Source organism: Lates calcarifer, linkage group LG6 (assembly GCF_001640805.2).
Source record: "Lates calcarifer isolate ASB-BC8 linkage group LG6, TLL_Latcal_v3, whole genome shotgun sequence".
Lineage (NCBI taxonomy): Eukaryota > Metazoa > Chordata > Actinopteri > Centropomidae > Lates > Lates calcarifer.
The window spans coordinates 21,768,809-21,837,749 of record NC_066838.1 but is presented as its reverse complement, the minus strand read 5'-3'; the positions used below and the strand labels follow the sequence as shown (position 1 = coordinate 21,837,749).

The following is a 68,941-nucleotide window of genomic DNA, read 5'->3' as shown; positions in this document are numbered from 1 at the left end:
AAATAATCATATTAACAGAGAGTCTAGAAATGTCTATGAGTCCTATTAGGTGTTAAAACCACATTTAACATATTTGTTCGATGATTTTTTAAAATCTCACGCAGGAATGCAACAAACCTCATGAGGCATTTGGCTTTGAACAAGCATACAGGGACTACTCCCTGCGTGCATTTGGGCAAATGGCTGATGCGTTCAAATCTGATTACTTCAACATGCCAGTTCATGTAAGTGTAAAAGATTTCAGAATAAATCTGTCAGTCTCTCTTGGTGTGAGTATTTTTACATCTGAACGTCTTTTTCATTCATATGTTTCACAGATGGTACCCACAGAGCTGGTGGAGAAGGAGTTCTGGCGTTTGGTCGGAGCCATCGACGAGGATGTTACTGTAGAATATGGAGCAGATATCGCCTCAAAGGAGTTTGGGAGCGGGTTCCCCATCCCAAATGGGAAGCTAAAGGTTTCCCCAGCTGATGAGGTAATCTGATCCCCACACACTGTGAATACACCCCTGACATAAGGCATTCAAATCCTCAGAGCAGTCATAGCATGAGTCGATCATAAAGTTACATAACCCGTATGTTTCCCAGTAATTCCTGTGTTATTGATCTGAGTGTGTCGCCCGCTCTTGCAGAAATACCTCAACTGTGGCTGGAACCTCAACAACCTGGCGATGATGAATCCTTCTGTACTGACTCATGTGACAGCTGACATCTGTGGGATGACACTGCCATGGCTTTATGTTGGCATGTGCTTCTCCTCCTTCTGCTGGCACATTGAGGATCACTGGAGCTACTCCATCAACTACCTGCACTGGTACTAAAAAAAACATGATGATGCTTAAGGCTTAGTTACTTTTCTTGGTTTTCTTTGTAAAATCTTGTCTAGACTTTGTTTCCTCCTCATTTTTGGCTCTGCAGAACTAAATTCCTGTGTATACTTTATTTATTTCAAGGGGAGAACCCAAAACCTGGTACGGAGCTCCTGGTTTTGCGGCAGAACAGCTGGAGGAGGTGATGAAGAAACTGGCCCCAGAGCTGTTCGAGTCTCAGCCAGACCTGCTGCACCAGCTGGTCACCATCATGAACCCTAACACCCTGATGGCCCACGGAGTCCCAGTATGTGTTTATATCACTTTCACACGGACTAATGCCGTTCCGTTCCTTATTCACAGCAACACACAGCTGATCCTTTAATGAATGAGCAGCTGGTCTTTCTACCCAGAACGTGAATCATCTTGTTTTGTCTCCCCTCTGCTTCAGATTTACCGAACAAACCAGTGTGCTGGTGAGTTTGTCATCACGTTTCCTAGAGCCTACCACAGTGGCTTCAATCAGGGCTTCAACTTTGCTGAGGCAGTCAACTTCTGTACCGTGGACTGGGTATGCATCACTTCATTTGTGTTGGTCTTTCTAGAAAACTTGGCCCTTGATGTCATTTTATGGACAATTTTTCAATTACCTGCTACATAGTTTCCTATTTTTTTCTTTAAAAGTCAAATATAACGAGCAATAACAAAAGTAACTAACACTTTCTCCATTAACTTAACTTAGTTTACAGCTAAATATCAGCTAAATATTTTGAAAATCTTGAAAGTTTCTGGGAAATTAGTTGGAAAATGCAGAAACTGTAAAATAAAATGTTGCCTGTATTTTTTGTGGATTTGTCCCGACATGAACTGTCCTTACAACCCAATTTTTTTTCCTATCTATGATACCAGATGCCTCTTGGCAGGCAGTGTGTTGACCACTATCGTATGCTACACCGTTACAATGTGTTCTCCCATGATGAGATGGTGTGCAACATGGCCTTGAAAGCAGACACACTCGATATGGTCCTGGCCTCTGCTGTCCATAAGGACATGGTCGTCATGATCCGAGAGGAGCAGGAACTGCGAGAGAAAGTGAAGAAAATGGTAGGATAGCCTTGTAAAGAGATATCATGTTCACCCAAGCAGACACGTTCACTGTGTTGTGCTTTACCTGGATTTGCTTTCAACACCTTTGTTGTTGTCTCACACCTTCAGGGGGTGTTGCATTGCAAGGAGGCCAAATACGATCACCTCCAGGATGACGAGCGGCAGTGTGCTAAGTGCAGGACCACCTGCTACCTGTCTGCCATCACCTGTCCCTGTAGCCCAGGAGTACTGGTTTGTCTGTACCACATCAGCGACCTCTGCTCCTGCTCCGTCACCAACTACACACTGAAGTAGGTCCCTCTGGAGCTGATTCAGAGGCAGTTAACAGGCTGCGTGTGCAGAGATCAGATTACTTAATGCATGAGTATAATGATTGTGTCTGGAAAATATACATTTTATTACTGAAAACTCTCCTGAAGTAGATTTGTGTGTCTCATTACGACCGTGTACCTCGTAACTTCAGCGCTCTGTTTGTTCCTGCAGTTACAGATTCACACTGGACGAGCTGTTCCCCATGATGAACGCTGTGAAGCAGCGAGCTGAGCTCTATGATGAATGGGCCTCCCGTGTGACTGAGACTCTAGAGGCTAAACTGGAGAAGAAAAGAGGTAAGCAGCAGCCGCAAATAAGAAAACAAAGCATTAAAGATACCAGTGTTTTTACATGTGTAAGCCAAATAACTATGATCTGCTTACACCTTCCATTAGTGCTGATGATGTCTCAAAACATGCAGACATGTTTTATTTTTGACATTTTGCCGAATTGTCTTAATGTTCAAAATGAAATGTTTTAAGGTGATTCACCCACCTTAAAATTTAGAGCTTTGCCTGCCAAAACATGAATCTGCGAACTGTCAGTAATTATGATCCTGCTCATAAAACAATCTTTACTTGTGGGACTCATTTCCATGATGGAGATCTACTGTACCTTCTCTCCCTGTGTGGTTCCATGTTGGATCAGTCGTAGCTCTGATTAGACAGACTATGCTCCATGGAGCACCCCACAGGCTAAAACATTGTAGCTAGGAGGGATGAACAGCTCAGGGTGGTGGCTCGTCACACATACTTTATGTAGGTTCATCCACCGCATCACTGCCTTGCTCTTCTCGATCTTGCTCGATCCTAAAATGTCATAGCAGCACTCTGTGTTGTGGATCACAGAGTGTAGCGTGTGCAGGGTTGCTTCTATGATGTTTTAAGCCTTGTCTTTGAGTCAATTTTATGAACTGAAAACAAAGGGCTCCTGGAGGGTAGGAAAAACTCATTTAAAAATTGCATCACTTTCATGACTTGGGAAGTGGTTGTTTTTCATGTAAGTTATGAACACACAGGATTCACTGAGCTGTGTAAAACCAGTGGCTTGGTCCTCTTTGCAAATGTTACAGAACAACTGACCAAAGATGATGAAAAACAAGCGCTAAGGGACGCAGCAAGCCACTGACTGCTCAGCAATGTGTTAGGCTGCTTAAACTGTGAGTGTTACTTTATGTGTCAGACTGTGAGTAATCAGGTGTTCTCTCCTCAGGCCTGCCAGTTTTTCGTGGCCTTCTTGCTGAATCAGAGTCCAAGCAGTTCCCCGACAACGACCTGCTGCGTCGGCTACGTCTGGTCACACAAGATGCAGAGAAGTGTTCCTCGGTGGCACAGCAGCTGTTGAACGGCAAGAGGCAGACCAGGTAGCGTTAATATGCTCTACTACAGCAGATATGCATGTAGATTAGTCGTCTTCACGTTGCCTTCCTTGTCAGGAAACAGCCGTGATGCCTTAATGGGGTTCATTTTCTCCTTCACTGGACACCCTCCCACAGGTATCGGTGCGGCAGTGGGAAATCACGGAGCCAGCTGACCGTGGAGGAGCTGAGTTCATTTGTGAGGCAGCTGTATAACCTCTCCTGCAGTCTCCCCCAGGCGCCCATGTTGAAGGTAGGCTGAGGAGATGAAAATAAAATTGTTTTAATCTAAGCTGCACAAACACTGTGCATTCTTATGATGTCCTGCTGCCACTGTGATACATTCATTATTATCATTTGGGACATTACTTTGTCACGCTGGCATCTCTCTGTATGTCCACTTGTAAAATCCTTCCTTCCTCATAAGCTCACTACAGTTCATCACGGATCTTTTGACAGCAGCCATATGGAAGATCAAAACATGGAACTGCTCAAACTGCAAGACAGCAAAAATTTCAGACCTGCCAGAAATCCATCCGCTCATCTGACAGCCAGATTGTTGATCAGACAGTCAATCAGGCATCATGACCCCCTCAAACTGAGCTTCAATCGACAACCAATCTCACAGAAATTCAGCTCAATTTTAAATGTGCTCGGGTGCAGCCTGCTCAGGGTTAAAATCCGGCCATAACAACTTTACAGTTTGCTGTGTAATAATGATGAATGTGATTTTAATTAACACAGAAATCAGATGTCCAAATCCATTAATTTCAACCACCTGTCTGTTTGGATTAATGTCTTCCTTCAGGAACTCTTGAATCGCATCGAAGACTTCCAGCAGCACAGCGAGAAGGTCCTGGCAGATGAGGTCCCCCGCGTCGCTGAGATCCAGAGCCTGTTAGACATCAGCTTTGACTTTGACGTGGAACTGCCCGAGCTGCCTCGCCTGAGAGTGAGGCTGGAGCAGGCACGCTGGCTTGAGGCGGTGCAGCAGGCCAGCGCCCAGCCCGCCACACTGACTCTGGAGACCATGAGGAGGCTCATCGACCAGGGAGTCGGCCTGTCGCCTCACCCATCCGTGGAGAAAGCCATGGCGCGTCTTCAGGAGCTGCTCACCGTGTCCGAGCACTGGGAGGACAAGGCGAGCAGCCTCCTTAAAGCCAGGTGAGGGCAGCACTGACCGATCCAGAAAAAACATAGGGTCAAAAAAACATCCAAAGCATCAGCAAGAAGACATTGTCATGCTCTGTTAATTGTAGCTTTAATCCAAAGACGAACCTTTTCTTAACTGTAATTTTACTTAACTTTCTGTCCAGGTATTTGCACTGACTGATTGTAACTGAATACTGTAATATTACGTCAGTGCTCCTGATTTTGCTTCATTTTAATTACAGCTAGTGCAAAATGCTGCTGCTAGAATATTCAACAAGATCAACAAAAAGTGAGCATCATGTTTAGTTCTGCCCTCATTCCATTGGTACTCAGTGCTGTTCAGTATTAACTGTCACAAGTGCTTTTCAAAGGCTTTTAATGGCATGGCTGTCAGGAATGTGCATCTCTTTTATTGCTCCATTATCAGAAAAAAAAAAAAACTAATTTCAAGTCGAGGCTTAGATGTTATGTTCCTTCACCATGCTTAGATACTGCAGCTTTGAATTTTGGGTTTTCACAGTATTAAAAATCTTGTTTTTAAATGTATTTTTAGTGTTTTGCCCAAGATGTGTGACACTTCTCAAGACTTTAGGTTATGTTCCATCCAATTTTAAATTATCCTGTGGACAGGATTTGTTCGACATTTTGATTGTGTTGTTTAGAAAAGCTTGCTGTGAAGAAGAAAATGACAATGGCAGCTTTTGTTGTAGATAGTTGTTAACTTGGAGATGATGCAGGTTCTGTGTCCACGTTTATTACCCACGCTATATCATTTGTGTTTTACTGCCCACCAGACCACCACACTCCATAGAGACTCTTAGTGCTGCTGCTGAGAAGGCATCTGGCATCCCCGCTTACCTCCCAAACTGTCTGCTCCTGAAAGACACCATCAGAAAGGCCCAAGAGTGGCTTCAGGAAGCTGAGGAGCTTCAGGTTAGGGCACTCATTATACTTCATGACTATGGGGGGAGATATCAGTGGATGTCATTCTCCTTGTGAGTTGATCTGTAATACTGAAATGATCTGCTTATTTCAGGCCAGTGGTTGTGTACCGATGGTGGACAGCCTCTCTGACATGGTGCTACGAGGACAAGCCATTCAAGTCCACCTGGAACCTTTAGACAAGCTGGAGTCTTTAATGGTCGAAGTTCAGGAATGGAAAGAATCTGCAGCTACAACCTTCCTTCAGAAAGACTCAACTCTTACCTTACTGGAGGTAAAAATCCTACACATCGTGTTGAACATCCACTTGAAATATTTAACCCGTCCTTTAGCAACCACATTTCTAACAAAGTTTGGAGTTAATTTACCAACATATTTTGTGTTTTACAAGAGTATTGAAAACAGTCAACAACAGACCACCCAACTTTCTCTGTGATCACTCAGTAAAGCCGATCACATAGCACGCAATGATAACAAAATAAGGATTTGATATTCAAGGCAGCAGCTTGAGAATGACTGCTGCTGGTAGAATTAATGAGCCATGATTAAATCACTGTTTCTTGCTCATTAACAACAGAAGCAGAAAAATATGCAAATGAGAGCAACTATGTCATGAGTTTGCCTTTATCAAAACAAATTATTTAATATCTAAGAGAGCAGGGCTGAAGAAACTCCCTTCTACTCGCTTTCACTTTCTTCCTTTCTTTCTCCCTCTGTCTCATTGATTACAAACACAGAAGATAACATTGCTGTGTGTGTGTTAAGGCAAAGTCAGAAACGAAGGAAACGTGTCATTGAATATTCATCTTAAGGGAATATATACACATTTACAAATCATGGCTTCAAGCTGCTTTAGCAAAAGTAGACCTGGCGTGTAGAGATAGCAGAGCAGATGATGAGCAGATGGACAATGGCCTTTACTCCTCTTTACTCTGCCTGTACCTCACAGTTATTTTGTTCGTCACAGGTTCTGTGTCCAAGATGTGAAGTTGGAAATATAGGTTCTCCAAAGAGGAAGGCCAAGAAAGGGAAAGAATCGCCTAAAAGTAACAAAAAGAAAACACCAAGGTTCAACACTCTCACTGATGTGGAAAAAGCGCTTTCAGAGACCAAGGATTCTACCTCTGCAGTAAGTGCTGTACATTAAAAGTCGCCTTCAAAGATAAATATATAAGGGACTATGTTAGTAGATGGTAATTGCCAAACATTCACAGACTTGCTCTGATTCTGTGTCTTTATTTTCTTCACCAGATGGCAACTCTGGAGGAGCTGCGGGTGAGGGAGATGGAGGCTTTCTCTAATCTCAGGGCAGCAAATGAGTCAAAGCTCCTCCCCACAGCAGACTGTATGGACCTAAAGGTGTGTGTCTGTCAGAAGGCGCCCATGGGTGCGATGCTGCAGTGTGAACTCTGCAGGGATGCTTTCCACAGCGTGTGTGTCAGAGACGCGTTAGACTCCTGCGAAACACAGCCGTGGCTCTGTCCGCAGTGCCAGCAATCAGAAAAACCCCCATTGAACAAAGTCCTCCTGCTGCTATCGTCTCTGCGGCGCATAGGGGTGCGCCTGCCAGAGGGCGACGCTCTGCACCACTTGGTTGAGAGGACAGTTGACTGGCAGCAGCGAGCACATGAGATTTCACAGACGTGTAGCCTACCAGAGCTGGAAGAGAGACCGGGAACTCCCCCTACCCTAACCTGCTGGGTGTCAGGCAGCCATGACGCTCAGAACAACACTCAGGTCGCTCATCGTCAGCTTGTGTCAGTTTTTGCTGCAGTTCATTGAGAACGTATTCTTTTAATGTTAATTTGGGGATTTTATGTGTTTGATACAGGCTCCATGTTTGACTCCAGAGTGGAATAGGACAAGCCATGCTCAGACTGTATTCTACACCGAGCAGAGATGCATACCGCTGCAGGGTTAGTGTCATCGTAAAGGACTTCTGTCGTGGTTAATCGTTCCATTTCAGATTATTATTGTTCATTTTCTGCATATTTTTCTTTTGTGACAGGCTTGAGTCAGGAGCTGGAGGAGCTGATGGTGGAGGGGCTTCTGCTGCCGGTGTCTCTGCCAGAGGTCCAGAGCCTCTACCACGTTTTACTGGACAGAGCCACCAGCCAGCACACAAACAGATGCATGTTGCCACCACAGGATGAGTCCACAGACTGTGACACACACATGCAGTTCAACTCTCAGGGAAATAATCTGCCACTGAACCAGGTACAAACGAAAGGAATCGATGAAAACAACACACATCGTAACTGCCTCGACATCAGGTTTAATATATGTTGCTTTTGTTTTCAGGATGGTGTCGACGCCATGAGGGAAACTATGCCCGGTTCAGAAAAGAAAGTGAAGCGGCATCTGGAGAGGGAAGGTTTAGACGTAGAGCGCAGGGTGAAGGACAAAAAACACTCTCACAAAAGACAGAAGATGAACAAGAAGAACCCGCAGCGCAGACCAGCCTCGACTTCGTCCTCCCCGCGCTCCGATTTCTCCCAGTCTGACGACTCTGATGAGGAAATGGCTGTGTGTCCAGCAGAGAGGTGTCAGCTGCCGGAGGGAGACGAGGTGAGAAAACTGTTTGCAAGGCCACAATAAAACCTCATCTTTTCTCAGCAGAGGACAGTTTACCTTCCAGGTTAGGGGGATATAATATAATAATAGGCCAGGAGGTCTGCTGGTCTTATTGTCCCCACTGGTTTTCTCTCAATCTTTAACCCGTACGACTGTGAAACAAGTGTTTAATTGCACCAATCAGCCTCAGCTTTAAAACCACTAACAGGCGAAGTGAATAACACTGACCATCTTGTTACAACACAATGATCTGCCAGGAAACCTTGGGTCCTGACATTCACCTGGATGTTACTTTGACACGTACCACCCACCCACACATTGTTGTAGACCAAGCAAATTGTCCAGATCCCAATCTGATCCAGCATCTGTAGCACCTGCCTAATATTGTGTGGGTCCCCAGCATGCTGCCAAAACAGCTCTGACCCGCCGGGGCATAGATACAGGACCCCTGAGAGTGTCCTGTGGTGTCTGACAAGGGACATTGGCAGAGGATCCTTTGTGTTTTGGGCTCTTTGTCTTGTTCCTGGAGTCATTTCTGAGGGAGTGCTTGGTCTACACCAATGTTTAGGTGGGTGGTATGTCAGGACCCAGTGTTTCCCAGCAGAACATTGTATTGTAATGAACTGATCAATGTTATTCACATCATCTGTCAGTGGTTTTAATGTTGAAGCTAATTGTGTACATTCTGTTTGATACTAAAACAGTTTGAAAAAGTCTTTAATTTAATTTGGTGAATGCTTCAGAAACCCTGGAATAAAATTACCTGTTTTTGAGGAGTTTCACTTGGTGCTTAATCCAAAGAGAGAACTGTAGGACACTGATTTAATTATTTAAAGTGGCTATAATCAATATTTTTATACAAACTAATCACCAGGGACGACTCACGGTGAAGCACTCATCTCTACAGCTCTCCTGAGCATTTCAGCTTTTTGTTTTTTGGTCTCAGGGTAGAGGCTCTAAAAACCACGGTAGAGCAGAAAGACATGTGGACATAGTGGAGCGTTTAGCAGCTGAAGAGTCAGAAATTTCCTTCGGGAGCCAGTGGCAGCCAAAATCAGAGCTGAAAGAGAGTGAATGTTGGACTTACATTCATCAGGTGGCCAGAAACTTGACTCTAATTGAGATAGGGAAAGGATAATGTCGCTGGACAAGTAAATACGCAATGAAAAAGTTCACAATATCAAACATCTCCTCCTGCAGGTGGACTGGGTCCAATGTGACGGCAGCTGCAACCAGTGGTTTCACCAAGTCTGTGTCGGTGTCACGGCCGAGATGGCGGAGAAGGAGGACTACATTTGTGTCAGGTGTACACTGAACGACGGACACATGAGAAAATGAAGAGATTTTTCTGAAGGAGGTCTGTCTGTCGTCAGCCCGTTATTGGAGCCACCAGTCTGGATGTGTCACTGATCCTGTACCCCCTCCCCCGACCCCTCTCCACCCCTCACCCCACTGTCCTGTCCCGTCTGTCCAACCCTTTTGTAACAACGGTGCTATCTCCTCTTTGACTTGTTGTCCAGAACTATAATGTTGAGTTATTTTTTTGTATTTTTACATATATATATATTATATATATTTCTTTCTTCCTATGAATTGTTTGTGGTTGTCTAAATGGAAAAAAAAGAAAACAAAACACAGGATGTGAAGTGTGCTGCATGGGATTCCATTACATTGGCGGAAGGAGTCTTACAACACGATGCACCCAGTACAGAGGGTTAATCAAGGGTTAATATTATCTTCTCTGGAACCTCCTTGCATGTTAAACCAGAGCTAAGGGGACAGACATCAAGGTTTTCATCCCCCTATCCATAAAAGAAAATTACTATAACATTTTTTCTTTGAAATCCAGTGTTTAGTACATGCATCTTAATATAATTATTCCCATTTTTTTGTAGAATAGGTTTATTTATCTGAGCAATAATTTTTGTCTGAATTGACTTTAAATGGCTTGATCTCGGCTGAGTTGTGTTGGTGCTTTAGCGATGGTGTGATGTACAGAAAGCTACACGAGGTGAACGGTTCACTGCTGTGGAGGCGAAAACATAGCAGGCCGAAGGATAAATATCTCTGCTGATGTGTACGTCCACAGCATGTAACCCCGTAAAGGATACTGTGGGAGGGACTCGGGGGGGTGGGGGGTGGGGTAGCTGAAGATGTTACAAGTTTATATTGTGGAATAAAGCCCTTTTGTTCTATGGAGAAGTCTCGTCCCTTGACTTGAAACCACTAGATGTCCTTGTAAACACGAGTTATTCAGAGTTTCCTCACTCATTTATTCCTCTTTATACCCTGAGAACACTTAGATGAATCATTCTGCCTTATGAGAGTAGTTTTCTAACTCTAGAAAGCTACAAATTCAAAGTAATGGCAGATTTCATAGTCAATTTGAGAAAAATAACTAATTTTAAAGGTGTCTCTTGCTTCATCCTAACCCCAACTTCAATTTAAAATAATAAAAAATTTAGTTAAAGCTCAACATGCTCGTGTTTTCTAAGGCTTTATGTGGCCTTAATGCACCACACAATAAGCCACACTCCTCCTCTTTAAAACTGTACGTGAGGTTGCAGAGGAAACTAATGACAACAGCTAATGTGACCATAAAATATCCATGGCAGGAGTGAAAAAGGCCAAATATACCACATGAGGCCGTGGTATGATTTAGACCAGTGGGTAGGAAATACAGCAGTGAGCTGTGGCCCGATCAAGAGGATAAAACAAAGGACGTTTACTACTACAATAACAGTGGATGTTTGTATTTTCTTAACGTGCTTGATAACAATGCAGGTAATTTAGGGCCAGGATGTTTGAAAGCCAAAAAATAACAAGCCATGAATGTAACAGAAAACCCATAAATGATCAATATCTCAAAGGTTTTAAGAATAACTTCAAATCATCATCTTTATTTGTAGAGTAACCAGCAACTAAAGGTGTCAAATAAATGTAGTGGAGTAAAAACAGCAATATTTTCCTCCAACATGTAGAAGTATAAAGTAGCACGAAATGGAAAGTAAAAGTGCAAACTAAATTGTACTTGTATCTTAACTTTGCTCACCCACAGTTTGTCCTTGTTGCAGCCAGAATTAACGTCAATTCCTCTTTATGTTTTTATACTTTGACAGTGTGATTTCCTTGAAGACACTCAGCTTTTATCTACTTCTCACTGAAGGGGGAGCCACAACCCAACAGAGAGAGAGGAAGAAAAAGAAGAAGAGGAAGAATCCAAACCCCGACGAACATGGAGGAAGGTTATGACACTTTATGATACTGACACACACTGAATCTGACTCCACCGATTTGATTATACAGTGAATGTCGTGGCAACAAAACATATGAGTTCATTCAAAATTAATATAGTGCTGAGAAAGAGTGTAAACCCAAAACTAACAGTTCATTTTCAGAAGATATTTTCATGTTATCAGAGGTTAAAAGTAGCTAAGTAAATTTCAGTTCTGATGTAGTTGTTCTTTCTAGATACAACATTAATATGCTGCTTGTGTTTTTCATTTTATGCCACTTTATAAATCTAATTCACTACATCTCAGAGGGTTGGAGAAACGGAGCTCTGCCTTCAGGTACAAATCTAAAACAAGTTATATAAATGTTTTATTCTTAAAAAATAAGATACTCTAAGCAAAGCTGCAGCAGTAAAACTGTAAAAGCTGGTCAGTCCTGGCATGTCTCCTCTTCCTCCTCCTCCTCCTTTGCTAGACTTGTCCTTGTTTAACTTTGCTCAGTAAAGCAGATTGGCAAAGAAACTACAGGGATCAGTAGTTGGACTCTGTTCAAACAAGCTTAGATCAGATGAAACTGATATAATTTGATCATGTCATAAACAACGAGGAGCAGTAATCAAATTAACTGGATGGATCATCGCTGTTACACACTGTAAATAAAAATGAACACATTACATCCAGAATTAAAAGTGAAATCTCGCCACATCTGACTGATTTGGTGTAATTTGTCGATGCATTAAGTGACTACAGTTGTAAGGATATTAAAACAGTATTTTTCACAGCCAAAGCCTTGTGGATTCTCCTCATATTATAAACTGTATGTTACTTCTGTTTATGTCTCTTTTGTTTTAGAAGTTTGGACTAAAGCTAAATTGCCAGTGTTGCAGTAGTGAGGGGATTAGAGCCCACATTAGTAGCCTCAAAAGTTAGATTTTAATCATATGGCAGACATTTTTAAAAAAAAATTCTATTTATTCGATTTTTAATAATCAACGAATGAACAAGCAACAAACAAACCAAAAAAAGGGGAATGTTACTGGTGTCCTTAGGGAAGAGTAAAGACCTAGACAACTTATAGGAAGTAAAACTCTCTCCAAGCAAATCTTGTGGTAAAAATATCACAGATTTTTTTGAGTAATATTTGATTAAAACGTGGTGTAAATAAGTTAATCACTGATGATAACCACTGAAGATCCATGTGTTTCAGTTTGTCAATATGCACAGACTCCTGGACATGGACCACAGGTGATAAAACTTGAAGCCTGGATAGCTCAGTCGGTAGAGCATCAGACTTTTAATCTGAGGGTCCAGGGTTCAAGTCCCTGTTCAGGCGATGCACCTCTGTCTGTTTAGGTGTAAACTTTATGAACAGTGCTTAAGGCTGTTCTCATGCTTGAGTTGTGTTTATGGCTGTGTGGCTGCACTTGAGTCTGAACAAAAATATATAACTCATTGTTCACAGGGTCTGTTCGTACGATGGCACTATCAAAGCTGTATTTAATTATATTTACTTCACTCACAGGCTAATTTTAGGGCCTGTCATTTATAACTTCCATATCTACAGTTTATGACGTCAACAGTGGTAAAAACTCTTTAATTTGTTTGTTTAAATAAAGGCACACATGGCAACACTGTGAGGACATCAAATGATATTTGTAGCCGTAAGTCATCTGATGATGAACAGCCTCTTGTCTGTCATCAACTCAGCATCCACATTTAGCCGATGTAATGAGGAAGATATGCAGTAATATGTACCAGCTGGGCATCTCGCTTTTTCATGTGGGCGTTTGTCATGCCAACAGTCTCAGCAGCCACACAATGACAGAGGAAATATGTAAATACAAACTGGATGATCAACTGAGGACAGTATTTAGATACTGCTAATAATGTGACACACCTATATAAATAAAATGTGTCTGAGGGTCAAAAGTCATGCTAGCTAACCGACTAAGTGAAGAGCAAATACCACTCAAGCTCACAGTAAACTGGTCTGGGACAGACTGAAAATATAACCAGGCTAAAGTTTAGCAGGCATAACATTTACTATGTTCACCATTTTATATTAGCATGTCAGCATGCTAACATTTACTAATCAGCACAAGATGATGAGAATATCATTAGTTTATGTTTGTTTTTTGGTAGTTTTGTACTAAAATAATTTCGAGCCAAGGTTGATAACAATTCACCCTCTGGAGGCATGAACGTTTGAGCCAAATTTCATGGCAGTTCATACAGTAATTATCCAGAAATATCATTCATAACAATTAATATCAACGTGATGGTGGTGCAAGAGGAAAAGTCAGGAGATCATCAAAGTCTTTAGGGTTCATCATCTGGGGACCATGAATGTCTGAAGAGACTTTTGTCCCAGTCAATATAGTGGATGTTTTTATATTTGACTGACTGTAAGTACTCAAATCCTGGCTTGAAACCAACGTATGGGTTATAAAAGTCATTTTTTTTAATTCTATTCAGGAGAGGATTTATTTTTTTCATTGACATTATAATACTTTTGCTTTTTTAAAGTCATTTTCATTGATTTTTTAAATTATATAATCTGCCTGGGCTCAAATACCTGCATCTGGATAACACTATGACTTTGTAAGTGAAAAACAATTTAAACAGGAATAAAGTTTTCTTTTGGGGAAATGGCCCAAGCTGCCCCAAACAGATTTTACCCACCCAATCTGGAAACACATAGTGAAATTCATAGCATAAATTGTTGAGAAGAAAAGTTTCAGATTGGCCCAAAGTGGGGGAGTGACGGACCAATACTTCCATCACAAGAGCTGAGCTGCTAGCATGGCTAAAGTCATTACACACTGTGGATACACTGTGGTTTAGTTACATCAATGAGCTTGAAGTTTCTGAATGCTCAGTATTGAAAAGAAGACTGACTTTTGTGTGGTGTCTACTCTCTTCATCTCCAACCACGAGGGACCTGCAACAGCCGAATCACTTTTATTGTTCTTCCCTGAGTCTGTGTTGTGTACACATGAACCTCTCAGGTGAGCAAACTGAAAGAGAAAAGCATTATGGCAGGTAGAGTCGCCACTCCCTCAGTGTTGATAATCAGATCAACAAAACACTGGCAGGACAGATGCTCAGTGACTCAGGTTAGCTGCCTCCACCTCACGCAGCACACCACCATGGCCACAGCTGCAGAGGTGGAGGTCTGACTGGGTGAAGCTGAGTTATCATGGCAGCGTCTGTGTGCCCGCTGACGACGGGAAGGCGCTCGGTCTGCACAGCGGCCCCATGTGATCAAAAGTTAAATATGAGCTGCCTTATCAGATTATTAGTTCAGACGGATTCTGTGCATGGATTTCAGCTTAGCAGCAAGTCTACACCAAGAGGTCACATCACATGTTGCATAAGTGCTTTATATAGTCTGATCCATGCAGTGACGAAGGAAGAACATCATATGACTTTCATCCAAAAATACAAAGAAACAGGAAGAGAAGCGACTCAGACTGATGCTTTAGGCATAAATGTTCCAGGCACTAAAAGTGAGGATGCTTCCAAAAATAACCCACCAATAATTTTTATTAATCAATTAACTTCACATGAACTGCAGTGAGCAGAAATTACTGCCTCCAGGTTGAATGCCTCCGCAGGAAATATGAAAAGATGGATGGACTATGATGTCACAGTGAAGTTGACCTTTGACCATTTGGATGTAAAATATCATCATTTTATCCGGTTAGACATTTGTGGTAAATGTTGTCACAATTAGCGTGTTAATTCTTGAGTGATGGCAAAAAAAATGAATTTTATGAGGTCACAGTGATTTGACCTTTAACCTCTGACCACCAAACCTTAATAAATTCATCCTTGAGACAAGAGGATGTTTGTATCAGATGTAATGAAATTTTCTCCAGGTGTTCCAGAGAAGTCATGTTCACAAGAATAAGACAGGCAGACGAAGGGACAACCCAAAAACATGCTGCCGCCTTCTCTTCATATGATCCCAGACTGACTCCATGATGTTGAGATCAGGGCTCTGTGGAGTCCAGACCATCTGTTACAGGACTCCTTGTCCTTTTTGTAGTTCTTTACATCTCTAGCTGCATGCTTGGTGTCTTTGTCATTGCTGCAGAATGAATTTGGGACCAATCAGACGCCTCCTTGATGGTCTAGACTGATGGACACGAGTATAAATATCTCAAGTGCCTAAAACTTTCATGTATTCCTTTCATATAGATGTCAGAAAAACAACCTTGCTGTTTCGTTGTGTTATTGACCAAAAACAAATCCCATCTCAGCACAACTTTAAATGCCAAAAGTGAACAAACACAATAACTTGAACAGCAAGTCACATGGGGAGGTGCATCAAAGCTCTTGTTGCTGGATTCAACTTCAAACATCACCTCAAAAATCACCTGCCAAACACCAGTCCTCAGTACAGCTGTGCTACTTTTCAAAATCAAGGCTCTTTCCCTCAGTCAATCTGCCGTGTGTTTTTCTTCTTGGACCATTTGAGAGTGAAAAAGAAGAATAGAAACAAAGGGTAAATCCTGAACGTCACTGTCTGAGATGTTATCTGTGAATAATTGATATTTTTGATCTTTAAATGGAAAAAGCAAAACACTTTATATAAGATGAAGTAGGTTTCTCCTCTGCAGTCTTTTTTTCACTGCAGAGGCACTTTTCCTACACAGAAAACAAGCAGCGTACTCCCACATCAATAATTTCAAGTAAAAACTGAGTCTTTTAGAGAATAAAGACATGTAGTATGTTTCAGGGGAAAAAAGGCTACAAATGTGTGTAAGAGAACTTACATTTTTCCTCTTTCTCCTCCCATGAATCTCCTCTCAACACTTCTATCTATCTTGTGACCAGTTAGAGGGGCTCAACCCTTAGTTTAGGAACCAGAGAACTAAACTAGAAACTGCACAGTAGTTAAAACCAGCTCCACCTCGAGCAGCTACAACAATAAAATACCACTCATTTGTCAGTTGTCAGTCACAAGAACCAAATACTTGCAGGACTAAATTCTGATTTTATAAACAAAACACATGATTCCTTATAAAATATGATGTATTATTTAGAGTCCATCACTTTTTGAGAAGCTGAAACCAGCAATTTATGATTGATTTTTGATTTAAAAATAACAAATTGTTAATTTATAATCCAGATAGCACAGTAGTTACTTTCCACAACTGACTACTGCTGGTAAACAGAGTCTATGTTCTTATTTATCAGACTGTCTCATCTATCTATCTTTAATATTTTTTATTATAGCAATACCTATATGATATAATTTGTAAACAACGTGATAAATTGCCCACACAGTCGGTGGCTGTAACATTTTGAGATGAGACTAGGAGAATAAGTTTGGTGAGGTCTGGCTTGTACCCTCACCTGTTTGGCTGTGATAGGCTGATCCTGATCCAATCACCGGCTGCTGTCCGGACCCTTCCGTACATCCACAGTGTGATTTAGCGCACACACAGCGGAACACGGTGAGTGTGTCTTCTCAAGCTTTGCCCTGGCTCTGTTAAAATTACCACAGTGTTAGCTAATTGTTCAGCCTGTGACTTCATTAGTGTAACGATTAGTCCCTGAACATTTCTGTGCCTCCGACGACACACTAAAAAACGACTTCTGGCTCCAGGGTTTGCTGAAGAATGATATCTTAGCTTCCAGGCTAGCTGAGTAGCTAATGTCAGCTAATGACTAACTAACGAAAACTCGGTTTGTGGGTCAACTAATTTAATCTCTTGTTGTGTCTTATTTGCCTTCAGACTTATAGCAAGTTATCCACATGCTAACAACGTGTAAAGCTTAGAAGTTATAAGATTTTTTTTTTAAAAAAGAGGAGATTTTAGAGTTAAGGCTGGTGCTAACTGGCTAGCTAACTTATTAGCCCCCGGTGTTCGCTAAACAGTTACAGCAACTTAAAATGGAGTTAAGTGTTTGTCAGATAAGAACTAGCGTTAAAGTGTGGGCTCAGTTTTTTGTTCCCTTTGCCGGGGCAATGTAATTTTAACTTCCCAGTCTGTTTGTGCTCAGCTCGTCGTTTCTTTTTCCAGGCTAACACCCTGCAACGTTAGCTGGCGTCTACCAAACGTTGCTGTTAGCCGGATGCTAACGCTAAGAGTTGTCCAGCTTAGTCTTAATCAGGCTACTTTTTGCCACCACTTCCCAAACTTAAAATTAATTCGTGTTAATTTTATGTTGGCCCGTTAATAGTGCCGATGTTTAGTGAGTGTTTTAAACGGTGTAACAGTCATAGTCTAGTGCATTGGGAAACTAATAGCCACACCCTTCCTTTCGAAACCAACTACGCTTCAAGTTGTCACGAAAATAAGTTAATCTTTCATGTTTTAGAAGCAAACAGTACACCGTTCATTTACCATACAAAGCCAAACTTGTGCAAAATAGACTTTTGAAATAGTTTGATTAAAGGAAGTCAAACAGAAATGTGCTTGTGCCCTTCTGTTAAGTTAAATTACATTTGCTCCTTTTCCTTTCGATGCAAGATTTTCAGTTTGTTGACTTGAGCTGAAGAGTAGTTTGATTCGCCTCGTTAAACCTGAACATGCTGAAAAAAATTTCGTGATCAAACGTAATTGACATATATTTTTTAACTGTTTCTGTGTCGATCAGCAACAGGTCATTTAAGGAATACGTTAAGAGTTTTGTTTGTTATGTAACATGTGACAACTCACCTCCTGACTGCATGAAGTAAACCCATACAGCATTTAAACTGGCAACAAAAAGTCATCATAAACTTACCCTGCAACTGTGCACACATGTAAAACATGAGCAGATGATGTTAGTAATTCTTTCCAGTTTTTATAATTGTCTGACTTTCTAAACAGGGCCGTGTGGTAAATTAATCCAGATTTATGTGAAGTGCTGACATGAATGTTTCATTGGTTTAATTTAGGGCCAGTTTCCTATCTGAACGGTTTGGTGCAGCCTGGTTTTCTGGCTCCCTACTGACCCTCAGCACCTGTCCGCTGACATCAGTGTACCTGAGGATCTGCTGGCCCCCCCTCCCTCCCCAGATGTAGAGGGAGTTGTCATCTGCAGCAGCCGTGTACACAGTAGGTTGAGCTGTTCAGATTGTGTGCACTTTTGTGAGAGGCTTTTGTGCATTTGTAAACCGGGGATAGGAATTTGTTTATATTATACTTCCTCATCATGAAGTGTTTATTAGTTGTTAGCGTGGCAGCCACTCTGCAAGGACGCACTCTCATCAGCGAGGCCAGCAAAAATTCATGAGTAGGATTGGCGAAGGTTTCAGCCTGAGGGCTCGACACTTGAAATGTTTGAGTCCAGGCTCATATCTAATCAGTGGAAGGCTCAGGTTTCTTATCGGATGTCACAAGTTTTGTGACACCCACATAAATTTACATTTTAAACACAGTGTGATTTGCCCTTGCGTACAACAAATGCATCAGGCGTAACCCGCCCACCCCCCCCTCTTAGGTGCACCCGCTTACACTGGTAATGATTTCAGTGCCGTGGCCATGCATGCACCCTCTGATCTGTATTTTCTGTTTGTATGGCGCACTTGAGTAGAGGAGGGTCATTACAATGGCTCTTTGTAGAGTGCCTCGTGTGCCTGTCTCACACTGTGGGTTTCTGGTGGTGCTTCATACGTCGTAGTTAGAATTGCAAATGTCGAACGAGTGTGACAGAGTGGTTTTTGTATTGTTTGTCTCAGCGTTTGACAAAGGTTCCACAGATGTAGTGTGATTAGTAGATTCAAAGAGGTTCTTAAATGAGATTTTACTCTGCATCACCCCCTCTTTGACATTTGTACATCAAATGAGGATCACATTTGCATTTCAGAACAGCATTTAAAACAATGCTCCTCGAAAGCACTACTTTAAAACTTTTCAATGCTTGTGCCTTTGTACATATTTGTGTGCAGTATTGTTATGTGGTCACTGGCTGCCCCCACATATTTTTTTATTTATTTATTTTTGCTGCTTTTGTGATAAATTCTCAAATTTCACATCCCTATTCAGTCAAATCTATCAAAGTACGCAGCAACTCAGGAAGATTTACTCAAGTTTTCTCTGAAAATAATCTGAAATGTCACACATTTTTTTAATTATTAGTGTCAGGAGGCGATTTTCCGAGCATTAAGTGTTGTACATACTAAACAAAAAACAAAACTTAAGATAAAATAGTTTGCGTAAAATTACACCACAGAAGACAACTGTCAACTTAGGGCTTGTACTCTACACTTTATATTTATGTTCCTTGTAAAACAGTACTTGCTTCCTTTTTTTTTTTTTTTTAACTTTTTATCTTTCTTACTCAGTTTATTATCACTGTTTTGGCACCAGTATACCAAGACAAATTCCTCCTATGTGTAAGAGAAATGAAATCATTGAGTAATGATACATTTATTATAACAGTAATAATAATCTGAAAAGCTGTTAAAGGATTTGGCTAATCTCTGGATCTTTGCCAATCACAGACATGATTTTAGAAAACATGTCTTCTTCCTAAACGTTTTCATGCCTGTGACAGTTCTTTTTTTGGCCAATATTTTCTAGGCCACGTACGCTGAGTCTCTAAACTGTGTCAGGCCTGATGGAGTTGATGATGGGTCATTCTCCGTGGCCTTTCTCCTCCGTTTTGTAATGAGATTAGGTTATTTGTGGCGCTGGAACTCTTACCTACAGACTGTTGCATCGCCATTTTCAGGATCTATTGCACTTTTATGGGTCCACAGCTTCATAGTTTGTCTTTTGGGTCAAATTGTAAAAGGTTTTGTTATGGACACACTGAATTATCCACTGGGTGAAACACAGGTCTGAATTTGTAGAGTTAAGGAGTCATTGTACAGTTTCCTACAGTGCTTCTTGTTTTTTTTGTTTTTTTTGTTTTTTTTAAAGAGGCAACACCCCTATCATCATGACAACTGAAGTCCCATGGTAGTGGGTGGGGGATAGAGCTCATTTTTTGGCAGAGAAATGAAGTTTTAATCTGCTGATGTCAACAGCAATTTTTCATTGTTGTAGATATCGTACTACAGGGCGTTTACGCTGCCACCAGCTTAGCTCATAGGTTCACTACCTCCAGTACAGTCTGTGGGAGATGCTGGAGTTTTTTATTTTTGGTGACCTGCAGCACAAAGGTCTCAGGTTACAAACAGATAGACCTTTTAATAAGTTAAAGATAGTGTCGATGACAGTGTAAAAGTAACGTTATATGAAAACATTTCCATTAACACCTTGATTCAAATGAAATATTGTCATAATAATTTAAGGGATATGATTTAAATCAGGTTATTCAAATAATTTTACTTGAAGCAGTTCAGGCTTGCTTAGATTCAGCTGTTTTTTTTAGTTGAAAATGACGCAGCTTCTCTGTGTTTCACTTCATCATCCTTCCTCTGTACTTTCACAGACTCTTGTGCTGTCCAGTGAAGTTTGCCCACCATGCGTGAGTACAAGCTCGTGGTGCTGGGATCAGGAGGTGTGGGAAAATCAGCACTGGTGAGTGACGGCTGCTGCCACGGGTGGGAATACTGATTACAGTTTTATAGCTTTTATCATGTATTATTAATATATGTGTGTGCTTTAGATTAGGAGGCTAGTTATTTTCTTTCTAAGTGGTACAAAAATTGTTACACACGACATTGTTCTTTGAGATCCTTCAATGTTTACATTGGTCTATTATTAGAAATTATTGCTATGTACAGCTGGAAAGAAATGACACAAATGTCAATAAATTCATGCAACTATTGCTACCTATTTCTAGCCACATCATCCCTACTTTTTTCACTGATATCTTTCACACTTTGGTCGGTATAACTGTTAAATGGGTTTCAAAAAATGAAATAGGTTTTTAAAAGCCTTAAACATAACTTGGTGATTCCTGCAGAAACCCCATTACAGGATAACAAACTGTTTCGCTGTAAAAAAGTTCATAAACACTCAGCTACGTCTTCGAACTTTGAGCAGGAACTCTTAAATTGTGCAGACATTTTTCTTTATTTTGTATCGTGTTGTTCCTCCGTGACACCTCAGGAGCCCCGTAGACACGGGGTTTTACGTTATAAAATATTTTGGAATTGATATTTCAACAGGCCATAAAAACTAAGAAAGACTGAGGGACAAGAATAAGTCCGAGTCTGGAGCTTCAAGAACACAAATGATCCTTATTAAAAATTTAAGTCAAACTGGCCTAAAGCTAAAGATGAGGAGTGATGATGAATCAGGGTGTTTATTCTGGGGGAGAGGATTTGGATGAAATGGTTCAGTCCATGCTGTATTTTTAGTCTTAGTCTCCTTACAATAAGCTACATGGTAATTTAGCTTTGATGTGTGATCAGTAATGATGTTCTGTTTTATTTGTCCATTCCAGACAGTCCAGTTTGTGCAAGGCATTTTTGTGGAGAAGTATGACCCCACAATAGAAGACTCCTACAGAAAGGTGAGCCCAGAAACGCACTTTAAATATTTCATATGACGTTGTGAACCCCTTCCACCTGTCTTACCAAATCACACTGGTTTTTGTTTTTCTCCCGCAGCAAGTTGAGGTCGATGGGCAGCAATGTATGCTTGAAATCCTGGACACGGCTGGAACAGTAAGTCAAGTCAGATGCAGGTTTTAAATGAAGTGGTCTTAGCAGATGAATGCAAACAGGCCTCTGATGGTTCGGTCTGTCTGTTATCGTTCTGCAGGAACAGTTCACAGCTATGAGGGACCTGTACATGAAGAACGGCCAAGGCTTTGCTTTGGTGTACTCCATCACAGCGCAGTCGACGTTTAATGACCTACAGGACCTCCGGGAACAGATCCTGCGAGTAAAGGACACAGAGGACGTGAGTATTATAAGTTATTTTTATTATTGATTTTGAGCAGTGTGCACTTTTAATCAGTGATTGACATTGCATAGAGGAAGCATGAAATGTAGCATCATGGTAGTATCACGCTGAAATACAAATGTATCATCAATGTGAAGAATAAGAACCAATCAAAATTAAATAGGTTAAACAAGTAATTGACAAAATGACCTTCAATAAAGAAAATAATTGTTAGTTGTAGCCTAATGTATGCCAGAGTTGCACTGCAGGATTTCCTTTGCACAATTTACTTATATAGTCTATGTATTATGTACAGCTTTTTTTTATCTCTCTATCTAATCTCTCGTTTTTATTATTTTCAAATAATTCTTAATCTGTTTTCTTACCTCTATGCCTGCCTCTGTGGTGTTGTGACATGGGTTTCCACTTGTGCATCAATAAAGTCCTATCTATCTAATCCAATTCAAAATCAACGCTTGTAGAGATACAAGGTTTTTCATTGGACAGCAATAATACTTTTGCAGATTAGACTATTGTGTTTCATCTTTCTGTATTATTCAGCCCTGCGGTGCGATAAGACACCACCTCAGTGCGTGCAGAGTTTCTCTTCAGTGATAACCTTTGGTGTTTCCTCTGTGTCGCCTCTCAGACTCGTCACTCCCTCATTAGAGTCAGCTCTGTGGGAGAGAGGGCAGAGCGAAGGGGGGGCAGGAACTTTGTGACACGCTGGAAATGTCAGAGCTGTTGTTAGATGCTATCTGCCTCTTTCAGTCTTGGTCTCTTCATCTCTTGATTTAGAGTGAGGATATACAGCATGCTGAGTGTGTGCTTTATTTATTCATAGCAGACTGCTTGATCGGCCTGCGTCTTGGTGAAGGTCTTACTGTACATGAGATCATTAACCAGCAGTGGGTGATGAAAACACGAGATATGACGGGTTTAAATTTGGCTGTAGAAGTCAAGATTCTGCTTTGAACAAACTTGAACCTTTGACATTTCTGTTTTAATCAATCAGGTTCCCATGATCCTGGTGGGGAACAAGTGTGACCTGGAGGATGAGCGTGTGGTCGGCAAGGAGCAGGGTCAGAACCTGGCCCGTCAGTGGAACAACTGTGCCTTTTTAGAGACTTCAGCTAAATCAAAGATCAATGTTAATGAGGTAAGTTCCTCATTGGGTAGAGCCAGGCGATAAATTTATTTGATTAAACGTGTACTGAACGTCTGCATCATGAAATATAATACTGATAACTTTTACCTCAGGTGTTATTATTTGAGCACGATTTGAGTCAATAAACTACATTGTAATGTGTAATATTTACAAAATATACAGCTTGGTCTAACTTTAAAAGAAATGGTAATGTTGTAATTTACACGTGTTGCAGTGTTAATTGTGAAAAACAAGTTTTGTTACATAACGAGAGCTCAGCTGGCTGCACCTCAAAGGCTGGAAAACGACTCTGTATTCTCATCTGTGCTTTCGGTTTCTTTGGTAACGAGGGATCAAAGCTGTCGCAGTCTGTGCGAACTGTGAGAAGATTCTACTTTGTCCCTCCCAGGGTGTAGTAGCTAACACCAATGATGATGTCCAGTCCAGTTTCAGAAACATGAACAGCAGCAAATGAATGAGTGTGCCGATTTTTCTGCTCTGTCTCTGCTGAAACTGTTAAAGTGGAGGTGTTGCTTTGTGTAGTTCATAGCTGTATTTTTTAATTTAACATGAATAATAATGACAGCTCTGCACATGGTTCAGGTCTTTTATCATTCTTGCTCAACTGTAATGCACATTTTACAAATCAGATATTTTTGGCCATATGCAGTGTTTGGGGTGATGCGTTATAGAGTAACACAGTAGAGTACTACGATCACTTTTTTGTTGAAATTAGTAATGTAACGTGCTAATTTTGCACCTCAAGTAATCATCAGTTAGTTACATTTTCAAATAAGCAATCTGTTACTGTTACAACAAACCTGCTGCTAGCATACTGTGGAAGATATCCCATCCTGCAGTGTGTCAGTGCACAGGTGTAGCTCAGCTAACAAGATAGCAGAGAGGACGGTCTTTACGTCAAGAAAATATTCACATTATTTTGAATTTGTGGGTGAAAAAGAAAGATCGTCACAGTGAAATGTGAACTGTGCTTGGGTGATAAGTGTTTTTGAGCTGCGAAGAACTTAACTTCAAATTTGACGAAGCACCTGTGAGCTAAGCTAACAGCTCCACAACACTGGCCCGTTGAGGAGAAGGAGAGCGATGTCGGTGCTACAGCTACGAAACAGTCACTGCTTTTAGTTTAGTCTTTTAGTTCGGCTAAAGCTGTCACTCCGGTGGTAACGCAAAAGTACTAAAGTTACTTTCTCAGTAGGTAACTAATGTAACAAGTTTATTATAATTTTTTTTTATCATCATTTATTATTGGTAAAAGTAACGTTATCCAACACTGGCCCTATCGGTCATTAAAAAAAATGAATAATGAACAATGATACAATAAAATAACAATAAAACTCGTCACTTTATTGACATCGTTCCTGACTCAGCTTGCGTTTAAAATGTTCCCAGTTTAAGTTCTTTGGGTAAAGAAGTTCCACGTTACCCTGAACTGAAAAACCCGATTTACAAAACGGCTCCTCACACTTCCCCACACGTATGATCAAAACTTAACACATGTAACTTCCTAAGGATATATGTGATGTGATCTTTCTGTCCAAAGTTTTATTTGTACTTCTCTATATCAGGATAAGAGGCCTGATTGTTAAAGATGTTGCTTGAATAGAGACAGAAGATAATTTGAGAAAGACACAATGTAAAATGTCAGATGTCTGTTTTAAGAGAGTCAACAGAAATGGATTTGTATTGATAACATCTTTCTTTTTTTATATTGAGAGCTGCAGCTCCTTCCATGTTTCCATTAATGTACTCCACTTCCATTTTATGAGGAAGTGGCTAAAACGGCGTCGGAAAATATTAGTTCTTTGACCGCTGAAGCAAAAAATGCTGAGACTGCTTGAACTTTCTCTGTTGTAGATTTTCTATGATCTGGTGCGACAGATCAACAGAAAAACGCCGATGGAAAAGAAGAAGACAAAAAAGAAGTCAGGTTGCACACTGCTCTAAAACACCCTCCCACAGTCGCTCCAGGCCAGGTGAGTGGGTGTTGGAACAAAATTTCTCCAAACATGTGCAGGACTCCCGCTGCTCGCTGAGCGCTGGATTGTCACTGAACATTTCGACGTCTAATGCAGTAATTATAATGGTAATTTCATTAATCTTGACAGAAATCTTGCATGTAATATGTTGCAGTAATGGGATAAAATCTCAGCAAATTGAACTGAAAGCATCACTCATGTCTGTTGAAAGAATAATGACTCATGAATCATCTGTGTAGGTTTAAAAGCTGATATTTCAGTGGGAGCTGAATAAATTAAAGCCTTTTTTAGTCTTGTGGGGCCAATCAGTTGCACCATCATCTGTTTTAAGATGCCTGCTAAAGATTATTGTTTTAGTTTCTAGTGTCCAGTTTCTTCCAAATTACTGAAATCTACATGTGAGAAAATCTTTTATATTGCCTCACCTTTTAATTTTTTATCAAAATAGCTTTACAGTGTTTTAATATAAATGAATCAAGGTGTAATCCTCTCATGGATGTTGTGGCTCCACCTGCTGTCGGAGCATTGTAACTGTACTTAACACCACCACCAGTGTTACTGCATGTTCTGCTCCATTTACTTCAAATTATGTGCTGCACTAATGTACTAGACTTTGAACATTGGCAGACAGTGTTTCCCAAAGCGTGCCATTTGTTTGTGTTCACACGTTCGTGAATGTGAATCATTGGTTTATAGTCTTTTCACTTTGATATGAAAATCATCCTCAGGGGACTTGAAGCTCAGGTTGAGTGTGTAATCCATCACAGGGAACATCACGCTGACGTTTCAAGTTGCAGCGAGCTGCAGCGCTATGATAATCTAACTTTGACATCAGTAAAAGCAGACATAGTCAATTTTATTTTTGTTTATTCTGTAGAGCCCAGTATCACAAATTTGCCTCAGGGAGATGTACGATCTGTACAGCACACAACATCCTCGATCCTTAGACCCTGGATTTGACACAATGTTCCCTGTGATGGATTACCAAGTTTCAGATTGCAGAGGGTAGAAACAAAAGTCTGAAAGTGCAACAAAGGATAAAGGAACAGGTTAAGGAAAAGTAAAAGAATAGATTTAATATTCTTTATGTCGATCTTAAAACATTAAGATATGTTTTGTTCACTTACAAAAATTCATTCCTAATTCATTTCCAGTGTTAGAGATGCGAGACAACATCCACAGCCCTCGTGGGGGATCTTCTAAAGTCACAACAAAGTCTTTTAGTTCAAAAATCCTCACTTGTGTTTCAGTTCACCCACTGCAGCTCAGCAAACAGCCTCACATTAGCTTCAAGTAGCACAGAACAAAGGCTGGGATTTGTATGTTGAAATGTCTGGTGTGAACGTTAAGAAATATTACACCAAGCCAAACCTGATTTCATGTTCACGTGGACACCTGATTACTCCTTTAAGACAGAAAAAAATGCAGACATAAACTTTTAAGTGTATAATATGTATGATGTATTGACAGATTAATTGTCCATTCGTAAACATCGATCATCTCAAACCTTTTGTTCTGTGAGTCTGCTAAGACCCAAGAGGATGTGATAGACTCAGTGAGCTTGTCTAAAGTACTTTAGCCACTGATGGTTTATTCTTCCCAGTGTGAAGTCAATTGAAAGCCTCCCAGGGCGGTGATAATCAGTATTTTACAATAACAGTTTGAAACTGGTCGCTCTTATTGAGTTATCACCTGAATCTGCAGCTTTATATCCTGCTCTGATAAACAGCAGACAGACAGTTATCAACTATCTAATGGATCTAGTGGAGAGTTTAGCAGTGAAAGAAACAAGGTAGAACTTAAATTCATTATGTGACAAGGAAACATGATTACAGACTAATGATAATGTTGCTCTGTTAACTGCTGGATGTGTAAATTCACGACTGTTTGCTAACAACTCTGTCATATCGGCTAAATGTTTAAATCACAACAAAGACATTGTGTCCGACACATTTTTTGATGATATGTACTGACATTATTTTTTATTCTTACTTGCAGAAACTTGTAATGATTAACTGTTTCCCAGTGGATCGTGCCAGCATTCCAAGTCCTCTCCAGAGCATTTTGAAAAAGGCTGACAGAGATACTTCACCACTCGCAAAATGGCAGGAGACGGCACATACTCTCAAGATACTCTTCTCTGCTTTTTAATGGCGAAGAAATCTGCCTCTTTTTTTTTTTTTTTTTAAATCGTCAGCCTGATGACAACTCTGTTTTTGTCTCTTTTTTTGTTTTTTCTTCTCCAAGGTGTCTTTCTTTTAGGAAATATCAGTGTAAAAAAAGAAGAGACCATGGGTTTAAAAATCCATTTATGGGAACTAAAATGTTTTATTAAAAGTAACATCAATCTTTGGCATATTGTGACAATACGTTTGCAAAAGAAACCATGTGAAATGTTGGCCTTCTCGTACATTTCTGCACTAACAGTGTCAACGAAGATGCATCATTGTCCATAAGTTACTCGCTCCTACTTACAAGGATGTGTATTGATGAAATAACATCTTTTCCTAAGTGACTTTGTTTTATATTGAGAGCTGCAAGCCTTCCATATTTCCCATAATATATTCTACTTCCATTTTTTGCATAATAAAGCTAATGAAATTAGTATTTTATAGACTGATGGGGGGAAAATGGTTCGTTCTGATTTGTGTCTTGAGGCTGAAACTATATTGTACTAAACCAACTCTAATATTGCTTCGTGTTACCCTGTCACAGATGATTTTCCAGCTTTTATGAATGATTAAATTTTAGTACATTTTCATTATTTTTGGTCTTATTCTTATTGAACAGGTGATGTTAAATGTCTTAAATGTTTTGATTTGCTCAAAGTGTGTGGGCTAAAGCTACAGGATATGAACACTTTTTTTTTTCTTGTTTAAATCATGTTTTCTCCACAGCAAACAATAAGTGACGCTGGTAATGTACTGGTAAAGTCCTTCTCTTGCTGCTGCAGGACACACACAAATGTGAAAGGATCAATACTTCCAAAAGCCTTGACAAGATAAAAGTGTAACGAGTTATTTTCCTGTTGGCAGAAACGACAGCCTGAGCAAGTCACCAGAGTTTTAGCAGAGGAGTTGGTCGATCAGCTGATCTGCAGCTGAGAAAGAGGAACCGTGACTCCAGATTCTCAACAGCAGACTCAGAGGAAGTGAGGAAAAAAAGAAAGAAAAGCAGAATAGAAAGTGATCAGATGGTGGACTTCTGCAAGCGAAGGCGGAGGAGGCTCACTCATCTGCTCCACCTCAGGGTGATGGTGAGATAAAACGGCCTCTTAAAAGTGTGGCAACATTTAAACATAGCAACTGTAAAAATAACCGATCATGTCTGTCAGTCTAAAATATAAAGTGTCTGAAGGTTCAGCTACAAATTTAGTCTCAATAGACATGTTGATTGGGTCCTAATTGTATTTTGTGCCCTTGAGAACAATCATGTTAATTATTGATTAATTTAGTCTTTAAAATGTGAGAAAATAGTGAAACTTCTCTGTTGCAGTTTCTCAAAGTCTGACGTGATGCCTTCACTGTCCCTCTACAGGACTGGGCCCCACAAGACCTGTCAAGTTTATTTTAAACTTAAGAGGCACAAAATAGTGGTAAAAATTGTAATTATTTTTTCATTAATTGGGAGTACACCACAGGCTGTCAGGGCCACTGGGTAGTTCATGTTTTGTCTAGTTGCTCATTCAGCCATAACCCCAGCTCCAGCTGGATCAAGTCAGAAAAGCAGCGTCCCCTTCTTGTGCTTCTTGTTCCAGTGTTAGTTCAAAGTCACATCTCCCCTCCAGACTTCTCAGATGGTTTCATTTAGAGGTAAATCTAAGTAGCCAACATTTGAAAAATATTTTTAAAATGATCCAAATTTGTGCATCATTACTTATTTCCTCTCTCATTAATCATCTCAAGACCCCTCAGCTTCATCTTGTGGCCTCTCTGTGGAGGCCTGCCCTTAGGTTGGGAACCACTGGACTAAACCACCTTATAAAGTGTTTTTTTAAAAAAAAAAAAAAAAAAAAAAAAAAAACAGCTCCAGCTTGAAACACGATCTAATAATGTGATATAGAATAATATAATATAACTCCCAGCGGCCGTTTTTCCGCAGAAGCACTACTTTTACTTTTGATAGTTTCACTTGTGAGCTTTCACTTAAATGCAGGAAGTGTGCGTGTAATAGAGTACTTTAATATTGCTCAGTTTGTACTTTTACTCGAGTATTGGAGCCGAGTGCTTCTTCCACCACTGGCTGCAAGCAAGAAGATTTCAGATTGATGTCAGAAGTCCTGCTGTGTAACCTGTGCAGGAGCATGAACTATAGTAACCTCAGGTACCAGCAGTAACTAAACAATTAACGCCGCCTCCCACGCTTTAAATGTTCCCTCTACAGGCGTCAGATCAGACCTGCAGCTTCTCATTTCATCTCTATTTAAATCTTATTTCTGTGTGTTATCACCGCTGATTGATGAGCGGCGGGGACTGCCCATCTCTCTCACCTACCCCGGCCCTCCTCCCTGCCTCCTTTCCCCTCCCTCTCTCCCACACGTATGCATACAGACCGACAGGCTACGCGACCCCCCCTTCCTCCCTCCCCCCTCCTCCCCCCCTTCCATCATTTTCCCATCTCTTACTCACTCTCTTCCCTACAACAAACATGGCCGCGAAATCTGATGGTGCACCCGTCTCTCTACGAAACGAAATCCCACCCGAGTGTCCTTCCAGGTCGGACCCGCGGCCTCCCCAGCGCCGTCCCGACGAGCAGCGCTACTCCCTCCCGGACTGCTGCTGGACGCTGTGCGCCCTTTTGGTCTTCTTCTCGGACGGGGCCTCAGACCTGTGGCTGGCCGCGGACTACTACCTAAGGAGGTACTACTGGTGCTTTGCACTGACTCTGGTCTTTGTGATAGTCCCGTCCGTGGTCGTGCAAGTGCTGAGCTTCCGATGGTTCGCCTACGATTTCTCGGAAACCGTCGAGAGCGGCACGGCTGCGGCCGCCGTGGTGGCGGCGTCGGGAGCCGAGGAGAGCGACTTCAGCACCAAGGACAGCGGCGAGCGGGGCGCTGGCTGCACCGCCGGGGCCGGGGTGCTGCCGGGGCCGGGCACCGCGGGAGGAGCCCGGAGGTGCTGCAGAATCCTCATGTGGCTCTTCCAGGCCATCATTCACATCTTTCAGCTGGCACAGGTCTGGAGGTAAGTGTGAACACTCATAACGTGATCTAAAAATAAGGTGGTGCTGGTGGTGGTGGGGGGGACACTACACATTCTGCCTCTGCCTTTGTGTGTGCGTGTGTGTGTGTGTGTGTGTGTGTGTGTGTGCACATGCATCCTCCAAAGCCCCAGCATCACTCCCTTGTAGCTAAGCGCTTATGAAACCTAATCATTCAGGGGAGGACTGTGCCCAAAACGCCAGAATGTCTTTTTGTATTGTTTGACGTTTCTCCCCGGCTCGGGAAAAGAAGAATTAGACTCCACCCACCCACTCCCCTCACACCCCCACTCCCCAGACGGCGCTTTTAGGTCAATCATCTCCCAGGAAAATCATCAACTCATCCACACCAATCGCCTTAAATAGAAAAAAATAAATAAAATCCATTTGTCTTCAGGGGTTTGGGGCGAGAAGGAGCCTGACTGCTGAGGGAGACACATGAATAGTCATAAATGTCATGAGAGTTGTTTCCTGTTTGCAGTGATCTATGTGTTACTCGCCTCCCCATCACTTTTTTTTTCCCAGTGTATTTTCAGTTCCTAGCCGGAGGCTCCTGCTCTTATGTTTGCAAAAATCCATATCCTCAAAATCTCCCCGCAGTTTAAAGTCTGTTTCTCTGTCTCAGCTGAGTCCTAAACATATGTTTAATTACCATGCGTGCTCCGAGACTGGAAAAACAAACCAGCGCACACTTTGGCATTACTCTCACATGGGTGGTAGTAGGTCTGTAGGTCAGCCTGCTCAGTCAGTGATGGCGAGGCAGTGCTCAGGCTCAGAGTACTCTGATAGGTTTTGACAGGCTTGAACTGCTGCCAGCCGGGAGGAGGCATTCAGCTTGAACCGTGGTGGGAGGAGGGTTAGACAAAACGTGATCATGTTCAAAGACAAGTTGTGCGTCATAGACATATGGATGTTGTGTTACAAAGAGAGACAAATTATGTGTAATGTATGTGAAATCAGAAATCAATCGATTGATTTATCTGCAGGCCTACATAATCTCTCAGTCTGTGTCTTTTCTATGTGGTTCTTCTTCTTCCTGTCTCTTTAGACAGCCCTGTGGGTAATATATATTGATTCCTTATTTCCTCCTGGAGACAAAGACTTGTGTGTGTGTTAGAGAGAGAGAGAGAGTGTGTGTGTGTGTCCAGGAGCACATTAAAAAAAAAAACTGTGGCGGCACAGAATTACCGGTAATGCCATTAAAGCTGTTGTGTGCGCTTTCCGTTTATTGCTGCTGCTCTCAGATCAGCGTGTCTGCACATTAAGAGGATTACCACTGTGTGTTTTTACCCTCAGCTGTTAACTCGGGGAATGATCTGTCACTGATACACAGTTAGTCAGGTGAACCAGGATCAATTTAGACCTGGCTACCAGAATTAAATGTCAGTGCACATGAGATGGGATATGGGGTTTGTGTTACAGACAAGAGTGGTGTGTGTGTGCGATGTGTGTGTCTTCCTGTGTGACTGAAGCCTTTGACCCTCATTACTCTACGTATGCTCTATTTTCTCAGTGTGTTACATCCCAAGGCACACTTTGTGTAGCACAAACCTGAATAAAAAAAGGGTTACACAAACTCCCTCGTGGTTCAGTGGGCTTGTTGACACAGGGTTCTTCTGACCCTTGTCCCCGAGGCAATTACTGAGACATTTATAGCTTCAGTCCTCCATGGCAACCGCCAGTCTTTTTCAAACAAGTTTAATGATAAAGGTTATGATTTACACTTTGTACATTTGCATGCTATAAACTGATATCACATGTCAACACATTTGTGCAGAAATGTGTTTGCACAGTGCGCGTTTATGCCTACAAAATGATGTGTGCAAGGTCATTAAAGAACAAGTTGAGATGGAGGTGGCACTACATGTCAACAACACTCTGGGTGGAGGGATTTACACAGAGCTGAAACAGTGAGTTGATTAATTGAGTTGAAAAATAAGCTGCATTGTTTCTGTTACACCTGAATACTTGCAGGTTTCAGCTTTTTAAAAGAGAAGATGTGCTTCATTTCTTAATCATATGTTGTTATAAACGGAATATTTGGGACTTTTAGTCAAAAAAAAAAAAGAAATTTTAAGACGTCACCTAACGATTAATTTAAAAAACAATCATCAAAACAAGCATTAAACTTTTTCCCCCCTAACCTTCAACCTGAAGACTGGATTTAGAGCCTTTATTTGGGTTTCTTTTCCCTGCAACCCTGTCATGTTTTGCCTTTTCTGCAGCCCTCTGACTTATTTTATTTGAAGAGAGATTGCAGACAAGCTCCATACTCTCACAACCCTCAATGCCTGCACTAAAATTAAAACCAGGGAGCTGCTTAGTTCAGTTTCAGTCTAATCTAAATCCCAGAGGAGGAAGCAACCAGCTTTTTGGCAAGAACTACTGACAGCTCCCCAAGTTTGGAATAATGAGTTATGACTTCTGAGAGTCTGTGTTTGATGTCCAAAGGTTTTTGAAGCACAGAATTAAAACCGGAAATTCTCAACTAAACTTACTTCACTGATGAACGTGACTGAACTGTGTCCGCCTCTGATGCACAGGTACGTCCACGCCTTGTATTTGGGCGTGCAGAGCCGCTGGCACGGGGACCCCGAGCGGCGTCACTACTACTGGCGCATGATGTTTGAGAGCGCCGATATCAGCATGCTGCGTCTGCTGGAGTCCTTCCTGAAGAGCGCCCCTCAGCTGGTGCTGCAGCTCAGCATCATGATCCAGGCCAAGCAGGTGCTGCCCCTTCAGGGTGAGTGTGTCCCGAAAATGACCAATCACCGCAGCTGTCATCACCGTGTCAGAAATGAATCACAACATCAGTCAATCATTCGTCCGCTAGCCCACGCTGCTCATGATGAGTCACTTCAATCAGGCACCCACAGAGCAGGGAAATGCATATTCTTGCTGCGCTAAACGGTAAGACGAGTTACCCCAGAGCTATTTCCATCCTGTCTAACTTCTCTCTCTCTTCCTGCCTCCCCTCCTCTGTCTCCTCAGGGCTTTCAGCTTCTGCCTCACTGATATCCCTCGCTTGGATGATCTCCTCCTATCAGAAAGTCCTGAGGGACTCCCGAGACGATAAGCTACCCATGACCTACAAGGCCGTCATAGTTCAGATCCTGTGGCACCTGTTCACCATCGGGGCCCGCACGCTGGCCTTCGCCCTGTTCGCCTCCGTGTTCCAGCTTTACTTTGGCATCTTCATCGTGGCCCACTGGTGCATCATGACGTTCTGGATCATCCAGGGCGAGACGGACTTCTGCATGTCCAAATGGGAGGAGATCATCTACAACATGATGGTGGGCATCGTGTATGTGTTCTGCTGGTTCAGTGTGAGAGAGGGGCGCACCCGCTGCAGGATGCTCATCTACAGTCTGACTGTGTTCGTGGAGAACGTGGCGCTCACCACCGCCTGGTACCTGTACCGCGGCCCCCGCTCCTCAGACTTCTATGCCGTCATCATGGTGTGCGTGGTGGCCAGCAGCTACGCCCTGGGCACCTTCTTCATGTTTGTGTATTACTGTCTGCTGCACCCTGACGGCCCAGTCTCGGGGTGGGGCTACATTGTGGAGAAGGAGGTGCCCGTGGAGATGCTGGCCTCCCCGGCTTCCAGCCTCCCCCCCGACCTGGTGAACAGCCCCCCCAGGACCCTTCAGAGAACTAAAGGGTCAGACAGGGAGCAGGGGCCTGGGGTGGATGGAGACGTGTTTCAGGTACGACCGCCCCGGGGAGCTCAGGCCCCGGTGCCGCACCTCACGCCCAGGACAGAGGGGCCCGTCATCCGAATAGACCTGCCCAGGAAGAAGTACCCCGCCTGGGACGCTCACTTCATCGATCGTCGGCTGCGTAAAACCATCCTGGTGCTCGAAAGTGCCGCCCCGGTCACGCCAAGGATTCAGTACCGCTGTCTGGGCACACCCAAAGAAGTGATGGAGTACGAGACCACCGTGTGATGTGCTGAAGGCTGCTGTGACTCAGCTCGCTGCCATATGGACATCCTGCCTTAAATAAAAAAGAAAACGGCGGGTGGATGACTCTCACTGAGCAGTCAGTTTCAGCTCCACGCCTACTTGATCGCTCTCTGTACCGTCAGGAAGTGGAGACTATACGGGCAAAAGAAAGGGACAGAGTGTGGTGTCTTGTATTTTTTTTACAAAGACAAAGTTCTGTGATGTTGTCTAATGATGGTGCATATTTCAGTTTCTGTATCATTTCTCAGGTCAGGATGTGGTACAGGAAGAAGAAGTGGAGGTTTTAGTGGCAGAGCTCGCTGTCCGGTGAAGTTAGAGAGAAGCACAGGCAGGCAGAGAAGTGGAACTGTGTGGTGATCAATCAGAGGCAGGAAGCCCTCATCAGTGACGGTGCTTCAGCACATCCTCTCAAGGCGGTCGACAACAGAGGCGAGCCTTCAACATGCATGATTACTTATGGCAGCTAGAACTGAAACATCACTAAACAGGATTAAACACAATCTACAATAAATACAACACAGGTACCGATCATCACAGTCATGATTTTCCCATAGCTATTCACTCATGTTGAAGGAGTCTCTGCAAATGCTGCTTCAAATCTGAAGGGCAGTTCAAAAGCAACATTTGAGTTGAATGTAAAAACAGTTGAAAATGTGATTATTTGTGACAAGGCTTTGAGCATTTTCATGCTGTTAGTGGGATTTACAACATTCCTGTGGTACTATATTTGTTTTTTGAGGTAAGCTAGAACAAAAAAAAAGAAAAAAAGAAGAGATTTGTGTGTGTTTACAAGCAATCTGTTGTTTTTTGGGACATGTCATCACTATTATTCTAACCAGATTCACCTTCCTCCAGAATGTGTATGGACTGAAAAATAGCTACGTTATGATTTCCATATACATTTGCAGGATGTATTCTTACAGATAGGACTCTCGACAGTTGTATTTTCATACTGCACCCATCTTACACAGCAAAGGCAACAGGACAGATTATTCCGTGTAAATTAAACTGTACAATGAAATGGAAGTTGCAGAGGGACAGCACTGTCTGTAATTGTACTGTATCCATAATTTGTTGTCTGAAAAATGAACAAAAAAATGAACAAAAAAAAATAGCTGCAGACTTCAGACTCCTAACAAGAATAGCTTTGATATTATTGATGGTACAGGCATGTGGTACGTTTGGTAACACTTTATTTTACAGGTCCGTTATTTCCTCATATTTGAACTTTCCCAGATAGAAATATGACAGTCGATATGAATTTAGGGAAAATAGAAGCAAAGTTTGATTAGTTTCCTTGGTTAAATGTGTTATAATAACTGCTCTATTTAAATCCAAGTAAAAGTTTATTATTTTTTTCAGTGATTATTAGACACTTTACTCTTCATAAATCGTGAAGTGAATGTCTGTCGACAAACTGCACATAAAGAGTCTACAGTCGAGGCGTTTAATTGGAATTAAAGCTGAAAGGATGAATTGATTAGTCGATCGACAGAAAAAATCTGGGACTATTTTCATAATCGATTCTTTGTTTCAGAAATTTTTAAGCAAAAAATTGTGAAAATATTCCAAATATTTGCAGGTTTCTGTCTCAAAAGAGAAGATTTTCAGGAGGTTTGTGGACTTTGTGGACGTCAAACAACACGAGACATTTAAAGACGTCACCTTCAGCTCAGTTAAATTTTTTGTCTGTTTTTTGATGTTTCATAGACAAAATGATAATTATTAGTTGCAGCCGAAATTGGAATTGATTATTTGGATTATTTTACCTGAATTACAAAGGACCTTCTCAGGAACCCTACTAGAAAATTATCAGGAATTTATGGATCTGTAAAATAAAGTTACTGTGCTTTCTTTTATCAGGGTTGTTTTTCTATAGAATAGCCACAAGAGGAAAATTTCTGAACCGTGTGTGTCTGTGAGTGTCTGTGTGTATGTGTGTGTGAGCTCACATACCAGCATGTGTATGGGTGTATGTGGCGGGGGAGGCGAGGGGGGGCGGGGGGTCCTGCCATGTGTATTTAAGTTAATTTGAAACTGTGTCACTGAGAAATTACAGTTTTGTTATAAACACTGTCCATTCACTTGTTTTTCCCAGGTGACACTGAAGTAAAGAAAATAGCCCACAGAGCACCTTTAACCACCCCTGTTGCAGAAACAAAGGGCCCAGAGAGGCTCAGATTACGGTGCTAACTGTTCGAGTCCATCACGTTAACAAACCATATAATGAGCTTGTTGTGTCAGGAGTCATCGGGCGGGGCTGTACCTCAAACACAAAGCTAGAATCAAAAAGCCTTAAACTGGTCATGCCAGACTGTTGCTGTTCAGAGCAAGAAAAACAAAAAGTTAACAAGAAGGTGAAGACAATTTCATTATGTTGTTGTTGCTACAATAAAGAGCAATGTGTTTACCTGATTTCTGCTTTTACTGCCTTTTTACACAGAGAAATGAAATACCTCAGGTAGAGAGATGACCTCATGGTGGCGCTAGAGAAAACATGTGGAGGACACTGAAGCCTTTAGGGTTCCTTGTCTGCAGCAAAATGTGTCTGTCCATCCAGTAGATGTTTAGATATTTCACTGGAGAGGGTAAAACTTTGACCTGCAGGTGGCGTTTTTCACCTTCTGGGCACTGAGGATGTCTGTACCAACTTTCATGGCTGTTCAAATGTTGTTGAGGTGTTTTTCTTAAGAACAAACATGTCAGCTTCATGGCAAGGTTAGAGGAAAAGTCAATTTGGGATCGTATGCTGTCATTCATAGAGCCATATTAGCTAAAGAAACTGCATTTAACTCTGTATTTAAGATAAGATAATCCTTTATTGGTCCTACAGCAGGCTACAGCAGGCAAATTGACATTGTTGCAACAGCAAACAGGAATAGCAAAAAACAGAAAAAGGCGTTCATAAGGAAGCACTAAATATCAGTAAATACAAAACAATATAACCAAGACAATATATAAAAAATTACAAACCCAATGAACAATACAAACAGGACCATACACACTGTAACCACTTGGATCTGTATTCTGATATTGCACAGGCTGAAATAAGAACCCCTGAGTGAAATAATATTCCACAGTATGAGTGATAGATACGGTGCTTTTATTTGACAGAAATAAAACTCATCGATCGACTGAGGAAAAAAATGTAAATGAATCAAAGTTAGGTTGAAAGGCTCATTTTCATCTGAATAAAATGACAAATCCCATAAAATACATGGTACACAACAGACTAATACAGTACACATAGATAGATAGATAGATAGATAGGTAGATAGGTAGATAGATAGATGAACTTGTACTCGCTGCCTACTGTATCCACAGAGGTCACAGAGGTCAACAGATGAAGCTGTTCTGTAAATCAACATTCACTCTTTGATGTTTTATCATTGTAACCTGTGAAGGAAGGAAGGAGCAGGATTTCATTGATCGTTCCTGCTCAGGAGATAGAACAGCTTTCACACCTCAGTCCCCAGACTCACTCGAGCTTCATGTTTACAAGTCAGTGGGGTGTGAAACCAAAATGGAAATCCTTTGCAAACTGTCCCATTAACTCCAACTGCAGCGGTAAAATGAGAGAACAAGCAGCAGCCAAGCTGTTTCTTTGGAGCTCGTCTTTGATCACACAGTCACATTTTACAAATGCTAAATACATCATTGGTGCCATTTCCCTCTGACGTGAAATCATTCTCAGATAACTGTTGCAACAGAAGTAGTATAGTAAAACTTATGAAATATAAAGGGACTATTCAGATGAATACAAAACTGAAAACTGAACACACAGGATCAGAAGCTGTTGTCTCAAGCTGACTGACTTCTATTGTTTCAGATACAAGAAACTGGTTTATTAATAATTCTACTAATGTCAAATATCACTTTTAAAGATTGCAGATTAAAACAAGCTTTTAGTTCAAGGCTTTGTGAGTGTCCTGGGCACTGATTCCCACTGTTCTCCTCACTACAACACCCTGCATTAATAATTTATTCGTTTATTTATCTGGATCCTCATTAGCTATAACAGCTACTCTTCCAAGGCTCCATAGGGAAAATTCATGAGACTACTTTACATAAATTAGAAGTATACATACATACATACATACAAATATACGTGTGACATGCATATATATATATATATATATATATATATATATATATATATATATATATATATATATGCACTTGAAAATTGGTAACAACTACACTGTCTCCAAAACATATCCCTACCTCTATTTATGACCTCTATTTATGTGCTTTTCCTTAGATTATTTATTATTAAAGACATCATTTAGCAGTTTGTAAACCCCTTTAAAAGCTTCTGATATCATTCATCAGCTTTTCAACACTGATTTGAATTTGGAAAGAAAAAAATAATTACATATTTGTATAATTAGGTTTAAACTTGAGAAAGAATAGTGTAGAGCGGCTTAATCAGGAAATATTCTGTGATTATAATTGAATCAGTCACAGAAAACCCATTAAATTGAAGTTACTGATTTTAAATGTTCCTTTGTTTCCAGGGCACCGCCCACTGTTTCCATCCACCCAATCAAATGCGAGCACCAATAATATTTTTGCATAATAGCTTTCTTATCCAACCACCTACGAGATTTACGAGACAAGCGTATTTCAATTTGCATAACTACCAGCACAGCCAATCATCAGACAGAGGGGGCGGGGCTAGCGCTCTGGTACCGGTCAGTCGTTGCCTTTGCGTTCAACAGCCACATTTCAAACTAGAATGGCGACAGCTCTCTGCGGTCTGCAGTCTACCGGCAGTAACAGTAAACCGAAAACACACCGAGAGCAGCGGAGGAGAGTCAAGGACTCCAGAAGGAGACAGGCGGCACTATTGTTCCTCAATAATATCTCACTCGACGGACGGCCCCAGTGTCAGTTAAACGATGGGAATACCGACCAAAGAGCCGCCGAGGAGCACCGACTTAGGGAGAGAGACGGCAGCGCAACGGTCGTGCCCTCGCCGGCGGATAACCAAGGACCGGTCGCACAGGTGACAGAGCCCATCGCAGCCGGCAGTGGCTCGTCCTCCAGTTTTCCCGGGGTGGTTACTCCTACCCGACCTTCTTTGGTAATGTCTCCGGGACCTGCCGGGACAAGTGTTGTGGGGGCCAATGAGGTATTTTTGGAAGGTGGCAGTGCGGCCGAGTCGCTAACCCCGGACACCCCTCTGTCTCCTTTGCCCACCGGACACCAACCCTGCTCCCGTGTCAGGTCAACGCCCGCCGCGCTGAGCCCGGTCCCGGCCGGTAATTCTCAGGATTCACGGCAGAGGTGAGCATATTAGTGGCCAGTGTATCACTGTGGGCCTTTAAAAGGGGTTCTGACTTCCGCATAAAATGAAACCAGTTATCATCAAAGGAACTGACTTTAATTTTCTTTTAGTAATATCTGTCTTTCTATATATTTTAACTATAATTTCACCTATATGTTAATATTTTATTGTAGATTTACATCAGGGTTGTTTCTGTAAACACTGTAAACACACCTGTATTTCTACTGTCTTGTATATATATCATTGTTACTCTTGTGTCAGGTGACAGATTTATTTATTAGATGTTAATGTTTGGAGAAAAACGTAACAAATCCTGTCCCTCTTGTATAAGGAGGGCTGGTTTAGACCCTGTACTTTGGCCTTACCTCCAAACCTCTGATGTAAAGAGATTTATATTATTGAAAATCCAGATTTTAGAGCCTGTGAAGGTCCTTTTGTTTGGTTGATGCCGTGCCAGCTTTCATGAAATGGCCTCTGTGTCTCCACTCAGGTTGAGGAATGTCTCTGGTTCTCCTGGACCCAAGGTGCCAAAGAAAGTCCACTTCATCAAGAGTATGAGGCAGTACGACACCAGAGGATGCAGGTGAGTCTCCAGCATGTATTTGCATACACAAATACATTTACATACAGAACACGGAGGAGGAATATGTGAATAACTCTTACTGCACCAGTTTTCCTGTCAGAGCAAATCAGAAAACAAAGGCTGTTTTATTCTGGACTCTCAAATAGGCCTTCACTAGCAGTGTTACACTCCCTCCGTCCCGCTAGTATTGTAATAAGCTTCTTAACTCTGGCAGAGACTTAGTTTGGCCTGCAGACGAACAACAGCGGTACAGCTGCTGAGTGGCGAATGCAACAGTGAATTTAATCACCCTTGGAAGCTCAGCAAAAGCCAAAAGAGGTGCAGTGTGGAAACGTAACATCCTATTGCACCAACAGTGAGGTAACCCCAGTGCAAGACGGGACTGAAATATCACACTGCAGGCTGTTTGTTAAGCTGGTTGACCTGTGGTAGAAAGAGAGTGTTAGGGTTCTGTTTTATGGTAAATGATCACAATCTGTAGTCACTGACAAAAAAAAGCAAACATGTCATATAGGTTTTTCTTTTCTCCACTAGCCATACCACGGTTGTTTTGACTCCCCATTTTTCATTTCTCCTCCACATCTCACAGTCTAAAGCAACGTCACATTCATATGTCATGTGTTTCCTGCTGGTGTGTGCAAAACAAAGATGGAGAAATCCTAAACTGCCCCACACATGGTAGCTTTCTGTTTCTATTTGAGGTGGTTGCACATTGTGTGTTTGAAGCAAAGCTATCGAGGTTATGTAACAAAGCTAATTAATACCAGTGGATTCTGTGTTGCGATATCGTCCCCCTGTAAGATATTTGATATGTCTCCCTCAAGGTCTGACCTGGGAGTTTACTGCTGAGTGTCCACAGCAGACAGAGACTGCTGACTGTATGTTACTGACTGGTGTTTTGTGTTGGAGCTGAAGTCTCCTCTGGTGTTTGTGCAGTTTTCTTAGTCCTAAAAAGCAATGTTGTATTTACCGGTTGTGGTGCCGTTTGATTGTAGACTGTGACCCGTCATTTCTGTCAGCTCTGGTGAAGGTGAACTGTGTTTAGTGGTTTCCTGTCCCTGGTTTGTGCCTCTTGTATTTTATCTTAAAATCTTACAACCATCTGGATGAAAAAAAAAAACATCATAACCTTCAACGATCAGCCAATTAATCTAGTTGTTGATCCACAGAAAACTATTTTGATAATAGATTTATTAATCAAGTAAAAATAACTAAATATTTGATGGTTTCAGTTTCTCCAGAATATTTGCCACTTTACCACGTTTATGTTACAGTGAAGTGACCATCTATTTCATGTTATACAACAAACAACAAATCAATTAACTGAGAAGATAATCAACAGTTTAATTGATGATGATGTCATGTACATTGGTACATATTGATGTTTCCAGTAGTTTACATTTTAATACAGTAGTGCTTAAACATTTTGCTTGTGTTGTATAAAAAAGAGCAGGAATGTCATTTTCAGCTGCCTGGATCCAGGAGGTCTGGTTGAAATAAAATTATAATCCAGATGGTTAAGAACTATTTTTTATCATTTATTAATTGAGAAAATAATCAACAGATTAATAGATGATGAAAGTGAAAGTACCTGATTTCCCTGAATATAAATAACTGGTGAAAAATCTGAATCTTCAAAGACTCTTTTAATCTTATCGGATAGAAAAAATACTCTGTTTGCTGTATTAGGTAGCCGGAAATAATATAATAACACAATTTTTTTCATAATAGAAGCATAATACTAAATGAAGATATTGGAAAAAACATCTCTCTCTCTCTCTCTCTCTATATATATATATATATATATATATATATATATCTTGTTTTTCTTGGATTTGGAAAAATCCAAAGGAAAAAAATATTTTTATTGACAAACACACAGAGTATTTTTTATCCAGATGAAAAATTATTTTGATCAGTTGATTTCCAAAGTAGTTGCCTGTTCATTTCCTGTTGATCGACTAATCGTTCAGCTCTGTTTATCTCTGTGGCTCGAATGTAAGGGTAAAATATGAGAAGCACAAACTGAGGCTCATCCAGGTCTCAGATTTTCCCTCTCCTGCTTTAACCTTTAGGTAGCTGTCGATAGCTGTTAAGCTGTGGTAGTGATCAAAGTAGAAGCAGCTCTGTGACTGATTTCGCAGTCACTGCAGCTCCAGTACTGAAGATCGTCCTGTGTACAGTAGATGCTGAGTAGCAGTGAGAGCTGTTGTTGCTTGTAGACTGACACACCATCTGTTCTGTCTGCCTGTACTTGCTGTGTCCTGCAGGATCATGCTGATTTGTGCCAAGCGGTCGCTATATGCTGCTTTCTCAGTGCTGCCCTATGGAGAGAGTGCTCACCTCAGGTACAAAGCACCATCCCAAGCAGAGAGCACCCCACCCACCCAGTCACCCATTGCTTTTATGTTTTCATCACCCTCCTCTGTGAGCCATATCATTCTCAGGAAAGAGCAGTGTGTGTGTGTGTGTGTGTGTGCAGCATGTGGTGAAAATGACATAAATGTGACTCTCTCTGAACAGTGACCCTAAGCTGGAGGCTCAGAGACAAAGGCTGTCCTCTGTGGTGGCTGCTGACCTGCTTCCCTCCTTGGAAGGAGTGGAGCTGGGCACCTATGGCAAAGTAAGTGTCTATCTGAAATACACTGACCCAGCACTTTATAAGGAACAACATACTAATACTGGATTCCACAAGATGGTCAGGGAAGTGCATAATCAATCGATTATTTATCGCTGAGAATTTTGTCGATCAGCAGGATTTTAATCTGTACGTTCATATCAGAGAGGTTGTGTCGTGTGTCTTGTAATAGTAATATAATGATTTTCATTAAATGGCAGCAACCAGCAGGAGACCCATGGACGCCAGAGCTTTGGGTTAATTTGTTCGGTTTGACTCCCTTTTCTTCTTAGAATAAAGATTTCATTGAGGAAAAACACACTCAAAATGTCTTTATTCTCATTCGAATAACAACACCAGTGCACAATTGAACAAAATTTTGTTGCACCTGGTTCCCATTTAACAATGATGAATAAATAACCTAAAACAATATCAAAATAAATATAATTTAAAAACTAAAAATGCACAGTATATGACTTTACAGAGCTGAACTTAACTGAATTCAGTGCACATGGTGGAAGAATAAAGTAAATTGTGGCCATAATAGAAAGCACATGGTCAGCAACAATACTCAGATAGACCGTGGCATTCAGACAATGATTGGTTGGTATTAAAGGACCCAAAGTGTGCCAAAAAAACATTCTCTAACCTATCGACACCACCACCACCAGCCTGGACTGTTGACACAGACCAGGTTGGGTCCTTTTCTGACCGGACCACTTACCTGTCTCAGCAGAAATCCAGACCAGACTACAGTTTTCTGGTTTTCAGCTGTCTGGTTTTGGTGAGCCCGTGTCCACTGCAGCCTCAGATTTCAGTTCGACGTGGTTTTCTGCTGTTGTAGCTCCTCCACCTCGAGGTTCAACACATTGTTTATTCTGACATGCTTCTCTGCTCACCACAGCTGTAAAGAGTGGTTATCTGAGTCACCGTCTGTCTGCTCTGACCAGTCTGGTCATTCTCCTCTGAGGAGTTTCAGTCTGCAGAGCTGCTGCTCACTGGATGTGTTTTGTTTTTCCTCACAGTTCTGGGTGAACTCTAGAGACTGTTGTGTGTGAAAATCCCAGGAGATCCCACAGTCAAAGTCACTGAAATCACATTTTCCCCTCATTCTGATGTTTGATGTGAACATTGACTGACTCTCCTGGCTTGTATCTGCGTTGTTTTATGCTTTGCACTGCTGCCACATGATTGGCTGATTGGATAGTTGCATGGGGTGTTCCTAATAAAGTGCTCAGTGAGTGTACAGTGCTGTAACGAGAAGCGGAAATTCCCTGTCATTAATCAGATAAATCTACTTGATTTGAAGGTCTCTCTCTGTCTGTCTCACTCTCTCTCCTCCTCAGACGGTGTCGTATGCTCAGTTCCTTTATCCGACCAATGCCCTGGTGAGGCAGAAGAGCGGCAGCGTGCCAGAGAGCTGCGCCGCCCAGACTCCTCAGTCGCGTTTCCGTGGCAACGGGCAGAGGAACTTCACCCTGGCTCGTCTGAACAACAGCGTGGCACAGGAACCAAGTACGGCCTCAGATGAAACGCACACCTGCTTCTTCACTCTTCACCTGAGTTCAGATGTTTTTACACTCTCTGTTTTATTTTGTTCTCAGGCACAGAGGAGGTGACGGAGTACGACCCGAACCTGCTCAGTGACCCCCAGTGGCCCTGTGGGAGACACAAGAGGGTGCTTATATTTGCATCATACGTGGTGAGAATTTATTTGCATTCAGTGGGTTTACAAAGACAGGCGACCAGGTCACATACTTAAGTCTTGGTTGTGCCACTTCGGGTGTGTTTCGGTCTGTACCAGACTCAATCTTCACACAACATTTGACAAATTACATTATTTGAAAGCTCTAAGTCTCCTGATTCTATCTGCGTAAAGTATTTTCACATATCACTGCGACAGCTATTGATACAGAATAGGTTCAGACTTTTAGATATTGCTTTATATGTTAAAAAATAAGGCAAGGCAAAAAAAAATTTCTATCAAGCTTGTATCTCTAACTTTGGTTCAACGTCTCTTACACTCATTCTGACTTTTTAGTTGTAAAATTCAGAGTTAGATTTCTAAGGAGACCAGGTTTATGACTGTAATCAAAATGTTTGAAGAGCAGAATCCTGTTTTACACATATTGTTGTTACACACTGCTGGGAGGTAATGCAAGAACTGATCTAATAAAAATTTAGAGGCAATATCACCCCCACTGGTTTTCCATCATACTTTCACTAAGATCGTGAATCAGGTCTGAATTGAGTTTTATGAGGTGTTAAAAATATCTTTAAAAGTATGGGATGCATCGGTAAGTGTGTAACATGTTTCAGGGCTGAGTCCATTTGCTGCATATGATCGCCTTTCTCCACTGTCACTGTGATAATAAGGGCAAAAATTCCCCAAAAATAGCTTTAAAAATCTTAAAAGGCTTAAATTTAACCCTGAACCACCAGAAGTCAGTTTTCACCACTGAACATTTGACTTTTTGTTAAATTCAGACACTTTTGTGCTGAAGGAAAACTCCACTCTGTTTGTCTGTCCTCTCACTGATCAGATATAAATGCACCAAAAAAAAAGAACCGACACAGCATCTTCTTATAGTTACAGATAAACTAAGAGTCATGTTTACAAAATAAGGTTGGGGGAAGGGGAGAAATCTGATCACTGAGCTGCTGCATGTTTACATGTACAATAATGGTTACTACATTGTGTTCTCACATGGACTTTGATTCAGAAGTCAGGGCCATTTAATTTTACTTGTTGTAAATTGTTCTGATATTTAACTGTAAAATGAAACACTTTCCCACTTCTGAATGTACATCCAGCTCTGTTAGAGAGAAAAATACATCCATTATGTTCGCGTTCACATGATTTTATTGCTGCTCAGTAGATCTTATCACAAGACTGAAACCTCTATCGTGAGTGAATGTGTGTGAAACCAGCTTCACTGACACAATTTACAAGCCAAACTGTGAAGCTTTATTGGGCTGTAATTCATGCTGACATGTTTTTCCATCTCTGCAGACGACTGTTATTGAGTATGTGAAACCATCAGACCTGAAGAAGGACATGAATGAGACTTTCAAGGAGAAGTTTCCTCACATTAAACTGACACTGAGCAAGATAAGAAGGTACAGATAAATTAAATTCTGCTTTTGAAAGTTGAACCTTGTTGTGCCTCCTCACTTTTCTGATCAGTAACTGTCCCACTCCACCCTCCACCAGCCTGAAGAGGGAGATGCGTGCAGTGAGCGAGGAGTGCAGTCTACAGCCAGTCACCATAGCGATGGCCTTTGTTTACTTTGAGAAGCTGGTGCTGCAGGGTCGCCTCAACAAGCAGAACAGGAAGCTGGTGGCGGCGGCGTGCGTGCTGCTGGCTGCAAAGATCAGCAGCGATCTGCGGAAGCCAGAAGTCAAACAGCTCATTGATGTGAGTAAAGTTTGAACACACGCAGTCCTCACTGTTAGAAAAGAGAAGAAACCTAACAGCACGTCATGTCGACCTGTAACCTGTCAGAGACGTGAAGACGAAGTGGAAAAACTTGTAACGCGTGTTGTATCCAGCTCAGTGTTATTCACCAAACATTATCCTTTCAACTCCCCTCATTATTCAGGATTGGAAGCAGGAAACAGGGCGTGTGGATAAAAGCTGAATTATTTAAGCTGGTTAGTGTTGAAGTAAGGAGTCTTACTATTACTACACAGCAGCTCCTCTGACTCAGCTGCTGCTGAGTGGAATGAAACTTTAACCACACATTTAAATTTTAACAGTGTTTCCATTAAACATTAATCATATGTACTCTGCATATATGGAGAGGAAACTCTGTGCCTTCAGTAGGGAATATTTTGAAATGGTTTACAGTTGTAGCCCTTAATATTTTAGGCCTGGTTCATTTGGTGACACTGTGGTTAACATGTAGTAGAGTCTTGCCTGTTTCGACACAGTCAGGGAGTGGTGAGAGATCACAGCTGACTACTACTTTCAAATCCAGGTAGACAGATACGGGCTAGTTTTAGTCATAAAAAGCACTTTTTTACTCTGTTTCAGTGGCACACAGCCAGTTATAGTTTTCTCTGGAGGGGTCTGTAAACGGTGAAGAGAAAATTTATTAAATGAAAGTAAGAACAGGAAAAGAGGAACCAAGAGCAGACTTTCAGGTACGAACTACAGAGGTACTGAAAGCGGTTATTAATAGAATTTATAGTGATAATTATAGAAAATAAAGAAAATTAGACTGTCGTGTGCACATCCACAAAGTGTCAGGGGCTTATTTTAGATACAAACTCTCAGACTATAAGTAAACATCATAATCTAACCTCTGTAGAGTAAGAGATTGTTATTTCTGAGTCACCCCAGACAAGAACTGGCCTCAGCTACCGCTAAGAAAACTGTCCAGCTCTGCCACTGCACAATTTGTGTTTCATTGTGCACATTACACAGTGGAGGAATACACAGTGCAGGGGAGAAATTCAACTGAATTTGTATTAAATCTGGTTGTTTAATCAATATTAAGCTGCAAGATATTCTTTAAGTTCCCTGTTGTAGGTTAACCTGCAAATTTCTAGTTCATTCCTGTTAATTCACATGGAAACTTGTGAACTTGCAAAAGTCTGGAAAAAAATTTCCAGACTTTTGCAACCCTACTTGCCTCACAGCTGTGAATGAGCCAGTCACTGTGAAGCATATTGCAAACAGCTAATGCAGATGAGCTAATATAAGCATGACGTCAGTGCTCTGCTTGGACTAATGCTAAGCTTCATATTCATGTAGCTGCAGTGGATTCCTCTACAGTTAGAAAAATATAAATTACTTTGTAATTATTTTAAACTTTATCTACAACAGTCTGTGTCATATATATTAGATTAGACATTGCATGAGCATTTAACAGTGATGGAGAAGCACCAGGAAACATAAACCACTTCAACAGTTTTAATATTTCACTGTTTACCATCATCTCCATCTTTTTTACCTCCAACATTCCTTTAAACTCTTCCTCTGTTTTTCTCCCCCGTGGACGAGCAGAAGCTGGAGGAGCGTTTCCGTATAAACAGGCGGGAGTTGATCCCTCTGGAGTTTCCGGTGCTGGTTGCCCTGGAGATGGGACTTTACCTCCCTGAGAGCAAGGTCATGCCGCACTACCGCAGACTGGTGCAGCAGGGTTAGACTGGAGGTGATCGATGTCTGGTGACACTCCGCTGGTTTCATTAATAACACCAGCAAGTGTGTGTGTGTGTGTGTGTGTGTGTGTGTGTGTGTGTGTGTGTGGTGTGTGTGTGTGTGAGTGTGATATGAATCAGAGCTGACTGAGTGTGTGTGTGTGTGTGTGTGTTGGATCGACCAGTTAATAAGCTGTTGTGTTTGAAACAAAATAATTCTGGTACTATTTATTTCCCGTCAGTCGTGGCTCGAGTCACTCTCTGTATATGAAGAATAACTAGTTTACACTCGGTGGTGAATATTTTAGACTTGATGGCATGTGCGTCTACCTGAATGTCTTTTTAAGCGTTTGTACGTGTTGACGTTCTGATGAGCTCTACGTTAGAGATGTTCGACGAGCACGTTAATTGTGCTTTTAATTTCAGTTTCTCATGACCCGTGTGTTTTTGATGGTACGTCTTGGTATTCTCCAACTGTTTTAAATTGATTGTATGCTGTGATGTTTGTGTTTGTGGAAAAAAAAAATCTTCACTTGCACCTTTCTCGTTACTATACAGCCTGTATAGTATTTATTACAAATGACAAAGAGCCACACTGTTGATTTTTATTTTGTAAATGCCTTTTAAACCCACTGTGACACTGAAGCATTTTTAGCCATTAGAGTAAAATATAAAACTGTAGATTGTGGGTTTTTTGTTTTGGAAGTGGCCTTTAATGTACCGTACGTCCAACAATAATCCAGCCTCACTCATGTATTTATCTTGCTCTTGAATAGAAATATTCATGAGGCAGCTCCGTGTTCGTCGTCGGTTGAAAAACTGTGTTAATATCCAGCGTCTGTGGTGTCACATTTGAGGAAACAGGATTATGGAAGCATGTTATTTATACTAAGGGTGTTTTTTTTCTTCTCATGTTTCATGTCATTACCCAGAGATATATTTTTGTTAAATGCACTGGAATTTATTCCTCAGTAGTCTGGTTAGGTGTTGTATTTTTCAGTTCTCAGGAATTTTAATTTCTCTTATCTTTGAATGAATTCATAAAATCTAACCCAAAGAGAAATTTAAAAGTAGCTGTCGTCGCCAAAATCACCTGCGCTCCATCGTAAAGCAGTGGAAGGTAACAGCATTGTAGTGCTTTGACAGAACAGGAAATCCAGCTGTTGTTAGATCTTTAGTAAATGAATGGATGTATGAGTCAGACTGTATTAATCTGACTGCAGTGCGTATTGTGAAGTAACTCTTCTGATTTTTGTGCCATTAGATGAACAAGTACGGAGGAGGGAAAAGTGCCTGAAACTACAGTGGCAGTGAAATGATTAACCATCTTATCATGAGTGATATTTTAGCGTTGACATTTCGTCGTCTCGCTGCTGTAGAGATCCTTAAATGTTGAGGTTATTCTCTTGTTGTCGGGGAAAGATAATCACAGACGTCTTTCTGGACAGTGTGTACAGTCGTAGACACAACAGTGATTCAGTTTGTCTGCAGTGGTGAAAAATGTGTCTGTATGGTTGGTGTCAAATTGCTAAATATTCATCGTTTTCATACTGTAAAATGAATGTTTTTGAAATATATTTTCAGACATTGAAAAGACATTGGAGTTTGAGTTTGTTTTTTCAAGTCGTTAATCAATAATTGATGGTGTGTTTGAAGCTGTTTTCATCTCTTCAGGGCGGTTTGGGTACTAAATAAAGTCTACTGTAGACTCGGCCAGAAAATAAACAACAGATGAGCGTGTTTTCTCAACACTTTACTGTTTCCTTGTGTTAGGACAGGATGGGCTTCTAGCTGACATGCAGGAAGAATACATGTTCATTCAGTTAAATCAGTATATATTAAATCAACACACTGTCGCAGGATGAACACAGCACGATCAGCTCAGAGGGAGTCTTTAGTCACAGTTTCTACTATATTAACCACAGTCCTTATCCTTAATGTGTTAACAGTAACAAAAACAGCAGAAGCAGCTAAATAAATACATTAAATAATAACGCTGGGAGTTCTTAGTCCAAACTCATGTCTTCATCGTCGTCTTTCTTGTCTTTGGAGTCTCCGTCCTGGTCCGACTTTGTCTCCGTCTCCATGGCTTTGGCAAAGGCCTCCACATCTGCAAAGACAAAAACGTCCAGAAATTAGGGCTGAAAATAACAATAGTTTTCAAGTATTACTAATTATTATTATTATCAATAATTATTACTGCATTAGTGTGTAAGTTTGACAACTTACTGCTGCTATGCCAGAAAAATAAACGCCGCTTCAGTTATATTGTGAAAAGTTTGTTATAACAAGATATTATCACGTAATTACAACATACAAATGTATCAATATAAAACTGATCTTGTCATGACATGAGATGTTTGATGTTATAACAAGCTAAGTTGGTCTCTCAGTTGAGGTGAACTCCCCGTGATATATGAACTGGCTCAGTATCATCCACGATACTGAGCAAGAAGCAAAACACTTCTATATGTAAGGATTTAAATTTTATAAAATCAAATGTTTCTGTGTAAAATCTTAATCTAAAGTAACTAAAACTGTCAAATAAATATTGTGGAGTAAAAATGATATCCTGTGTTGAAGTATTAAGTATCTTAGTGTAGAAATACTCAAGTAAATTGTACTTAGTAACATTTCACCTCTGATTAAAAGTAATGTCACTGTTAACATTTCAGCTTTCTCAGTGCTTTGTAATCTCTTTCGTAAATATAAAAAAAGACTGAATGTTTTAGCAGTGAAACACAGAGATACAGTGTCTGTGTTTGATGTGGGTGAAACACTGACCTCCTTTGTTGGCTGCATCGACAGCCTCTGCAGGCAAACCAAACTGGTTCATTAGAGGCCCTAACTGCCCGGACGCCAGAGCGCTGCTGAACATGCTCATTGCCTGAAGAGACACGATAAATACAGAGAATGTTACCAACAAAAGACGGCCTCACAAGGACCAGAGTTCTGCTCCGAGGAGGAAACCAAGAGTGGTTTTATCAGATGTACAGACTGAAACTGCTACAAGCAATAAATGCAAAGATAATTTGATAGTAACACTTAGAAACCAAAAACATTATCCATATTGTAAAAAAACAAGAAACAGAACAAAACTTTCCCATCAAATTCAAACACAAACTGGTGTCCAAGTCACCGGTTTCCTCCTTGTTTTTATTTGTTACAAACAAAAGAAGAAGGCGAACACTTTACCTGCTGAAACTGAGGCGAGCTGAGCGTGTTGTGGAGCTCCTCTGAGCTCTGAGGCAGGGACTCTCCAGACGGCAGATAGGGCATCAACCTCTGCTGCACCTCAGGGTTGGCCAGGATGGGAGCCATGATCTCAGGCGTCAGGACGCTGGCAAGGTCCACTACAGGTAACACACACACACACACACACACACACACACACACACACACCACGGAAAACTGGTTAGTCCAAATGAAAACAGCCGACACATTTTCTCACCACTGCTTTCTGTTTCTATTTCAGGCTTGGCTTTCAAGACACTGGTCTTTAAACAACATAGTTTTATGAATTCACACATATGGATTATAATGTGCTACCTTTTATCACAGAAAACTAGCAAATTTGAGAAGCTGGCACCACAAATAACAACAAGTGAGCTGCAGAATCAGATGATAACTCTGTAAATGAATCCCCTTTCACATACGAATAGTCATGTGATTCACTGTTAACATAATAACAGATTCTAGTAATTTCTTTCATTACGCTTCATCTAATTTTATTCATTTCTCTCTCTCAACACTCTCAAGTTTTACATGTGAGTGTGTATCTCAGGTTGATGGTGATAAATATCATCAGTGAGGACGGATGCAGAGTCACGTGGTGCGATAAATTAAATAAAAGTAAAATGAAATCTGAACAGCAACAGATTGCTGTGTTTTCGGGGGTTCCTGCTTCTGCAACAAACTGAATTTATTATGTTAAAATTACAGAGTATTACACTGTTCACGTTGCTAATTATTTGCTGCATAATCAGTTGAAATGACTCTAATTAGGGTTAATTATCTATTTTCCCTTTGGTGGTGGTTGAAGTTTTGTTTTCACTCGGCCTGAAGCTACAGTTTCTCACCTCCCTGGCCGCTGGCAGGCACGTTCATGGTGGCCAGGATGCTCTGCAGGTCTCTCAGCTGGATGGGCTGCGTGGGGTTGGCCGCCCCCGCCGCCAGAGAGGACACGGCGGGGGTGGAGGGGGTGGTGGCTGTGGGGGAGGCCACCGAGGTGGTGGAGGGGGTGATGGGAGTGGTGGGCACCTGGGAGGAACCGAGCCGACTGGCGGCAGAGGTAGAGGTGGGGGTGACGGCTGTGGACGGACTGAGAGGAGGGAGAGAGATACTGAGGATAAAACATCAATCTGTGATTTTTATCTTTAATTTATGAGGAACTAAATCTACTTCTGCTTCACTTACTTCCTTTATTTGTAAAATCAACAACACCAAAGAGGGAAGAGTGTAGAGAACAATGCTGATATACAAAACCAGAGAACAAGTTCTTCTAGTCGCCTTTTGTGTATAGTTATATTCTGATCTAACCAGAAGTAATACAATACACACACAATTAATGGTTGACTTGTTTTGATAACACTGCCCTACAAAGGTTAAATTAAATACTCTGCAGTTACTGCACTCTGCTGCTTTCCTTTGTATTATGTGACAGTAAACTAAGCATCTGTGATGTTTGGACTAAAGATCAATCACCTTAGTCTTAAATAATCAGTTGAGGAAAATAATCAGTAGACTTATCAATTGTGTAAATAATAATTGGCTGCAGCCCTAGATGTAAATGTGTGTAAGGAAACTGGTATTTGGTTTCACAAGTAAATCTGTGTCACCAGGTCCACAGTCACAGTAACAGTCAGTAAATATTCTTTATATACTTTACATGCTATTATTGTCAATATTTATAATCTAATTTATTATGTTGCACTTCATATTTATGTTCCTTGTATCACTGCTTACTTTTTACTTTTACTTTCTTATCTCTCTTAGTTTATTGGCACCAATATACCACAACAAATTCCTCCTCTGTGTAAACTTACTTATTCTGATTCATGAAGCTCTCAGCGAAAAGCTCCAGAAAATTAACCATGAGCGGCGTCTGTGCTCAGTATTTGTTTTGTTAAACTGCTCTTTTCTGTTTTTTATTGCTGCACTGACACTAAAACTTTTACTGTTCATGTTTAAAACAGCTGATACTGTTTATGCTCGCCCATCTTCTGCCTGTCACAGCTGCTCCTCAAATATTTCTTGGCAACATCTTGTCCTCTCTGTTTGACGATTTACCAGCAGTGATGAGAACAATATGCCACAAAAATTCAAATATGGGCTCAAAAATATGATCTGTGTTTGAACAGAAAGTGCTGTATTGAATATTTAACTTGTTTCTTTTTGATATTTAACTGACTTATGCATAAGATACCTTGTTGAGGAGTTGCTGGCTGCAGGAACGCTGCTGCTGCTGCTGCCCAGGAGGTTGGCTAAGCCTGGACCGGCCAGCGCCCCGAGGCCACCTGGTCATCAGAGAGCAAGAGAGCAGAATATATCATGTTTTCACACCGTCTCTGCAGCTTGAGGACTCATTCAAGAAGGTACGTACCGATCCCGCCCAGTCCAGTTGGTCCAATGAGCTGCATGAGCTGGTTGTGGCTCATGTTACCCAGAAGGCTTTGCAAACCACCCTCAGCCTTTACATGGAAACAGAAGAGAACAGCATTAAGGGTGAAATTCAGTTTTCTGATGTTTTTCTTTGACCATATTTCTGTTCTGTTGAAGCACCTCCCAGAGCAGACAGGTCATGTCCTCCACTGCTGCCGCTGCCAAGAGCACCGGGCATGGGCGGGTTGTTCAGATACTCGTTCACTTTGCGGCAATACTCCTCATCCTTGTCGGTCTTTGGCTCCTGAGATCAGAGAAACCTGAGTGAGGTACTACCCAAGCACTGATATATTACTGTTCAAATTCATTTTGCAGTGATCATTTCCATGCTAATTTAAAATGAAAAGAGTTGATTACATACTCAAGTGGGCTGGTGGTTTTTTCAACACTGTAAATCCTCCATTTAAAATTTCTATTTTACTACATAAGAAAAAAATATCACATTTTGAGCAAACAGTGGCTGTTTTGGACTCAGCAGCTACACACAAACATCAGCATGTGTGTTTGTACACTGTTTATTGTCAACAAACTAACATGACTAAGATGACAAATGAAAACACTAAAACCAACAATGTGTAAAAGCAGGTCACAGATACATAGATTTAATCTTGAATATACAAAATTATTTCCCTGAGCAGCTGGGCTCTGTAGTTTTTACCAAATACTACTTGAACTGAATTTGTTAGGGACTATTTTCAGCTGTGGATTAATACACATTTGGTGCTTTAGTGAGCTTTTAGTGAGGATTGACTCAAACTACAGTGCCCATCTACATTGTTATGAAGAACATGTCCAGCTACAGACCTGCATCCAGAAGAAGAGTCTTTTGGATCCAGCTTTGAACTTCAACACATAAACTCGTCCAGTGGTGCACTGGTTCACCCGTTTGAACTCGCAATCGTCAGGGAAGATGATTAGATCCTAAATTAAGGAGATGAAACTAGTTGATATCATTGAAGTTAGACCCAGAAAAGCCTGTATTACACGCAGTCAGTGTCACCTACGTCATCCACATTCCCGGTCGTCCGATCCTTCCAGCAGAAGTGGATGAGGGAGTCGTCGGTCTGCTGGATGTAGACCTGACCTTTACGCTTGTCGGGGGTCACCGTGCTGCCCTTCATGGTCATCTTACCGGCCCGAAACTCCACCAGGTACTTGCTGGAGGAGCCGCGGGACCCAGACACCATGCTGGGAAACAAAGCTCCAGAGGCCATGATGAAGAGGATGCGCTGCTGCAGGGACAGAGAGGAGGAAGAAGCCCCCGTCTGTTACTTTACTGACCTTAATATACAAAATACAAACACATAATTCTACTAATCTTTACATGAAACATCATTAACATTAAAACATGAAGCCATTTTAGAAAACAATCATCTCTATCTGTTATAACATCTTTATTAGTATGTCTACAAAGCATAAAAGGGAAGCATTAAATATGAATGAGATTCCCAAATCTTTCTACCCTTGACCTTTTAATATTAGTTGATAAAACTACACAATATTTTACTGAAAAGGGACCCAAACTCCCAGTTTAGGAGCCACTGACATAGGACAACCTCCCATAAGAGGAAGATACCTGCACTGACAGACAAAAAAATTACATTTATAGTCATTTTGCAGTTCATGATGTCCCAAACACACAAAAATGACTTTGTAATGTCAACAGCTGTGTGTTTTCATGTCTTTGTAGTAATTTTGCATCTTTTATGTCGTTGTTTTGTGTCTCTTTCCAGTTGTCTGCACCCATAGTGGATCCTAGAAGACCTTAAACCATTATGACCTTAAAAAATTAGAGACTGAATGAAACACAGGTTGTTTGTAAGATGATGGGGGAGAAATGAGAGCAGCTCTGGTCCCAGGTTTTTGACTGTTTTTACTGCTGTGTCACTCCTCTCTATTTAAGGACATATTCATCCAGTAGACTGATTTATGTGAATCACAAATGACAACTCCTATTTGCAAAATCATTCTACACAAGCTTATTTAATATATATCTATTATTTTGTTACAGTCCTTTAAAATTAAGAGGGCTTTCCTAGACTGAAATTAACTGAAAATATGACCCAGAGGCCTATTTTAATATGGAAAATATTACTGGAACAAGGCTCATCCCAGTGCCCCCATAATAAGACAGCTACTGGAGCTGACCATATCCACAGACGCACCGCAGATGACTCTGCATCCTGTAGCCAGCAGCCTGTTTACAGCTCATTGTGGTTACGACTAAATTTAAAATTTATAATTCAGACACAGGGACTGGTCATGCACCATTTTTCTATGCAACGAACCCCAAATATATGAAAAATATGATGTTTGTACTTACATTTCTCTCTGAAATACCGTTCAGCCGCAGGACGGTCAAACTCACTAAAGATGATCCGTGGTTGGTTGACTTGCGCCGGTGCTTCACTGTGATTGGTCGAACTGTGTGTCAATAACGAGGGCTTTAAATCCCTGCGCATGTTCGGTAGAGATGACACAACAGCGCCTGTTTATTGTGTTAAACCTGTATGTGCAGTGCTTTTTTATATAGATATGGATGAGATAGACGTTCATGGAAAGAGATCTTGAAATAATTAAATAATAAATGGATAATAATTTTAATCCTTTTTAAAAATGTATTTATAGTTTTGAAAAACAGGTGTAAAAATTTAAATGAAGCATGGATTATGAGACACTCTACATCTATTACATTGGAGCATGTCAACCAGACTGGAAAAAAAAAATCGGCAGCATTGTCTGTTTTCAAACACGACGACATTTTGGAAAATACTTCAGATTATGGAAACGGTTGGGCGGCACTTCTTATTTGTGATTGGTCAGAAGTTAACGGTTTGCATCTGACGTCAGGGAAATACGGCTGGCGACAGGAAGTGATTCTCTACACGTGCGGGAAAACCGCAGGCTCTCGAAAATGCTAATGGTTAGCGTCACGACGCTAAATAAAACGTCGCAGATAAATGGCTTCCGAGCTTCATCTGTGGCCGTGTGTGAGCAGTGACCACTCAAAGGTAAAGCAACTCATGTGGCTATGTTTATGCTATAGCTAACTATTTCTTAGGCAACGCTGTAATGGCAAAATTATTTCTGGTTTGTTTGTTTTTTCGTTGCAGTGTTGGAGTTTATGCCGCTGTAAAAGTAACGTTGGTTGACAACAAAGAGTTTTACAAGGTACAACGTTATCCACTCACTTGTAGCTGAGGAAACTAACTTAGGTAAGGGTACAGCCTACAACCGTCACTAATGTTAAGTAGTTCCTCAAGGGCTGAAGACTGTGGTGAGGTTGAATAACCAACCTAAAACTGACAGATCCAGGGGTGTAATGATTTTTTTTATTATTTATATAGCATCATTCAAAACAACAATTTCATCGTGCTTCACAAAGAAGACAGAATAAATAAATATAAAATAAGTTAAAAACCAAAGACAACCAATAAAATATTGCATTAAACGGTAAAAGGTAATTGTAAAAATAAAGGATAAAAGTAGCAAATCGATTTTTAATAATAATATATTTAAGCAAAATCCATCCAGTAAGAAGTAAGTTTTTTTAGAGGTGATTTTGGACACAACTGTTACTAATGATTTAGCTAAACCATTATTTTTCCAGACACTTGAAGGTTGTTTCGTAAAGTTATTAAGTCTGTCTTCTGGTCCGGGAATCGATAAATCTTTGGTTTAAGTCAGCTGATCTCACGTTAAATAAATAAAAGAGGATTCTAAAAGCATGAAGTGTGTTGCCTTGCAGGTCTCCCAGGAGGACTTCAGATCTGACTGTTTCAGTCCGCACTCTTCTCGTCAATTTTCCAGCACCACATCTTTGGCTGCCTCCGGCCTTGTAAGAGTAAGTTTTTTACACTCTCCACCCATTACTCAAATATCCATCCATACACCGTCGTGCTGCCACATCGCACCAAATCTGCTGCTAAAAATAGTCAACGGCAAATCCACTCTTTACTCTTACCTTACTAAGGTTTGCTAATCACTACAGTGTTCATCTGTTTTAGGAAATTATTCTGTTTAAAAATTAAATTCAGTTTTGTTGTCAGAATATAAAGATAGGTTAACACATAGATGGCTTTGGACCTGTTATTTGTTAACAAGAAAAATATAGAATAACTCCAGCCTTATGCTTACAAGCTTTTATCATTTCGATTAAGAAAAATCAAGAAAAAATGTTAAAAAATGTCCCTCACAACATCAGAGTTGCAGATCCCATCTTCATATGTCTTGTTCTTGTTTCATTAAAAGTCCAAAAATCCCTAAATATTCAGTTTAGAGAAGTTGCTTATTATTTTTCTTTTGATCGAGTTAATCATTAATTACAGTTCACTTGTCACACGTTGCTTTATGTCAATTTGTTAAAGAGAAGTTTGTCCTTCTCAGATTGTTTCTTTTGAATAATTTGAGATGCCTAAATAAAATCAGAAAAATATATATACATTACATTGTGCAGGAGAAACATATTTCTTCTTTGTTAGGAAACACTGGTATAAAGAAACACGGTGTCATAAAATTCTGTTTAAACCGATAAGTGTGAAATGATTAAAACAAAGACATGGCTGGTAATTTCAATAGTCCATAATTTATTTCTTAAATATGCCTTGAATGCATATGGTTATGTTTGGATAACAGTATGAAGAGGAGGGAAACAGAGATCAACGAACATACAATGTAAACATTTTCAAATGGATGCTAGACAGAAAGACAGGAGGGTAAAGAGTATGAGATCCGAAGAACCATCAGACTGAACCTGCACCTCTGAGCGTCAGCAGGCGTGACAAAGTGCTTTGAATTCAGATGGGGAGTGGGGGGGGCACGATGTTGGATATTTCACTATACAATATGTGCATAGGACTGTGAGCGGTCAAATGTGCAGTTTAATGCAAGCTTAGTGCTCAAAAACATAAATCTCTACATTGCTGTACACATGTATGTAAGCATCATATCATCAGCACACAACATTCGTTAACTGCTGCCTCTGTAGTGTCTGAAGCACACGTTGGCGACTAGCTAAACCAGAATTAAGTGTTTTATTTTTAGTATTCACATTTCAGGAGGGCAGACTGGATGGATCAGTTTGCATAGGTTCACAATGCCTACAGTGTCCTGCCTGTGTCCAAAAACACGGCTTTTGATTTGCTGAAAAATGACTCAGGAGCTCAGACTGGATACAGTCAGAGTTCATTTGTCCACGTGTGGAGACAACGGCTATAATCAGGAGTCAATATGACACAGCTTTCTCCTTAAGCCAGAGGTTTTCAAAGTGTGAGGCAAAATTGAAATTTAAATAACAGAATTAACACCCTCATTACAGCCCCAGAACTTGCCTTAGAATCGTCATTTTTTAAAGTTTTCTTCAGGATGAAAGTAATCCAGTGATAGGTGTCTGTACATCCATGGGTAAATTGCAAAAAGGACCTGCTAATATCTAATTTGGCCTACATTTAGTTAATTTGCCAAATGTTAACAAATATAGTTTTAAAAAACCTAAAGTGGTAGCCTAGCAGTGACTAACTAAACTGTATCCATGGCAACATTATACTTCCTGTTTACAGCTCCCATAGCCCCCAATTATTGGAGCTGTAATGCCCAAAATGATGATTATGCCCCCAAATCAAAGTAAGACAAAGAATAATAATAGGAGTAAAAAAGCCCATTAATGTGAATTTTTTCATGTTGCACTAGTAATATTTTTAGCAGAAATGAAGCTCAGTGTGTCCTCTATCCATTCATTTACATGTAGTGACTGTGTTGAAAGCCTGACAAAAAGACCAACAATTTAAAAAGTGTCAGACTTTGAAAACCCCTGTTTTAACATTTTTATGTTTGTTTTTTTATGTGAATGCATTTAGTTTTATAATCAGTGCAGAAAAAGTTTTTATGGCTTTAACTTGTGTAAATAATCATCTTGGTGACCATGCATGCACCAGTTATTATACACATTATCTATGTTACAGCGGACAACAATATAATGTACCAACAATATTTGTTTACTGTGGCCTGTAAACATGGTTATAAGCAGCTTTCATTTCTACTGTATGTCTCTATTCACAGAAAATTATCACACTTGTGATGTTTCAGGGATGGTTAGTGCTAACTAAAATAGACATCTAATATCCAAACAGGTTATATATAAAAGTAGCAGATGTGTTTAAATAACCCCTGATATCTGAATGCAACTTGACAGAAGTGTGTGGTGTGTCTACAGGTCTACGGTGGAATACCTGAACTAAACCTGAAGTCGGAGCTTTGAGTCCTGCAGCAGCACCGCAGAGATGACACAGGTGACTGGTAACAGGTGAGTAACATGTGGACTATTATTATCAGAATCATGATTAGGGAATATAAAGATGAAGGTGTTTGATGTCAACATTTACAGTAAGTAAACTCTAAAATTGTCCTTAATATTACATCTTTTCCTGTGGATTATCAGCCATTTGCAGATAATCTGACAAACTGATAACATTTGATATCAGCTTTTCATTGATTCAAACAAAAGACACGGTACCAGTGAGCGTCTGGACGTCACAAAAGACACAAATTTTAGATGCTGAGAGAAAGAGAAAAGAAAATCCTATCAGAGAGGAGATCTTCACACTGAGCACCTCCTGCGTCAATAAATGTTGGGACAGTCAGTGTAATTCCTGTCAAAGTATCCACCTGTGTACAGCCAGTCCTCGCCTCCTGTGTGGGGGTTTGTTCCCAGCTGGAACCACCTGAGGAGACAGAAAACAAGCAAGACCTGTTCTTAATGACAGGGTTAAAGGAAATGTTGCACAACAGGAGCAATGGGCAGTCCTGGGAACATGTTAAAGGGCCTTATTTAACATTGCTATATATCACTACCAGACTCCACTGATAAAAACAGTAATTTCACCGAGCAGAACACAGGAGCTGCTGGACTACTGCTGCCTCAATTTATTTGTTTGTTTGTGTTACTGTGTGACTTTCAGCAGTAGTAGAGTATTCAGATCCTTTACATAAGTAAAAGTACCACACAATAACACAACTAAACTAACGGATCAAGGACGCAGTATTCTAGGAGCTCTTATGTTTTTCCTCAGTAAAATTACTGGCTTTTGTAAATGGAGGCTGGTATTGATATATACATAGCAATGTTTCTGGTTAAATAAAAAGGATCAAGGCTCTGTAGGAATCATCATCTGTGGAGCACTGTCCGCATTCAACTGGGAAAGTGAGTTGTTTCTTATTATTTTAGGACACTTTGCTAAATTACATGTACAATGGCAGAATACCAGGAATTGGAGACTCGTTAGCTGGTCTATTTAACAAGGTGCATATTTGAGAGGGGATCCAGTTGCAGGCGCTTGAGAATAAGCTTTGAAAAGTCACACACACCTGGTTGACCACTCCTCCTCATCCTTTGAGCGTTCCCGGCGAGCCGCCCTTTGTTTCTCCTCTAACCGCTCCTTCTCTGAACTCGCAGTTTCTGTAAAATATACATGAAGAAACCATGACAGGAATCATGCTAGGGTCTTGGTAAAGCAGTTGTGTGTGTGTGGAAGGAACAGTTTTCGGTTCTCTCAACATTTATAAAAGTCAAAATCTTAATATTTATGTGAGGTTGGTGTTTTACCTATGTCTGCGTTTTCCATAGCTCTGATGTCGGGCCTCAGCCGGCAGTCTGTCGGTGCCATTAGTCTCTCCATGCCGGGCTCCAGCTCGTTTAATGTCATGGCAAAGCTGGTGAAGTTGTACATCTGCACAGGAGGAAACAAAGCAGAGATTATGGTGAGAATAATCATCTTTTAATACATGTATTTGTGCTACTTTTGGGATGTGCTGTAAGGAAGCTAATGGTGCGGAAAATGACACATGCAGAGCTTAAAGGTCGCAGAGGAGACTGGTTGACAACTCGCAACATTATGTGCAAGAAAAGCTCCTTCAAGCATTGTCAGACTAAACTATCAGCTTTTTTTTCTGATGATGGCAGCTCTGCTGGCTGGGAGGTTAGCCCTAGTCCTGTCCTCCTTGTGTAGATATACTGTGTGCATGTGTGTGTGTGAGATACTGACCTGTGCTGAGTGAGGAGGCCGCGGCGTTATCCTCCACAGTAAGGCACTTCCTGGTATCACAGTCACAGTCTCCTGTACGTCCGGCATCTCATCTGCCTCTTCACCTTCACAACTGTGTTCCTACACACACACACACACACACACACACACACACACACACACACACACAAACACACACACACACACACATCCAGATAAATAACATCATCAGACCCGGACCAACTAGCTACAGCGTACAGTACGTAGAGTACATGTGCAAACAGGTGATTCACAGAACTACGGTTGCCACAAATTCAACACGTCTCTCAAGCAACAATGCATGTCATTGCAAGACATTATGGATTAGTGCTGGCAATGATCTAATTATACACTGCACTTTGAACATAACTCAAACTAGACAACAGCAGCAGCACACTACAGATATCAAATACACTTTTACCTTACCTTCTACTAATGCCACTGCATGTTATTGTGAAAGGAAAAGATACCGTTTGAGAAAAAACATTTTAAAAGTGATGAGTAAAATTCACAGAACACGTCACGTTGTAAGACAGATAAAACATGTCAAACACAAACGTGAGAACAGACTCTAAGCAGCATTTCATCTCAGTGGAGGGTGAGAGGTCGGTCGGTTGGTCAGCCTTCAGTCAAATCACCTGCTTCAGCTTTTTTGAGTCTCCTCCCGTCTTCTTGTCTGACTTCTTGTACGCGTCGTAAACCTTGGGGTCCACACTGTACATGCACTCCGTCCACTTCCCGTAAATCACTCGCCGCTTCTTCTTACTGGTTCAACAGCAGAGAAATCAAGTTCAGTTCAGAGAAAATGACTCATCGCAACGTCTTCACAGAACTGCTGTGGTTACGCTCTCACCTCTTATCTTGGATATGACCTTCTACTTTATGCAGCTCTTTCCCAAACATCCCACATGGTTTGAAGTTCAACACACACTTATCTCCCGTGCTGAGGAAACAGATGACAGGAAAATATATGTCAGTCAATAAGCACTGGTCTAAACAGGTCTGAATCCTGCAATAAGGTGCTTATAATCATACCTGTGGTTGACTATCTCCACAGTTCCATACTGCTCGATCCAGAGTTTCCCCAAGATGATGTTATGCACACAACACATCGGATTTGTCCAAGTGTACGCTTCTTTATGCCTGTAAGAAAATCACAGCATCTTCAACAAACACCTCAACATTACCTGAGAAATTCACTTATTCTCTTTCTTGCTGACAGACGAGAAGATCAGTGCCTTTTATACAACAACACTCAGCTTCAGCAGCCAGGACCCTCTACAGATCGGCAGGGTGAGTACAATCCAGCTACAACTATTTGTGACATGAAGAACTGCGGTGTCTTTGTTAGCAACATTCTGGACACGAACATAAAGCTTGACACACAAGGTCACTACTGATAGGACTGTATTTATATTCACGAGGAAAGGAGCATGAATGCTGTGGTTGTCTCCACAGACTGTTCTCAGCTGAGAGTTCACAGTCGGCCATGTTAACTGCCCAGGGAGTTTACCTCTGTTGTTACTGTGGCTGAGTGCGAGAGCTGTACAGCAGCATCAGCAATCAACAAACAGCACACACTAATGTATTTTTCATCATCACTGATAACTTCTATCATGTAAAGACCTAAAGACAAAATTCAAGAGGAAAAAATCCACTGAACCTTGTTTACATCCAAGTTGCTGCTACAGTAAAAATGCTCATTCTTACCCTTTACACTCTTTGGGAAATGATGTGTCATTTCCATGTGTGGAAACAAGGGATAATAGCTAGTCTGGTTGTGTCCAAAATATTCCCCTACCCCTTTAAAGCTAGCTGACATTTTTATATTTCAGTTTTTGTGCAGAATAAACAACTGAACTATGATGTGCTAATTACTGGTGCTGGTAGATGTTACCAGGCTAGTTGTTTCCCCCGTTTCCAGTCTTTGTGCTAAGCTAAGCTAACCGCCCGCTGACAGATTGAGTGTGAAACTGATCTTCTCATCTAAATCTCGGCAGGAAAGCAAATAAGTATATCTCCTAAAATCTTGAACTATTCCTTTAAAGGCTACTTGCCTTTATAGATGTTGTGGCCATTTGAAATTTCACATTTTCATGTAAAAAAACCAATCAGAAAAATTTAAATTTTGGGGGAAGCCAAGAACATTTAAAGTATTCCCACATGCACATTGACGACTAACAACCAAATGCAGTTAGAAACACAACAACAAGAAGTATGAGCATGCAGACATGTACAGATATAATTGACACAAATACTCACTTCAGTAGCTCCAGTGTCATGGTGCCTTTAGGCTCAGCTTCCACACTTTTGCCCCAGAACTTGAGTTTCGGGTAGATGGAGCCATGAAACTCGAACTCCTGCTTCAGAGACTGAGCATGGAAGGCACTGATGGGGGGATGGTGGCTCACCTGCTCCGAGATCAGTCTGTATCCCTCGTCCTCTCTTAAAGTAAACATTTGAAAACTCATAAATGAGTAAATCACGAAGGTAAAACTGTTCTGTGCAACCTTTCACAGGCTTTTATCAAGAGTCTTCTCTGATACCTTATGAGTTCATACGTTTCCCCCAGTAAAGGATTAAATGGCTTTCCAGTCCGTTCCCATTGAGATGCTACAGCTGAAACAGCAAACGCAGCAACAACCTGTAACAGAGACATGAACTGAGTCAGAGCAGAACTGCAACAATTAGTTGATTAATTGATCAACAGGAAATTAATTGTTAATAGTTTTTTAAGCAAAAATGCAAAACATTCCTTTGTAGCTTGTGAGGATTTGCATTTTTCTTTATGTTTTAATAAACTGGCTTTTAAACTGATGCTCAGATTTGGAGCATTTGGAAGTTGGTTCAGATAATTTTCACCAATCTGTGACATTTGAGGGACCAAACAATTAATCAATAAATCGACCAAAAAAAAAAAAAAAACGGTAGATGAACTGGTGAAGAAAATAATAGTTACCACACTAAATTAATAAGATCTGTTTCTGTCTGAAAAATAAAAGTTAACAGTTATATTAACATATTTACAAAATACATAACAGCAGAGTTATTTGTTATCTGTACCTGCATGCGGTCTATGGAGTCAGATAAACTGCAGGCTTTGTGGATAAGGTGAGTGTGTTCCATGTACTCTGAGATTCTCTGGAGAAAGCTCAGCGGCTCATTAAACACAACCGGCATCGCTATTTTGGACAGCTCCTGTAACACCACAATGACAGGATTGAATACATTTTTTAAGATAAAATGATTTAAGTCAAAAACAGACCTGAAAAATAAGCAGTAACATCACTGTTGTAGAAAATACTTCACTCATGCATCATATTATGCATCATATTATTTCACCTCAAAGCAACAGAAATTAACTCCCTTTCAACTGTGAGAATAACAAAAACACGACTTCTGCATCAGATCAGATGTTCATTCAAGTTATTTTGGTTCTTTCAGTTGGCTGCAAAGAATTAATTTTCCCCAAACTAATTCTAGACATCTGAGAAAACAGCAGAGAGCTCAGTCAAAACTAATCCTGTAGCAGTGAGGTGAAAGCTGAAATGTTATTCAATTATTTTTTAAAAATACATGTCACCAACACCAGAACCTGACTAAAACTTGTTTGTAGCAAAGCAGATATGAAGAAAATCAGATTAAACTGTTTGAGTACTCACCATGCCAATACATTTCTTCAGTATGCTCCACACACTAAAATTGTTCCTGGAGATCATTTCAGCCGGCAGGGTTTTCCTGGTGCACATTTGGACCGAATAAGATTTAAAAGATCTTGAGAAATCAGACAAAACTTTTGAGAGTATATCTGTTAACAGCTGGCTCTTAACGGCTGAAAGCTGTTAGTCAATAATATAAACTGATGTCTGACTGTTGCTTCACCACCGTGCTCGGCAGAGGAGGTGCTTCCTGGCTAACGCCTTTTAAAAAATGTGGTTGCTCTGGGCTCTTCTGCCTCCACGTGCGAGTGCCTGCATGGCGAAACCCCTGAACCAAAGACTAATGTGGTCACGTGGTAACAGGTATGCACAGATACACACAGTCGTATGCAAACGTTTGGACGCCCCTGAGCAAGATTAGATATGTTGTAGATAAAGAAAATACATCACCTGAAGCAAACAGACATTAAGAACGAGCCTCGCTTCAAATATTAATGCACTGTTACTTTTTATTTCATGAACCTAAAAAATAGTGAGGTTCAGGCACTACACTTTAGTTGGTGCTTGGTATCCTCCCCCACCCTGCCCTCTTTTGGCAGATATCACAGCTTGAAAACACTTTTTTGTAGCCAGCTTAGAGTCTTTCTATTATTCAGGACTTTTCGCTCACTCTTCCTCACAGATCACTTCAAGTTCTGAGGTATTTTTAGGCACTCTTGCAGACGCAGCATGTTTCAGATCTACCCTGAGATTTTCAGCAATGTTCGCGTCAGGAGCGACTGTGACGCCGGTTCAGAAGGATTCAGCTTGTGTTTCTTGATGTAGTTCACTATGGATTAATCGTCCTTTGGTAGAAGTCAACCTCTTGCACTTTCCTCACTGACAGCAAGACATTTGTGTCCAGAATTTGCTGACATTTATCAATTCTCCTCTCTATCTATGCAATGTGTCCTGTGTCCTCCCCCCTCACGCTTAACAAGGGGCAAGTTGTTCTTTTAAGCAAATATTGCTCTTTTTTTTCCTCCAAACACACCTTTGGAGGTTGTGGACAAAGGGCTCAATTATAACATCATCTGTCTACAGCATTTGTTTGTAAAATGACAGGCTTGTCCAGATATTACTTTGCATATTTTAAATGTTGACTTTTGTAACTAGACCGCAGGTACGTTTTCCTCCACGTAAATCATGTTGTCCATCAACATTGCACAGTGGAACAGTGCACCACCACTCCTACGTCAGCTAAACCTTCCTGCAGGTTCATTGTAGTCATATGTGGGTTTTGTTTTGCCTTTCAAGCCCAGTAGCCATGCAGTTTTATCTAAAAGTCGTCTCAATTTATCAGATCTTGAAGTCAAGCTTCCACAGTTCCCACTCTCTGCTGTTTCTTTATGACATTCAGACAGCTGAAACTTCAAGCTGGGAGCTCTTTGATATCTTTTTATAGCCTTTCCTGCTTTGAATGCATCAGTCAGCATCAATTTCATGTCCTCAGTCCTGTTCTTGACCTGCCAAACAAGTCAGCCAAGTCCTAATGACTTAATGATGTTGTATGTTTTTACAAGCACAACAACACGTCTACATTTGGAGAAAAGCTCATTTGAAATGTCTGTTTGCTGTATGCGTTAAGTGATCCAGATACAGCTGTGCATACATGCATATCAGACCTGTGTACGATTCCTCACCTGCGCTCCCACACTCCATTCTCCTGTGTGGTGCTTCCATCGGTCACCTGCTTACTGTCAAACACCAGGGCATCTTTAAAACTGACCTCACAGGAATCATCTGACTCCAGCCCTGGGGAAAACAAACACACGTTTCATTCATTAAAAATTTTTGAGTACAAGAAGCGAGTGTGTTTATCTACGTGGGACCTCTGTCAGCTCACCTGTCTCAGCGTCGTAAAACTCCTCCTCGCTGTTCATACTGAGCAGAGAAAGTAACTAAGCGTTACTCAGAAGCCATGTTTCCACCATCGGCCTGTCCCTGCAGCCCAGCCTCTCTCTCCAAGCATCACAGACAGCCAAACACACTAACCTGCAACACGGACAGCTCGTTACACCGAGCAGGGCAACTGGCTGTGGTCGTCAAAGCCAAATATTTTCTAATACATGCTGTGAATAAAACAATAACAGCTGTCAGTAGCTCTGTTCCCCCGGAGCTGTTAAGTTAGCTACCTGACTAGCTAACTAGCCGTTAGCATCGCTGCTGCTTTTAGTTAAAACGTCAGCCGGAGACTGGACAGCAGAGAGTAGCTAACGTTACCGACACAGACACCGACAGACAAACATCAGCACAAACACGAAGATTTAAACACAATTCAATTAAATGTACCTGTGAATTAAGGTCAAATTTAAAGCGCTAGCGACATAAACAATCGAACAGAGGACTGCCTCAGAAGCTGGGCGGAAGTAGGCGGCAAGGACACGGTGATTGACAGGTCCGTCAGCCAATCAGCGCTCAGCCAGCAGCAGACTAGAAATAGAAGGCAAGGAGCAGATGTTGAGTCCAGCAGCTATTTTCAACACAGATTCAATTATGTGACATTAAAAAAGGGGGCACGCAGGACTTTAATATGAGCTGGGAGGACGTGACTCTTCAAATCAGGGGCTGGTTAATAAATATAATTTAAGGGGTTTAAGTCTAAGGAGTTTTAAGGGGCAGAAAACACTCAATTTGAACCTTAAGAGGCCTCATTTATAAAAAATACAGGTGTAAATTCGGGGGTTCACAGCATACTTGAAGAAAATTGTTAGATGAATCAATGGATGGTAACATATTAAGGTATTCCTAGTTGATTCATTTGATTTTTAAGGGATTTAAACTAACAAAGAAATTATTTAAAAACATGTAAAACACCCACCTTTGACAAAAACAATTAAGGCTCATTTAAGGTATAAGTTAAAGAGTGATGTTCATAGTTTTTGGTCAGTTGCAATGGCCCTTTTAATTTGTCCCTTAAACCATACATATAATCCAGGTGTTCGGCAACTGTTTTCAACACAGATTCAGTGATGTGACATTAGAAAGGGGCACACAAGACTGTGACCTCCAAGGCTCGAAGGACAGTAACTGAGTACTTTTAGCTAAGTACTGTACTTAAGTACAATTTTGAGATACTTGTCATGTGTCAGTCAAGAATTTTTTTAGGTATATCAGTGTATATATCATAATGAGTAGTTTATCATATTTCATAAGTTTTGTATGTATCATGATAAGCAAAATAAGCTATTTTCAGTAAAATAATAGCTTATTTTTTGCTGTAAAAAGTACAGTATTTCCATTTGATATTTAGTGGAGCAGAAGTAGAAAAGGGCATGAGGAGAAATACTCATGTAATGCACATGTACCTCAAA

At 40.9% G+C, this 68,941-nt stretch overlaps 6 protein-coding genes, 1 long non-coding RNA gene and 1 other non-coding gene across 12 annotated transcripts in view; 6 read left to right on the top strand and 2 right to left on the bottom strand.

Moving 5' to 3' along the window:
* Positions 1–12,267, top strand: part of kdm5bb (lysine (K)-specific demethylase 5Bb) — an 18,264-nt gene extending 5,997 nt beyond the window's left edge. For both annotated transcript variants that reach the window (XM_018687357.2, XM_018687356.2), the window contains 19 exons: positions 105–224; positions 318–476; positions 633–814; positions 954–1,116; positions 1,261–1,380; positions 1,719–1,913; positions 2,025–2,206; positions 2,400–2,524; positions 3,441–3,591; positions 3,724–3,838; positions 4,394–4,749; positions 5,532–5,670; positions 5,774–5,953; positions 6,647–6,808; positions 6,931–7,416; positions 7,511–7,595; positions 7,688–7,896; positions 7,981–8,247; positions 9,454–12,267. In XM_018687357.2, the coding sequence (XP_018542873.1) occupies positions 105–224; positions 318–476; positions 633–814; positions 954–1,116; positions 1,261–1,380; positions 1,719–1,913; positions 2,025–2,206; positions 2,400–2,524; positions 3,441–3,591; positions 3,724–3,838; positions 4,394–4,749; positions 5,532–5,670; positions 5,774–5,953; positions 6,647–6,808; positions 6,931–7,416; positions 7,511–7,595; positions 7,688–7,896; positions 7,981–8,247; positions 9,454–9,591 (3,534 nt within the window). In that variant the 3' untranslated portion in view covers positions 9,592–12,267. The remainder of the gene's footprint in view (positions 1–104; positions 225–317; positions 477–632; positions 815–953; positions 1,117–1,260; positions 1,381–1,718; positions 1,914–2,024; positions 2,207–2,399; positions 2,525–3,440; positions 3,592–3,723; positions 3,839–4,393; positions 4,750–5,531; positions 5,671–5,773; positions 5,954–6,646; positions 6,809–6,930; positions 7,417–7,510; positions 7,596–7,687; positions 7,897–7,980; positions 8,248–9,453) is intronic.
* Positions 12,268–12,746: 479 nt separating this feature from the next.
* trnak-uuu (transfer RNA lysine (anticodon UUU)) lies at positions 12,747–12,819 on the top strand. Its single transcript has one exon. It is a non-coding gene; the product is annotated as a tRNA-Lys (tRNA).
* Positions 12,820–16,859: 4,040 nt separating this feature from the next.
* LOC108890490 (ras-related protein Rap-1A) lies at positions 16,860–28,172 on the top strand. The gene is made up of 9 exons (XM_018687359.2): positions 16,860–16,951; positions 18,382–18,541; positions 20,865–20,953; positions 21,825–21,893; positions 21,991–22,047; positions 22,145–22,285; positions 23,283–23,426; positions 25,290–25,408; positions 27,410–28,172. The coding sequence occupies exons 3-8, from the start codon at positions 20,897–20,899 to the stop codon at positions 25,377–25,379; spliced, it is 558 nt and encodes a 185-aa protein (XP_018542875.1). The 5' UTR covers positions 16,860–16,951; positions 18,382–18,541; positions 20,865–20,896; the 3' UTR covers positions 25,380–25,408; positions 27,410–28,172.
* Positions 28,173–28,296: 124 nt separating this feature from the next.
* xkr7a (XK related 7a) lies at positions 28,297–36,990 on the top strand. The gene is made up of 3 exons (XM_018687358.2): positions 28,297–30,594; positions 33,154–33,353; positions 33,602–36,990. Exons 1-3 carry the CDS (start codon positions 29,870–29,872, stop codon positions 34,555–34,557), a joined length of 1,881 nt encoding a protein of 626 aa, XP_018542874.2. The 5' UTR covers positions 28,297–29,869; the 3' UTR covers positions 34,558–36,990.
* A 2,262-nt stretch (positions 36,991–39,252) lies between these two features.
* Positions 39,253–49,807, top strand: LOC108890492 (CDK5 and ABL1 enzyme substrate 2). Of its 2 annotated transcripts, XM_018687361.2 has the most exons (9): positions 39,254–39,864; positions 40,356–40,448; positions 42,719–42,796; positions 42,972–43,071; positions 44,412–44,580; positions 44,670–44,767; positions 46,079–46,185; positions 46,280–46,484; positions 48,078–49,807. In XM_018687361.2, exons 1-9 carry the CDS (start codon positions 39,314–39,316, stop codon positions 48,216–48,218), a joined length of 1,542 nt encoding a protein of 513 aa, XP_018542877.1. In that variant the 5' UTR covers positions 39,254–39,313; the 3' UTR covers positions 48,219–49,807. The 2 variants fall into 2 exon arrangements, with proteins under 2 accessions (XP_018542878.1, XP_018542877.1); XM_018687362.2 differs by lacking the exon at positions 42,719–42,796 and having other exon boundaries at positions 39,253–39,864.
* Positions 49,808–49,943: 136 nt separating this feature from the next.
* LOC108890495 (proteasomal ubiquitin receptor ADRM1) lies at positions 49,944–56,302 on the bottom strand. 2 transcript variants are annotated; one of them, XM_018687364.2, is made up of 10 exons: positions 56,196–56,302; positions 54,877–55,104; positions 54,677–54,793; positions 53,992–54,116; positions 53,814–53,899; positions 53,637–53,727; positions 52,291–52,532; positions 51,407–51,564; positions 50,996–51,098; positions 49,944–50,321 (listed from the first exon to the last, which is right to left on the bottom strand). In XM_018687364.2, the coding sequence occupies exons 2-10, from the start codon at positions 55,084–55,086 to the stop codon at positions 50,218–50,220; spliced, it is 1,236 nt and encodes a 411-aa protein (XP_018542880.1). In that variant the 5' UTR covers positions 55,087–55,104; positions 56,196–56,302; the 3' UTR covers positions 49,944–50,217. The 2 variants fall into 2 exon arrangements, with proteins under 2 accessions (XP_018542880.1, XP_018542881.1); XM_018687365.2 differs by having other exon boundaries at positions 54,877–55,101; positions 56,196–56,274.
* Positions 56,303–56,432: 130 nt separating this feature from the next.
* Positions 56,433–57,762, top strand: LOC108890496 (uncharacterized). The gene is made up of 3 exons (XR_001962167.2): positions 56,433–56,883; positions 56,986–57,087; positions 57,621–57,762. It is a non-coding gene; the product is annotated as an uncharacterized LOC108890496 (long non-coding RNA).
* A 676-nt stretch (positions 57,763–58,438) lies between these two features.
* On the bottom strand, positions 58,439–68,041 carry LOC108890493 (oxysterol-binding protein-related protein 2). Of its 2 annotated transcripts, none has more exons than XM_018687363.2 (14): positions 67,920–68,041; positions 67,474–67,622; positions 67,271–67,382; positions 65,592–65,667; positions 64,993–65,127; positions 64,476–64,573; positions 64,192–64,374; positions 62,965–63,072; positions 62,783–62,872; positions 62,568–62,694; positions 61,912–62,031; positions 61,473–61,596; positions 61,235–61,325; positions 58,439–60,591 (listed from the first exon to the last, which is right to left on the bottom strand). In XM_018687363.2, exons 2-14 carry the CDS (start codon positions 67,508–67,510, stop codon positions 60,489–60,491), a joined length of 1,404 nt encoding a protein of 467 aa, XP_018542879.1. In that variant the 5' UTR covers positions 67,511–67,622; positions 67,920–68,041; the 3' UTR covers positions 58,439–60,488. The 2 variants fall into 2 exon arrangements, with proteins under 2 accessions (XP_018542879.1, XP_050927330.1); XM_051071373.1 differs by having other exon boundaries at positions 67,474–67,511; positions 67,920–68,005.
* Positions 68,042–68,941: the final 900 nt, after the last annotated feature.

Excerpts from the sequence above, each read along its gene's own strand:
- xkr7a (XM_018687358.2), top strand. The coding sequence starts at position 29,870 with ATGAGCGGCGGGGACTGCCCATCTCTCTCACCTACCCCGGCCCTCCTC. Across the intron at positions 30,595-33,153 it reads CAGCTGGCACAGGTCTGGAG|GTACGTCCACGCCTTGTATT; the intron begins GTAAGTGTGAAC and ends TCTGATGCACAG. Across the intron at positions 33,354-33,601 it reads GCAGGTGCTGCCCCTTCAGG|GGCTTTCAGCTTCTGCCTCA; the intron begins GTGAGTGTGTCC and ends CTGTCTCCTCAG.
- LOC108890492 (XM_018687361.2), top strand. The coding sequence starts at position 39,314 with ATGGCGACAGCTCTCTGCGGTCTGCAGTCTACCGGCAGTAACAGTAAA. Across the intron at positions 39,865-40,355 it reads TCTCAGGATTCACGGCAGAG|GTTGAGGAATGTCTCTGGTT; the intron begins GTGAGCATATTA and ends GTCTCCACTCAG. Across the intron at positions 40,449-42,718 it reads TACGACACCAGAGGATGCAG|GATCATGCTGATTTGTGCCA; the intron begins GTGAGTCTCCAG and ends TGTGTCCTGCAG.
- LOC108890493 (XM_018687363.2), bottom strand. The coding sequence starts at position 67,510 with ATGAACAGCGAGGAGGAGTTTTACGACGCTGAGACAG. Across the intron at positions 65,668-67,270 it reads AATGGAGTGTGGGAGCGCAG|GAAAACCCTGCCGGCTGAAA; the intron begins GTGAGGAATCGT and ends AATGTGCACCAG. Across the intron at positions 63,073-64,191 it reads ATGACACTGGAGCTACTGAA|GCATAAAGAAGCGTACACTT; the intron begins GTGAGTATTTGT and ends ATTTTCTTACAG.
- LOC108890490 (XM_018687359.2), top strand. The coding sequence starts at position 20,897 with ATGCGTGAGTACAAGCTCGTGGTGCTGGGATCAGGAGGTGTGGGAAAA. Across the intron at positions 21,894-21,990 it reads TAGAAGACTCCTACAGAAAG|CAAGTTGAGGTCGATGGGCA; the intron begins GTGAGCCCAGAA and ends TTTCTCCCGCAG. Across the intron at positions 22,048-22,144 it reads TCCTGGACACGGCTGGAACA|GAACAGTTCACAGCTATGAG; the intron begins GTAAGTCAAGTC and ends ATCGTTCTGCAG.
- LOC108890495 (XM_018687364.2), bottom strand. The coding sequence starts at position 55,086 with ATGGCCTCTGGAGCTTTGTTTCCCAGCATGGTGTCTGGGTCCCGCGGC. Across the intron at positions 54,117-54,676 it reads GACTCTTCTTCTGGATGCAG|GAGCCAAAGACCGACAAGGA; the intron begins GTCTGTAGCTGG and ends CTCTGATCTCAG. Across the intron at positions 53,900-53,991 it reads GACCTGTCTGCTCTGGGAGG|TGAGGGTGGTTTGCAAAGCC; the intron begins TGCTTCAACAGA and ends CCATGTAAAGGC.